Consider the following 66,276-nt stretch of genomic DNA (forward strand, 5'->3'; position numbering starts at 1 on the left):
TATTGTCTATTCAAAATAAGCTCAACACCACAGAAGCCTATTAAATCATCAGTATTTAATATTGTGTTTACAAAACATCAGTATGCATGATGGAGGCCAGACTCTGACCTGCCTCTGAAACCTCACCTTATTACAAAGGGAGTTTAACATTCATGAGATTAGAACAGGATGGCTGAAAGGTTTGCATGGTGGATGAAGGAGAGAAGGGTGGTGCTATGACACGCACCAGTTGGTTTATTTGTAAAATGTCAGTGTCGGTACTGCTATATTCAGCACCACAAGAGGCATGGACAGCGACAATAAGGAGAGAGAGCCAGAGACAGCTTTTCTTGATTATTAAAAACAAAATCTATTGTATCAAAAGTATCCATTCGTAACACCAAAATATCTGTGGATTTTGTATTTTGCACCCCTAAGTGAAATCTATTGGAACAAAGTAATGATCTTCTATGTCATGGATAGTGTATTCAACTGGCTGCCTTTGGGCCAAATGCGGCCCGTGGGGAGACTGGGGACCTTCCTTGTTGTGGCCCCTCTTTACAGTTGTTGCAAGAAATTAAACTTTTACTTTTCAATTAGTTTGATGAAAGTTGTAAAAATGTGGTGGCGCGTAGTATCAATACTGTACATTAGATTAATAGGGCCCCCTGAACAATTTACCAGGCTGCAACAGTCCGACCCTGAGTAATTAAGCATCATTGTGTCATCTTGTCCCCAATCCCCACTTCTCTGCCTCTCTTCTATCACTCTGACCACTGATAGCAGGTGAAATGATAATAACATAATGTATTTTGTTGGTCCTAGAGCTCCCCCTAGTGGCATTAAAGAGGTACAGTAGGTTTATGTTGTATGTGAATGTGTGATTCTGTCACACATTCAGGGGCTTTCTTCCATTGGAACCAAAGTGAATCATTAGCTTGGCTAGAAACACAGTTTACAAAGTGCTTTTATATTTTATTTTATTTTATTTTTGTCTGACCAAGAAGAGTCATGACTTATTACAAGAGATACCTGGCCAAAATAGCAGCCATATTACAACAGAAATCACAAAAATCAACAAAACAACAGCATAAAAACAAAAAGTATAAGGAAAAAAGGCTAAAAGTACAGTCTAAAATCAAATTGAGGGAATCAAACAGCTTTTTCTTATGTAAAAGGTTCAATCTGGATTCCAGGCTACCATTTGGCAGTTGACATCAGACAATGATTTGTCATCCATTGAGACCAAGGTCTATTCTGTAATCATTTACAGCTAATATAGGCCTACCATTTTACAGAACATGAATTACACACAGTCCATATCCATGATACAGGAAAGAAATGTTATACTGTAGCTAAAATGCATTCATTTTGAAAAGTGACAACATGACACTTTTTAATCCAAGAATGTGGCTTCTTCCAGCAGGAATTATACCACTAAATTCTTAAAAGCCTCAAAGGGAACAGAATAATCCAGTTTCAACCTGTCCTGACACTTGTTCCATGCAATGCACTTATGCTGAATAGGCTTATTATTACCCAGCATTCTGGTGCAAGGAACCTCCAATCATGTGATCTGGTACAATGACTTGAGTTTCTGATAAACTGAAGATGATTCCAAAATCAAAACCTGAACCTGGTGCCACAACACGTTAAAAACAAGCCACATCCCAGTGTGAATGGTGCTAATGTTATTCCTCCAGATGCTAATGGTAGACCATCACACACATTGTCATTCAAACAATGTTGAGCACGTCACTTTTTTTTTTGCACTCCTACATCTGTCTTTGTCTGTATATACTTACGTCCTGTGTCTGTCTGGACTGTCATTGGTCAATTCAATTGGTGTATGTATGTACCATATATATATTCCACCCCATCCCACATTGGCCAAGCTTCGTGGGACGATTAGTGCGATTAACTCATAAATGGTACCACTCACTTCACACTGGTTGTGATTATTTCTTTTGGACTTCTTGCAGAAATATTGTACATATGCTGTCCATTTTATTTCCACATTCAAGCCTTTCCTCTGTAGTGCAGATCACATATGAATTGTGTTATTTTTACTATTTTCTACATCTCTTTCAGTTCTCTCTTCATCTTCTGAAACTCCCTGACAGTCTTCTCACAAAGCCTGGCTGATTCACTGATACTATGTCTTAACTTGTAATCTTGTTCTGTGGTTGGTATGGGCCAAATAATGGTGTTCTTTAACAGTTGAAGTTGCTTCGTTATCTGAGCCTGAAATACAGACACAGTCAGAACCTCCATTCTCACAGTTGGCATATTATCCACGCTATCAATGAGACTTTTAAATGTGGCTGTGTCTAATAGACTTCTCTCTGCCTGTACCATCAGTGAGGATTCTTCAGTTAACTCCTGGCAAATGTCTCTCATCATTTTCAGGCATTTCATTTGTGGTTCAACAATGATTAGGAACTCTTCACCCAGAACCTTTACATATTTTGTGTATATGTTCTCTATCATTATCTTTGCTGCATTTGCTGCCACAATAATAACAAAACCAATAAGATAACTAAGATCTGACAATATTAAGATGGCTCCAACCAACAGTCCAACTGCCTTTGCCCTGTCTATGTTACGATGCAACTCTAGAAGATCATCAGCTATTCTCCGGAAAATATGCCCAATACCTTCCATTCTCCCATTGTTGGCATCAAATTGTTCTACAAAGGACACAGCACTCTTACAGAGTTTGCTTGGTTGGGGAGAGAAATGACCTTGCTCCTCATTACGTCTTGTCATTTTTGTATTCAAAGGTTAAAAGTCTGTCCAAAATGTCTTTCTTAGTTCCATCCCTCGATCTGCAAGCTGTAAGTCATTGAAAGACAACTGGGTTTTTCCTCCAAGTGTTTGTTTGGCTCGTAAATTCAGACTTCTTGCAGCACCAACCTGGAAGTGGAAAACACATAATAAGACTAGAAGTAGAACCAGTGCTCTTCCGAGGCACAGGTCTCCGCCAGTTCAGGTGGCCTCCTGGTGGCAACAATAGCTTTGTCAAGGGGCAGCCGTGCCCGTGCCCATATTCACATACGAATACCAGAAGACTCGCCCTAAAACACACTGGCCTTGGGCATCTACCCGGCGGAGTGATCGAATAGTCTCTGCCTGGTATTCCTAATCGGTAAACTATGCGGTTAAACCTAACCTTAACCTCAGTAAAACGGTGCCAAAACCTAACCCTATACCTAATCTTAACCTCAGTAAACTATGCTTAACCCTAAAGTTATATCTAACCTTATCCTCAGTAAAACAAATACAAGAATACTAGAACCGCTCCACCAAGCGGTCAGCGCGAGGTCGGCAGAAAGATTTAGGTGAGGTTTCTGTCGAGTAAGACGGTTACCTAAACTTTTTGTATTTTTGTCCAGTATTATTTTTGTGACCTGAGCCGCATGGAAGATTGGTGGAGGTGTTGAGAAATAAAACCCCTTAAAGACAATCTTTGACTGTTCTTGAAGCCTTGGCCACTCAGGCAACTGTGTACAAGCTCAATTTGAAAAGGGGGCCATCTCCATCTCTTCTTCGGCCTTTCACAGCAATCTGATGCTACATTCTTGATTTGAGGTATTTTTTTTTTCAAAAATGTGTTTTGCAAAAGTCGACTTGTTGGTGGATGTGTGGCGCTAGGCCGCTAGCCTATAAAAATGTGAAAAGGGTGGGATTTGTTCCTCGACCTAGTGGGACTGTGAGTGCAACATTTAACTGAAAAAAAAGGGTTCATGATTTGTGGCATTTTGATAAAGTACTTTACATTATTGAACGAAAAACGCAATTAGCCCTATTCACTGCCCGCCCACTCAGCATCCCCCTGGTGCTGAGGTCACGTTTTGAAGGGTAAAACCCTGCTAAAAGCCCATAGAGTTAACACAGAAATCGCTAATTTAATGCAATTTCCGAATAGTAAAGTATAAAATACGGCTAGCATGATCAAGAACACAAGATAGTAAAAGGCACAAAGCATTATAATTTACTTTACCGTTCGAAATAATGGTTTGTTGGCTTTAAGTCCAGCTATTTCTGTATTAATTTCCCCTTCAAAACTGACGTCAGTACCAGGAAGTTGCTGAGAAATTTGCTGAGTGGGCGGGCCGTGAATAGGGCTAATTGTCTCTGAAAAAAATCGTCCCATGGTGCATTTCACCATGTTTACATGTTTACAATTGTTTCTTTTTTGGAAAAATAAAATGTACACAGAGCACGGTGATAATATTTGCTTCTTTTTTCCCACAATTAATATCATCTGTAGTATTAAGACTGCATTTTATTGTCTTTTAAAGCCTACAGGGAAACTTGAATGTGGGAAATTAAGAATTGAATTTCCTGTACTTGAATCGTCAAAACTGGTAGTCTTGTTCTTTTGTATGCATGGTTAATTATACAATAAATAAATAATTACATCTATTTCAGAAGAAAAAAAATCACACCACATTTGTTGCTGCCCTACATGCCAGCCGGCATTAAAGGCAGTATGTGTGAAGTGAGCGGTGCTATTTATGAGTTAATTGCCTTAAGCATCCCGCAAAGCTTGGCCAATGTGACCCTGGGCGTACAACAAACTTTGAGCGCTGTGTGCCAAGTAGGCCAGATATAGGCCACGCTTCGCATCCCGGACAAAGCCAGATGTTGGAGTTTAGCTCCTTCTAGGAGCACAGCTCAAAAACAAACATTCCTGTGGGTGTCTTCCTTATGGTGGTAGGAAGGTTTGCGTGCCACAATGGCCCTGAAGGCTATGCCGTCAGCCGTCCGGAGCTTTAAGCCCCCAGCAGGTTCAACCTTGGCCGACAGGTGGATGGCAAGTGGCCAGACGAAAAGATACCCAAAACCACTTTTTAGGTTATGGGCTAACAACCCCACCTGTAAAAAGGTTATTCTTACAGCAAAGCTGCCGGTATCGACTCTATCCATGCTGAGATGCTAAGAATGTTAAGAATACTTTGCCTAACTCTAACCCTAACCCTAACCCAACCTCAGTAACCCTAACTAAATTCGGACTAATGAACCTTCGGACTAATGAACCTTCGGACTTATGGGCAGTCCCCGCTCTTGCCAGTATCAACTAATATTAGCTTTGCTACCTGCATTTTCATTACATTACCACATTTGCAGTACATTTATATGCAACTTTGCTCAACATTATTGCAGCAAATTTAAAATAAATGGTCAGTACTGATTTGTGAGATTACAACCAGGCTAGAATACATGACAAGGGCTTAAAAAATAATACTTGATAGGTTGTCTGCTATTACCCAGAGGTATTATCTTAGGTCAAGTCAATATCAGCTTTGGCCCCCTGACAACCAGGCGTGACTGCACACACAGAATCAGCCCTATCCTCCATCACACCCAAAGAAAATGATATTCATCATCACATTAGCCAGCATCAACTAATATTAGCTTTGCTACTTGCATTTTCATTACACTACCACATTTGGAAATTTGCTCAACATTATAGCTGCAAAATCCGATTTTACCACTTTTAAGTATACAGTGATAAAATGACCTAAAAATCTTTTTCAGAGATACTAACCAGGCTAGAACACATGACAAGGGGTTAAAGATTAATACTGAATAGGTTGGCAGCTTCTACCCAGAGATAGCTGCTTATGTCTCAATATCAGCTTTGGCCCCCAGACTAACTTGAGGGCAGCCTTTTTGCACTTGCAGCATGTAGTACACCCTTTCTTGCACCCACAATGGATCAGCAGCTCTGTGATGCTTCTTATTAGAACAAAACTGCCATTTTAACAAACATATATATTATTATAATGGAAAATAATGAGACGAAATGTGGGAAAATGCAATACTGAAGGTCACCAGAGGTCAGATAAAAAGTGGTTCCCATGTCTAAAATCAAACCTTGGGGTATGTAGATGATATGCTGAAAGTTTCATGCTTCTTTCATAAAATGCACAATTGGTTTGGTTAACAGCCCCACTTTATAGGCTTATTATTACCCAGCATTCTGGTACAAGGAACCTACAACCTCCAATCCTGTGATCTTATACAATGACTTGAGTTTCTGATAAACAGAAGATGATTCCAAAATCGTCTCAAAGTTTCTTATAAAAGTGTGATGCGGTAAAACCTGAACCTGGTGCCACAACGCCTATACCCGTTAATAAAAACAAGCCACATCCCAGTATGAATGTTGCTAATGTTATTCCTCCAGATGCAGGATCCTCACCATGGCAGCTCTTGATGGACATTTTCATTAATATTATTTTTTTGCCACAGACATGCAAAATAATAATTTTATGAAAAACACATGGGCCTAGCCCTAAATGTATACTAATGCACTCCTAATGTGTTATATAGGGTATATACCTGTGCTGCACATTTTAAAACAATTGTATGTCTGCATTAACTATTCAGCCACTTAAGCACCAAAACAAATTCTAATTAATGGATAATAATAATTGAGTCTCATCAGTTAAGTACAGACAATGCTTCCATCACAAAATGGCCACTTAGCTGCAAAGGTATCATACATCATATGGCTATTATAGAAATGCTTTTTAAAGGACAGAGTTACTTGAGGACAGAAGGAGATCAAATCAAGTTCTACCAACTAAACCGGTTTGGTTTTAATCAGGGGATATCTTAAAAAGTCCTGGAATAAATTCCTTACCAAAAAATGTCTTCACCAATGTGTTTGTAAAGGTGTCTAGTAACACATCTCACAAAGACTGAAATTCAGTTTCCCTAGAAAAATCTTTGACAGGTAGGGTAATTCTGGGTCTCACTCACTATACACTATACTATAGGGGAAAAAATCACTCCCAAAAAATATGCTTTAAAAGGGGCATGGTGGCGCAGTGGTTAGCGCTTCGCCTCACAGCTAGAAGGTCCTGGGTTCGATTCCTGCCGGGGTACGCTGTGGGTGTGTTTCTCCCTCCGCGTCATCAGCACCCACACCCTAGGTGGGGTTGGCGATAGGGCCTTTCTGTGTGGAGTTTGCATGTTCTCCCTGTGTCTCCTAGGGTTGATACCCTCACAAAAACATGCAGTAATCCTGGTCTCAATAATGTCTCCCCCTGGCCAGCCGGGGTGCTTGATGGAGGGGAAAGGAACTGGTTGGAATAACGTGTTCCTTCCATGCGCTATGTCCATTCCGGGGAAATCCCCCCTGTCAGGTGAAAAGAAACAACTTGGACTACTCATGCATTGAAGGAAGCATGAGGTCAGTCCGTTGTCTCCCCAGGCGTGGCAGAGGGAGAGCAGAGCCCAGGATTATAGGCAATTGGCACTGGGTGAAAACTCGTGGGATAAAAATTATTAAGAAAAAAAATAGAAATATATATATATATATATATGTCACAGTTAGTTTGAGATTCAGTTAGATTGAGAACAGGAGCGCTCGTTTTTGTGCACAATGTGGAGCAGGCGCCGCCTCCTTCGGGGAACTAGGAATAATTTAACTGAGGTTAGGGTTAGGATTAGGGTTAGGTTTAGGCATAGTTTTATTGAGGTTAGGTTTAGGGTTAGGGATAGGTTTAGGGTTAGGGGTTAGGTTTAGGGTAAGGTTTAGGTTTAGGGTTAGGTGTTAGGGTTAGGTTTAGGCTAAGGTTTAGGGTTAGGTTTAGGGTTAGGGGTTAGGGTTAGGGTTAGGTTTAGGGTAAGGTTTAGGGTTAGGTTTAGGTTTAGGCATAGTAGCATTCACCAGCGTGGGACTAATGCAGTCAAATGCTCTACCACTGGGACATGAGGTGAACAAAAACAAGCGCTCCTACCCCAATCTAACTGAGTTACCCAAACTAACTGTAACATATATATATAAGTGGGATGTGAGTGGTCTAACTAGGTGTTTTTAATTATTCTGAATCCATTGCAAGCATTTGTTTTGCACAAAAAAAACATTCAGTGGGCTAAAAACAGCAGATAAAATGAGGGTGAGTCATCACTTTTCACAGTGGTATGGGGGTCCATGTCTAGCCCAAGGAATGTTTTTGGTGCAAAACAAATGCTTGCAATGGATTCAGAATAATTAAAAACACCTAGTTAGACCCCTCACATCCCACTTAAAGCATATTTTTTGGGAGTGATTTTTTCCCCTATAGTATAGTGAGTGATTGAGACCCAGAATTACCCTAGCTGTCAAAGATTTTCCTAGGGAAACTGAATTTCAGTCTTTGTGAGATGTGTTACTAGACACCTTTACAAACACATTGGTGAAGATTTTCTTTGGTAAGGAATTTATTCCAGGATTTGACACTATTTCTAAAGATATCCCCTGACTATTTGGCGTACGGTACGGTAGCTAGTTTTGATTTATTATACGTAATAATTAATGTTAGCTTCTTACGGAAGCATTCAAAATGCCAATGGAACACTAGAACGAGGTAACTTGAGAGACAAAAAAGATAGGTAGGTGTACGGTACACGATGATTTATGAAGCCATGCCAGGATTGTAATTAAAAACAGTGTCACAAAAGCTTAATGTGAAGGCACCTATCTATCTATCTATCTATCTATCTATCTATCTATCTATCTATCTATCTATCTATCTATCTATCTATCTTCACCTCATGCAATTGTGTGAAGGCTACAGGTACCATGTGCAATACTACAAATCTCCTGCTACATACAGTACTAATGAGCATGTTACTTTACAAGTCACCAAATTAGTTTGAGCGGTGCTCAGCTCCAACATCTGGCTTTGTCTGAGCTCTGAAGCGTGGCCTACATCTGGCTTACAATTTGTCACAAAGCACTCAAAGTGTGATTTAAAAATAGGTGTGATTTATTACATTATACTGTAATAAAGAAAATATACAAGCTATATTTTGCATAGTTTTTTCTTTTCAAAATAAAAAATGTGCCACGGCCACATTTGTCCATGTATGGACATGCTGATGACCCTGCCTGCACCTAGTTGCTACTGTTACCTCGATCCTTCATTATGTCATAGTCATGAGGAATGTGATTTGTCAGCATTCAAATGGGCTTGGTAGGATAAAGCTATAAGAGTATTTATTGTGTCTTGTGGTTGGGTCGTAAGGTGTAATTGTTATAGCACCGACCTGATATAGTTTAAAACAGTTTTATTAGTCTGAAGCGCCATTCCCACCAGGCATGATAACTAAAAGATAACTATAACCAAGGTACAAGAGCAACTTTATTGTCCCTTTGTGAGATATATTGGCCTGGTGTGATCAAATCAGGCACATGTATACAGTACATGCAAACTCTCTCTGGAGAGGAAAATGTGTGCAGAATGAACCTTAGATGAAAGGTTTTCACATTTAATTTGAAAAGTTTGGGGTGGAAGTTGAAGTTCTTCTTTTGGTCAAAGGGTGTGTATGTACAAAGTTTCAAACCAATCGATCCAGTGGTGCCTGAGATTAGCTGCTCACACAGACATCATTAAAAACGAGCCACATGATCCCAGTGTGAACGGTGCTAATGTTATTCCTCCAGATGCAGCATGGTAGACCATCACATTGTCATTCAAACAATGTTGAGCATGTCACTTTTTGCTGTGCTAACCACTCCTACATCTGGCTTTGTCAGACTCTGTACTGTATGTACTTATGTCCTGCACATCCCATATTCGCGGGACCCTGAGTGAAACTAATTCATAAATGGCACCACTCACTTCACACTGGGTGTGCTTATTTCTTTTGGACATTGACAATACATTTGAGCATAGAGATAGAAATACATATGCTGTTCATTTTATTTCCACAAGCTTTTCCTCCATAGTGCATATTGCATATTCATTGTGTATTTTGACAATTATCTACATCTCTTTCAGTTCTCTCTTCATCTTCTGAAACTCAGTGAGAGTCTTCTCACAAAGCCTGGCTGATTCACTGATACTATGTCTTAACTTGTAATCTTGTGGGGTTGATATGGGCCAAATAATGGTTTTCATTAACAGTAGAAGTTGCTTCATTATCTGAACCTTAAATACAGACACAGTCAGATCCTCCATGCTCACAGTTGGCATATTATCCACGCTATCAATGAGACTTTTAAATTCTGCTGTGTCTAATAGACTTCTCTCTGCCTGTACCATCAGTGAGGATTCTTCAGTTAACTCCTGGCAAATGACTATCATCGTTTTCAGGCATTTCATTTGTGGTTTGACAATGATTAGGAACTCTTCACCCAGATCTTTTACATATTTTGTGTATATGTTTTCTATCATTATCTTTGTTATATTTGCTGCCACAATAATAACAAAACCAATAAGAAAAAGAGGTGGTGCCACTAAGCCTAAAATGACTCCAACCCCCAGTCCTACGGCCCTTGCCCTGTCTATGTTACTATGCAACTTCAAAAGATCATCAGCTATTCTCCTGAAAATATGCCCAAAACCTTCCATTCTCCCTTTGTTGGCATCAAACTGCTCTACAAAGTACATAGCACTCTTACAGAGTTTGCTTGGAGAGAAATGACCTGGCTCCTCATTATGTCTTGTCATTTTGTATTCAAAGATTAAAATCAGTCTGTGCAAAATGTCTTTCTTTGAATTTTGAGTTGAATCCCTCGGTCTGCAAGCTGTAAGTCATTAAGAGAGAACTGGGTTTTTCTCCAAGTGTTTGTTTGACTTGTAAATTCAGACTTCTTGCAGCACCAACCTGGAAGTGGAAAACACATAAGATTAGAACCAATGCTCTTCTGAGCACAGGTCTCCGCCAGGTCAGGTAGGTTATTGTGGCCTCCTGGTGGCACTATAAGGTCAATTTGAAAAGGGTGCCATGTCTTCTTCGGCCTTTCACTGTCATCCATTCATGATTTGAGGCATTTTGTTTCAAAAGTGTGTTTTGAAAAGATGTTGGTGGCTCTAGCTTATAACAGGCCAATGTGAAAAGGGTGGGATTTGTTCCTCAACCTATGTGTGTGCAAATTAACACCGAAAGAAATCTGTTCGTGATTTGAGGCATTTTGTTCAATACAGACCAATCCTGCAGGGAGCTACAGATATCAGACAGATCAGTCTTGACTTTAGATACTGTGAACCAATTCTTCACAGAAATCACGCTCTGTGTTCATGAGTTGAGGCATTTTGTTAAAAACTGAGCACTCCTGCAAACTTTGGGAGCCAATCTTAGACAATATAGCATTTGTGTAGGGAGCTTTCACACATCAAATGTAGATCAAAGTAGCCTACTGTACATTATTGAACAAAAAAAGTCAAAAAGCATCATCCCATGGTGTATTTCACCATGCTCACAATTATTTCTTATTTGGAAAAATAAAATATACACAGGGCACGGTGGTGATATTTGCTTATTTTCCCCCACAATTAATATTGTCTGAACCATTAAAAAGACCATACATTGTCTTTTAAAGCCTATTGGGAAACTCGAAAGTGTAATAATAAGAATTTAATTTCCTGAACAAAACTGGTGCTCTTGCTGTTTTGTATGCATATGGTTTATTATACAATAAATAAACAAATCTATTTCAGAAAAATCCCGGCTAGTGTGAAGAGATCCTCTGTTGCAGCCCTACATACCAGCCATTAAAGGCTGTAAGTGTGAAGTTAAGTTAGTGTTGCTATTTATGAGTTAATCTCATTAAGCGTTGCATGAAGCTTGGTTCAAAGTGACCCTGGACGTACAACAAACTTTTAGCGAGTTGTGCCAAGATGTAGGCCAGATGTAGGCCCAGACATTAAATTTGAGTGTCCGTACAACAACATTTGAGGCCACGCTTCGTGTCCCTGACATTTAGTGGCCGTACAACAAACTTTGAGCACTTTGTGCCAAGAGGTAGGCCAGATGTCTAGGCCACGCTTCGTGTCCCGGACAAAGCCAGATGTTGGAGCTTAGCTCCTTCCAGGAGCACAGCTCAAAAACAAACATTCCTAGGTGGAGGAACATCGATGTCTTATGCCCCATAGAGCAGTAAGAAGAAGGGGAAAAAGAGAAAAATAAACTATTGTACCTACCCAGGAAGGCAAGGGCTAGGGCCTATTATCTTTCTTTAAGCAGTGTTATAGATAACATGTTCAAAGGTTTACTTCCACTTCATTGTACTTTGAGTCTGTAGAAGGGATTCACATTCATGACTGGGAAGATTCCTTTCAAATCTGATGCAGATAAGTGAGATAACCCATTGCAATTATAATTGGACTACAGCTTTTGGTGTCTTTATTAATTATGAATTAAAGTAGCCACTTGACAGTATTTTCATAGCTCAGCAGGCTGATCTTAAGATACTGTCTGGTCCTGCTCCTTGGTATGATTCTGTCTCATTTCTGGTGTTAATTAGATGACTTTTATAGTAGCCTACCTGTTACAAATGAAAGTCAATTTACTATGCTGGAGATATTATAGATGACCTTTGTATGGCAACATCTGAACACAGAAATTAAGAAAAAATCACACCCGTGTGAACTGAGCGGTGGTTCCCCCCCCCCCCCCCCCCCTTCCCCCCTGTGTGTGTGTGTGTGTGTGTGCGCGCGTGTGTGTGTGTGCCTGGCCTGGCCTGAAAACAGCGCCCCTCCCTTAACATGTGTGGTCAGAAAAGGTACTACACAGGCTTGAGGCTACATACAGACAGACAGACCCACCCACCCACATACAAACAAACAAACAAACAAACAAACATACCTACACACACGGCCACGCTATGGAGACGGTGTGACCACCGCTCAAAAAGTATACAGATAAACCAATAGACAGACCATCACAGTGACATTGTCATTCAAACAAAAATGTTGAGCATGTCACAGCTGTAAGACTACAGCAAAGGCAATATGAACACTGGTGTACTCTTTTACACTAATTACTACGTAAAAGCAGCAATACCACAATTTAGAAAAGTAAAGATTTTTTTACTTGAGTGAAAATGACAAAATTATGGCATTAGAATCATAGAATGTGCTTACAATACCAAAAGTAAAATAACTCACCAGTCACCACAGATAAAGTGGATGTATGTCTCCATTGTATGTTAATTGAAATATAATGTATGATTCCATGTATACAATACTGTACACTTGTCTTACCTCAGCTTATCAGGAAAGAGAAGAGCAGTGGGTGACCTAAAAGGATTAACATGACATTACATAATATTTCCCCCAATATTACATTCAAAATATTTGAGGTTGCTCACTATTCCACAGTGTTGATCAAGTTAATATCTCTGCTCTCTGGTTATATCAAGCAATCTACACGCGCAATAATCAAAAATAATAGTAATAAGCTGCTTATATAAAACACATCTCACCGTAAATTCTTCTTTTAACTTAACACCTTCACTGTTGCTTCACTGCTCGTGACAGATGTGGTGAACTCTTTCATTTCACTGTGTCAACAATCCACACCTCTCTGCCTCTCTTATCACTCTGACCACTGATAGCAGGGGAAATAATACAATGTTATAATATAATGTATTTTGTTAGTACTAGAGCTCCCCCTAGTGGCGTTAAAGCGGTAGAGTAAGTTGTATGTCAGTATGTCACAAAGGGGCTTTGGAACCAGTGTCAGTGATGTCATTAATTGGCTAAAAGCACAGTTACAAAGTGCTTTTATATGTTATTGTTTTTAGTTTATTTATTTATTTACCTTTATTTGACCAAGAAATGCCATGTCTATTTTACAAGAGATACCTGGCCAAGAGCAGTATTATCTATCTATCTATCTAGGTCGTCCTCAGACGAGCCCTCCATCGTTGTTTCCAGTCATCTCGGTTCTCCATACATCTGGCCAGCTCATTGGTGTTCTGTGTCCCTACGTCTTCCTTGAGTATGTCCACGTATGTTTTTGTGGGACGTCCTCGCGGCCGGTGCCCGTGTGTTGGCTCCCACAGTACCAATTTGCTGGCTGGAAGCTCCTGGTGTCTTTGGCAGTGTCCTGCTAGTCTCATTCTTCTGGTGGCAATTTTCTCGCTTACCTTTGGTATTCCCTCATACAGGCTCTCGTTTGTAACATGTGCACTCCTGTTGATGTTGAGTACTGCACGCAACATTCTAGTGTAGCACCCGTCTAGAGACTTCTGCAGGGTTGGCTTCAGGGTCCAGCATTCACTGCCATAGAGGAGAACAGACTCCACCGTTGCAAAGAAGAAGCTAAGTTTGATTTGGCGGGGGAGGTTAGAGTTCCATACACTGTTCATGCCGTTCAGGGCCCTCCAAGCGAGTGCCTTCCTTACTTTAAGGTCTTTCTCAGTTGAGTCGACCCATGCGCCCAGGTACTTGAAGTCCTTGACTTCCTTCAACACAGCTCCTTCTGTTGTTGTCAGAGGTGAGTGATCAGGTAGGTTATAGGTGATAGCCTCAGTTTTCTTAGCGTTTAGCCTGAGACCAACTTTGGCACACTCTATCTCCACCCTGTTCAGGAGTTCTTGTGCTTGTTCCATGCTGTCGGAGAGCAGGCTGATGTCGTCCGCATAGTCCAGGTCTGTCAGAACTACTGCGGGATGCCGTCTTGACCTCCTTGGTGTTAGCGTGAAGCCAAGCTCTTGTTCCCGTCCCCCTATGGCTTTCCTGAGCGCATAATCTAGAACTATGATGAAGAGGTAGGGGGCTAGGGTGTCTCCTTGCATTACCCCAGCTCGGATGTCAAACACCTCACTGCTGCCATCTGGGGTCACCACTTTGGCCCTTGTTTTTGCGTACATGGTCTCGATAGCCCGGAGAATGTTGGGAGGGACATTGTAGGCCTCAAGGATCTTCACCATCTTGCTTCTGTGGATAGAATCAAAAGCCTTTTTGAAGTCAATGAAGCACAGTACAGCTGCTAGGTTGTTCTTTTTCACCTCCTCTATTAATCTCCTTAATGCCAGGATCTGTGCTACGGTTGTTCTCTCCTCTCGAAAACCATTTTGGTTCTCTCTCAGGTGAGGGTCGATGGCATGCCGTATCCTGTTCAGTATCATTCGGTTGAAGACCTTAGCAGTGATACATGTCAGGCTGATGCCTCTGTAGTTGTCTGGCTTTGAGAGGTCTCCAGCTTTAGGCACCGGGATGATATTAGACAGAGACCATATTTCAGTATTAGCCTACAACAGAAATCACAGAAATCAACAGAGCAACAATATAAAAACACAATGACATGTACAATATAAGTAATACAAATCACAGCTAGTGTGAACTTTTATGAGTTAATTTCATTAAGCGTTACGCGAAGCTGCGGCCTGCGGGCCAATGTGACCCTGGGCTTGGCCAACAGAGACCATGTGTTGGCTGGGCGTTCAACAAACTTTGAGCGCTTTGTGCCAAGATGTAGGCCAGATGTAAGCCACCCTTCAGAGCCCGGACGACAAACTTTGTGCACTTTGTGCCATGATGTAGGCCAGGACAAAGCCAGATGTTGGAGCTTGAGGCAAAAAAGGATAAAAGTACAGTCTGAAATAAAATCGAGGGAATCAAACCGTATTATGTGAAAGGTTCATCTGGATTCCAGGCTACCATTTGGCAGTTGATAAGCCAATTTATTTATTTATTAAAATACTATTGTTTGTTTTTCCTTTACTTTGTACACTTGTTTGTGGATGCCATGCTTTCTTACCCCATCGGCTGGTGGGTGGTGGCCTCATGGGGAAACGAACAAGGAAGAGCCACCACAGACAGACAGGCAGGCAGGCAGGCAGGCAGACAGACATACAGACAGACAGACAGACAGACAGACAGACAGACAGACAGACAGACAGACAGACAGAATTCACGTCACCTTCCTCTACTAACACTATGACTACTAGTAAGACACCTCAGGGCAACATAGGACTTTTTATTATTTTATTATTTACCATTACAGAACATGAATTACACACAGTCCATATTACAGTGAAGAAGAAAAAATAGCTAGAACTTAGATAGGACTTACAACATGACCATTTTTAATCCAGGAATGTGACTGAATTTTCCAGCATGTCCTGACACTTGTTCCATGCAATGCACTTGCTGAATATAGGCTTATTATTATCCAGCATTCTCTTATCTTATCTTATTATCTTATTTTTTTATTTTTGGTCTCTGTAAAGTGGTTTATTTTGTGGTGTTTTAAAAAAAAAAAAAAAAGGTCAAGATGTCCATACAGGGCCATGACATGTGAAGAAATGTGAAATGACAGTGAATTTGTTTTCTGGAAGATGAGTTGCATGTTAAATGACTTTAATAAAGTATAAAAAAAAATATATATATATATATCCAGCATTCTGGTGCAAGGAACCTCCAACCTCCAATCCTGTGATCTGGTACAATGACTTGAGTTTCTGATAATCAGAAGATGATTCCAAAATCATCTCATCTTATACAAAAGGGTGATGCAGTAAAACCTGAACCTGGTGCCACAACAGCTATAGGCCTATAGGCATACCCGTTAAAAACAAGCCACATCCCAGTGTGAAGGTGCTAATGTTATTCCTCCAGATGCAGGGTCATCACCATGTATGGCAGCTCTTGATGGACATTTTCATTAATATTTCATTTTTTCCACGGACATGCAAAATAATCATTTTACAAAAAACACATGGGCCTAGCCCTAAATGTACTGTATACTAATGCACTCCTAATGTCTTACCTAGGGTCTATTCCAATGTGCTGCACATTTTAAAACAATAGTATGTCTGCATTAACTATTGAGCCACTTAACCACCCAAAACAATTCCTAATTATTGGATAATAATAATTGAGTCTCAGACAATTCTTCCATCACAAAAGGGCCACTTAGCGGCAAAGCTATCATACATCATATGGCTATTATAGAAATGCTTTTCAAAGGACAGTGTTACTTGAGGACAGAAGGAGATCAAATAAAGTTCTACCAGCTAAACCGGTTTGGTTTGGCAAGGTACAGTACGGTAGCTTTGATTTATATAGCTTCTTACGGAAGCATTCAAAATGCCAATGGAACACTAGAACGAGGAAACTTGAGAGACAAAAAATATAGGTAGCTGTACGGTACACGATTAGTGATTAATGAAGCCATGCCAGGATTGTAATTAAATGCAGTGTCACAATAGCTTAATGTGAAGGCACCTATCTATCTATCTATCTATCTATCTATCTATCTATCTATCTATCTATCTATCTATCTATCTATCTATCTATCTATCTATCTATCTATCCATCCATCCATCCATCCATCCATCCATCCATCCATCTAGGTGCCAACATCTGGCTTTGTCCAAGCTCTGAAGCGTGGCCTACATCTGGCTTACAATTTGTCACAAAGCGCTCAAAGTTTGTTGTACGCCCAGGGTCACATTGGCCAAGCTTCACAGGATGCTTAATGAAATTAGCTCATAAATAGCACAGCTAACTTCACACTAGGTGTGATTTATTAAATTATAATAAAGAAAACATACAAGCTATAATGCTATATTTTGCATGTTTTTTTTTTTTTTTTTTATAAAAAATGTGCCACAGTCACGTTTGTCCATGTATGGACATGTTGATGACGCGCTGCCTGCACCTACTGTATACCTACAGTTGCTACTGTTACCTCCTTCATTATGTCATAGTCATGAGGGAAAAAAAATATTTGTCAGCATTCAAATGGGCTTGGTAGGATAAAGCTATAAGCTATAAAACAGTTTTATTAGTCTGAAGCGCCATTCCCACCGGACATGATAACTAAAAGATAACTATAACCAAGGTACAAGAGCAGCTTTATTGTCCCTTTGTGAGATATATTGGCCTGGTGTGATACAACCAGGAACATGTATACACGCAAACTCTCTCTGGAGAGGAAAATGTGTGCAGAATGAACCTTAGATGAAAGGTTTTCACATTTAATTTGAAAAGTTTGGGGTGGAAGTTGAAGTTCTTCTTTGGTCAAAGGGTGTGTACAAAGTTTCAAACCAATCGGTCCCCAGTGGTGCCTGAGATTAGCTGCTCACACAGACACAGATAGATTCACAGACTCAGACAGACAGTTGGACCTTTGTTTGATATACATTTTAATAATTGTTTCTCTTAAATGCTTCTACTTTGTATGTTGGTGTTCAGATATTTATATATTTATAGATAAATATAGTTAGGCCCTGCCTAACTATAGTAATTTGTTTTCTCATTACCATAGAGGACAATGGACAAGTTTATCAGCATAATTAAATGCTCATGAAGAGAACCTTGAAAATGCTTTGTGAAAAATAAACAATTATTTAATTCTATCATGCAATGTTTTAATTACTTGAACCACAGCTGTTATTGCGACACTGTGGTTCCCCTGACACATCACTGTGATATAGGTGATTTCACACGTGACATCACCTATGTAAAAGTCCATATATGGGTATTCCCCAGAATCCCTTTTATGCCCGTATATGAAGATTCCTGATGTCATCAATATACATCACTGGCCAGATGGCCAAAACATGGCCCATATCTGTGTGGCTGGTTCAGATAGGGATCTCCACGTATGGGCATAAAAGGGATTGTATGTTGTGATGTCATGGGAACCTCTGTAACAGAATCCCTTTTATGCCCATATGGAGATCCCTGATGTCATCAATATTAAGCCCATATCTAACAGGACTTCATATGGGAATGCCCATATCTGTGTGGCTGGTTCAGACAGTGATCTCCATATATGGGCATAAAAAGGATGTATACAGTACATGGATCTACATAATATGGGTACCAGGGGTCTCCATATATGGGTAACGATATAATCAAGGCCAGATGGCCAAGAATTGGCGCGACTCGCCCTAAGGGCGAGGTCGCATGTTTCCCTGAGGTGTCTTACTAGTAGTCATAGTGTTAGTAGAGGAAGGTGACGTGAATTCTGTCTGTCTGTCTGTCTGTCTGTCTGTCTGTCTGTCTGTCTGTCTGTCTGTCTGCCTGCCTGCCTGCCTGTCTGTGGTGGCTCTTCCTTGTTCGTTTCCCCATGAGGCCACCACCCACCAGCCGATGGGGTAAGAAAGCATGGCATCCACAAACAAGTGTACAAAGTAAAGGGAAAAAAAAGATATGTTACATGGAACAGAATACTCAACACGTTTAGGCAAAAACAAACAATAGGCCTAAAATCTTACAGACTAGTCACTACTACTCGATTACAATAACTCCTCAGGCAGCTGCCATGATGTTAGAAAGGTAACAAATCATTCTCACTATGGGCCAACGAGTCAACGACATACAGTAGAACAACATCTGTTGTATCAGAGGACAGCAGTGTTACTTGTCCAACTAGTTGAAAATGGTATAAATAAAGGAAAAGGGCAAATGGTTGTCACTCTTGTGTATCATATCATGGTCAGTTTATTGTCGTGCAGCCTTGCCCTGGGCTCTGGTCCTACATTGAAGAGGCCTGCTCCTGAAGATCCTCTTTATAGGGGTGGCAGGTGGTCATTATATGTCTGTCCATCTGCTTGGACTCGCCGCACACTCACATGCTGCACTGTCTGTCAAGCCCCACTTTATCAGAGATTATTTGAAGCGTCCGACCCCAATGCCTATAGGTGGTTCTATCGTTGGGCAGCGTGGTAGGACTTCTTATGTCCAGTCTTGACTTTCATTTTCCAAGTATTAGCGTACTAGCACTACTTTCATAATACTTCCAAAACATCAAGGATATGTTCACAATTACAACACCAGAGGCAGCTCCACAGATCACTTCCAACCCAGATTTGGCCAAAAAAAAAAAAAGGCTCAAATGCTTTCTCCTGCTATGATGCTAAAATGTGGAACGCCTTACCAAAGGCCTTAAAGGCCTTTAAAACGGCAGCTGCTACTCAAACACTTTTTGTGGTATCCTTTTAGTTGTCATAGAACTATACCCTTTCCTATGCAAAAAGTATATATATATATATATATATATATATATATATATATATATATATAAACTGTATATTTTTGGAGCTGTGTGGAACACAAGCTCCCTATACGTGGCCGTGTGTGTGGCCGTGTCTGTGTGTCTGTCTGTCTGTCTGTCTGTAGCCTACAGGACCTTTTGTGACCACACGAGGGCGCTGTTGTTCAGTCCAGGCCAGACACACACACACACACACACACACACACACACACACACACACAGCTCCACTTCGAACAGAGGTTCGATTTTTTTAATTATGCTACTTCTCTTTTTAAAAAGGTGTCTGTTATGCATGCTTGATGCAGGTCAACCTTACAGTAGAGCTGATTCTACTGTACATCCTATTGTTTGCTTAAAACATTCTGATCTGTTCTATTTTAGGGCTGTCAGAATATATGGAATTAATGCATTAAACATATTCAGTTATTCAGTCTGACCCTGAATTTCAGAAGCTGAACAGTATAATTGTGAACAGCCAGGCAAAGTAGCCAACTACTTGCAGGGCTCTGGGCCCCTGCCAGATAGGTAATCATCATCACATGATCCTGACCTACAATCATGATCACACGCCTACAGGCAGCAGGTATCTCTTCCTTTTGAATTGTCTCATGTGACCTGACAGCCTCGTTCATCACATCATGCATCACATGCACGCAAACAAGTTTCACACAAACTCTCTCTCGCCTGATTGGCCCAAGTCTTGAATGAGTCGGCGAAGCTCTTCTTGATTGGCCCACTGATTGTTTGGTGAGCACACACGCTTCCTGGTTTCGCCTTGGTTTCGCACAAGGCTATGGTTCTGCTGCAATCGAGCATAAAACTTATAATGAAGTGGGTCACAAATCTCGGTTGAAAGTTAACGGCTATCAAAATGTCAGTCCGGAGCGGTTATAGCATCGTTTTGTTGGTTCTATTCGTTCTGACCGTCACGGTTCAATGCCGGTTTGAAACCCTGGATCACTTGAGACCGCAAGCCAACGACAAGACCCAGAGAAGAGCCGTGGTGGACCTCCTGAAGCGGCTGCTGGGGGACAGGCACCGAGAGTTCATCGTCTCTGTCAACAGAACCCTGTCCAATGACAGCCTGGAGGTGTGCGAGCTGCGCGCCGGCAAGAACGACAAGATCGTCGCCACGGGAAGCACCGGGGTGGCCGTGGCGTCTGGGATCTACAACTACCTGAAATACTTCTGCAACTGTCATGTGTCCTGGTCCGGGGACCAGCTGGATGTCCCCCGTCCTCTACCCAAGATCACAGGGGTCCTACGCATAAGCACGCAACACAAGTGAGTTAGACGAACAGTACACACAATAATAAATAAACACACAACACAAGAAAATGAACACAACGCAAGTAACTGAAGTAAGCGCACAGGTTTAACTTGATAAATGACTGATATTGTTCAATGTTGCTGTAGGCGTGTGTGACTAGATATCTAGCTGGCGTGACCAAAGTCTAAAGTTCATATATCAAGTACATACACCAGTAAGACTCCCTAATCGGGAGATAAGCGACCGTTGGTCGCTTATCTCCACAAATAGGCCAAAAGTTTGTTTTACCAATTATTACACTCTATGTGAACATTTACATCAACAAATCCCAAGTACTATGCAGAACGACCCATTTCAAGTTTTTAATGTACAACAATATTTAGAAAATAGGTCTACAAGCTGACAGTCCTCGTCCCTTATATTCCCATAGGTTATATGGAGATCTCAGTGTTTGTCAGTCCTTGTTCATTTATGCCCATATATGGACATCTCTATATCTACTGTAACAGTCCTTGTCCCTTTATGTCCATATATGGAGATCTCTTAACTGTAAGTCCTTGTCCCTTTTATGCCTGATGTCATCCGTATATGCCCATATATGGGCTTTCTAATATGCCCATATATGGACATCTCTGTATCTCCATATATGGGTATAAAAGGATACTTCAGGTCTGACATCAGGTTTGTTTATATTGGGTTGCTAGGTTTGACATCACAAACTCTATGGGCCATCTGACCTAGAAATCTATATTTGGGCATAGATGACTCATCGTGACCTCATCACACGTCGACCGCACGTGTGACGTGCGGTCGACCGCCCGTGTGACCGACGGACGGCCGGTGGAGGTTTTCATACTAAACTGCGACCTTACGGTCGCAACTACACAGCATTGTTTCTCAAACTTTCAAGGTTTCCCCTTGACTCTGACAGTGTACAAATGGAACCAAATGAACCTGTTAGGGTTCATTTGGTTCCATTTGTACACTGTCAGAGTTACAGACTTGTATGGGTCAATTTAGACCCCCCTAAAGGAACCCACAGAGTCCCTGGAATCCACTTTGAGAACCACTGGCATACACTGACAGACAGAGAATACTAGTCGTACACTCAGTTGCAAACTGAGGCCTGAGGCTGTTTGTTCTCTTATGATTTAAATGAAATCTTTTTGATGCAGTCCAAACAATCTCGGTCCTGTTCCAACTTACTTCCAAACGTGTGTTAAAGTTGTATGTAGTTTATAGTGGTCATGAGCGGCTTATTTGAATCCATATTCTGCCTTGCACTCTAATTGGAATGTATTCTCAAAACAACCCTTTGGACATTATTATTCCATAGGAGCCATATGAATGCTGGATGAGTGCCAGAACATACTGCGGGCCAAATGTCATGACATGCCATTCAGTTCCCTTTTGTGTTGTGTTTATCTCGTCTCTCAAGATAAACACCAAACAGGTGTTTCTAGTCTCCTCCTGTATCCTTAGAAGAACTTGCATAGTGTACATAACTTTATTCACATGTTAGGTAGCCTTTGGCCTGGACCAAGGCCAATTTGATGGCATGCAGCCATCTTAGGTCTTACAAAGTGATTTGTTTTGATCCATGTTCAAGCTTATTTTATTGTTGCATCTTACTAGGCAGGACTTGCAGGTACATAAGAGTAAAACATATTTTCCTTCAGACAGTGCAGCAGCATTGAATAGACTACGCCTCCTGTATTTTATTATTTAATGGATACATATTTGGGGTGGTATAAACATAATTGCATCCCAGTAATTACATTACAAAGCCAAACCCATTGGTGCGTTGCAAATGTGGATCGTTGTCTCACATGAGATTTTCTTGTTTACTGTGATTGTTATGTGAACACTTGTGCCGTGGCAGGGCCCTTTTAAAGGACCCTTCCCTTCAATTATCTGTCGTGCAATTAGGTTCGCATCAGCTCACTTCAGTTATGTCATGTGCACAGTGGTTATATTGTAAAATGCATGCAACCATGGAACCGTTTTTTTTCCCATGGCTCTGTTGAGGAACATGTCATGGGTTGGGTAAACGCTTATGTCAGCTTTTCTACTGTCTGCATGTTTTTTTATTTTATTATTATTTTTGTTTCAGTTTCACTCATTCTTTAGGTAGGTTAAATGTTTTCCATGTAATAAACTGCTACATTCACTGCCATGTCCTCAAACGGTTATGGCATCACGTATTTTTTAGATGGTGGATTCATAAAGGCTAGTGAAATGTTACTGAAACGCATTCTTTAAAAAAAAATGCACATTTACGTTTGTCTCTTCATTTTGCATTCTTATATATTCAGGCCTGTGACCTTTATCAATATCAACTGAAAAATACAGTTGTGCATGCACATTTTACATTTGGCTTAGTTTAAGCCAATTATGTTTGTGCCATTTTCCAGATTCCGATATTACCAGAATGTATGCACCGTCAGCTATTCGTTTGTGTGGTGGGACTGGCCACGGTGGCAGAGAGAGATCGACTGGATGGCCCTCAATGGCATCAATCTGCCATTGGCTTTCACTGGTCAAGAGGCTCTGTGGCAAGAGGTAAGACATCCAGTGAGGTACAGTACGAATACAGTTAATTCATCTAGTTTGGGTTTGTTACTATTGTATGTTCGTGTGTGGTGTGTAGTGGGGGAATTATTTAGTGTCCCCAGAGCTAGACAGTGGCCCTGGAACATGGCAGATATACTACGCTAAAATATCGTACTCTGCATCAATGGACCCACCAATGGAGGATACCAATTCCACCATCAACAGATTTTTATTATTGTTAAATCGACACATTTGACCAGTCCAAATATTCATAATTTTTCCTTCAAGTTACACTTGGTAGCATTCTGCCACTTGTCATCTGTAATAACAACTTGCAAACAGCTTTGTTTATATGAGCAACATAACATGAAGGGATGATGACCATGTGATGTTTGGATCCCATAAACTGGTGGGACAGATGCATTGTAATGGCTAATTGGATGTTCTCAATGCATTTCTTCTTGCATTGTTTTTCTAAATGCTACATGGATTAGTGTGTTGTGATCTCTGTTTGGGACCTCTCACTTTGTAAAGGGATCTTTTGCAGGCTACGGGAACAAAAGTTGCATGAATGTGAGATGAACAGAAACATTTATACATAATACATATCGATTTGAGGGGCTAGGTGATCAATACTGTTTTGTGAAATGGTGATACTTGGTTGTGTTGTGGTGGTGTTTTTTGCAATGCCCTTCCCCAGATTGATAAAAACTGTCTGCTTGTGGCCATGTCAATCTATGTTCTTTGACCAAAAGGAAATTCCGATCTCTTTATAAATGCTTTGCTGACAAAAACAACAATGGTTTCACTTCTCACTGTCTTTCACTTCATTTTCCTTGCGTTTGTGGTCGGAGGTAGTTCTGTTTTGTGATGAATAGATGTAGGATGTACATGCACATTGCACATCCCCACAATTCTTGATAAAACCAGTGCTGGATCAAAAAATCGCCAAGTAAAAAAAGTAATATTCACACGCACAGTATATTAAACAAACAACATTTCACCCAGGAAGGGCTTCATCAGGTTTAGACATAATGATACTGTACACTGTGTGCTGACATGACCTTTCTTTACTGTGTTTTAGCATGTCATGAATGTAGTGGCATGAGCTGTGATTGGTCTATTTTTGGGGGGACAGACATACAGTACATGCACACACACAAATGTTCCTGTATCACTTGTGCAATCGCAATAAAGTCTATAGCCCTATTAAAAAACTAAAATTGCTGATTTACAAGATCACATCGTAATGGGTTGTGAACTTCTAAATTGACTATTTTTGAAACCTTTTGAAAATGTGTGGCTCCAATGACATGCCTAAAATTGGGACACCAGACTATAAGCGGTTAACTTCTTAAGCCTGATATGCCGCAATATGTAAACATTAAATTAAGTATAGATGTCCTGTCCATCCGTTTTAGGTTTACCGTGCTATTGGTTTGAACCAGTCAGAGATTGAAGAGTTCTTCTCTGGGCCTGCTTTCTTAGCCTGGAATCGCATGGGGAACATGTTCGATTATGGAGGACCCCTAACGCAATCCTGGCATGTCAAGCAGCTGTATCTCCAGGTATAATAATAATTATAATAATATCATGTCATACAGTTTATATAAAACAGTGGCTTTTTCCTTTTTCATATCAAGGTCCATTTTTTATTCAGCATTTGAGCCACGGAACACCATTTCATGATAGGAGAGAAAACGGGTAAAACAATGATTTAACTCTTGAGAGTGTTAAATGAAACCAAATGGACTATCATTTTCCAACTGACCATCATTTAGCTGGAGAGCACCCGGAACCCCCCCATGGACTGCACTGTTGGTCCCCGTAACACTGGTTGAAAACTGATATAAAACATTGAAATACAATAATCTTCTTTGGATGATACAATCATTTATGACTTTGATACCTTGACTTATCGATATCAACTGGCCAAATATTTCCAAAATGTATGTTTTAATTAATCATTTAATAATAATTTCTCTGTCTTCGCAGTTTAAAATCTTGGAGAGAATGAGATCCTTCGGAATGATCCCTGTTCTGCCGGCATTCTCTGGGAACATTCCCAAGGGCATTCTAAGGTTAATATAAAACGTTGTACAGACTGCCTGTTTCTGATGATTATTTCACATGTCACGTTGACCAACAATTAAACCAAATAGTATCATGAAACTTATGTTTCAATACATGTTTCAATACATTTAAATGCCGTAACCCATTGTAGTACTCTATTTAAAACGGTAGTTTCTGGGGAATTCATAGTCCTCTGTTCAACCTCACCCTTTGCAGCAGTAACCCATTAAAACCAGGAAAGCGTCTTTCATTTTAGTGTTTGCTTTTCAAATATAGCATATATACAGTATAAGCTAGATTTCATTGATTGATTATTTTATTAGACAAAAATGGAGAACAGTACAAGTATAGTTAATACAACAGAAATGTAGTACAGTACAAGTACAGTTAAACACCCTGCCTAAAAGGAACATCCCAAATAAGTCCTTTTACGGTCTTTTTTTTACGTAGGAAGTCCTTGGTATTCAATTCATGGATAAAGTGCTTTTAACTACTGATTTAGAAGCCATTTTGTAGAATTGGCCTCTGGTATTAATGGGTTTAAACTGTGTGTGTGTCTGAATGGGCTTTTCAGGTTGTATCCAAAAGCGAATGTAACCAGACTGGGGCCGTGGGCTCGGTTCAACTGCAGCTACTCGTGTGCCTACATCTTGGATCCCCGGGACCCCCTCTTCCTCCAGATCGGATCTCTCTATCTGTCACAGGTGGTGAAGCAGTTTGGCACGGATCACATCTACAACACAGACACCTTTAACGAGATGATTCCTCCGTCCTCGGACACCGCCTACCTGTCTGCAGTCAGTCGTTCTGTCTTTGCCGCCATGACCGCAGGTGAGCACAGAATCCTGTGTGGACCCCAACCAATGCTAGATGCTTGTGACCGATGTCAGCAGTGGTGAAAAGTAAATGTACTCAAGTACTGCACTTAACCTATTAACACTCCCTCTGCCAAACACGAGTTTCCAGAGTTTTTATTTTTTTCTTCCTACTTCCTACTTCCGGTTTCGATATGATCGCGATCGCGAAATGCATGTTTGACTCCCAGAACAACTCTATCGTTCAAACATGGCAGCCATGTTAGTTTGCATTTGAAGAAAACAAGATTGCCTCTATCTCATGAATGCCTGAACGGATTTCCAAGCAGATTTCCAAGCGTGCACACACGTGCACGTTATAAGGTAAGAAAATGGTGGCATTGAAATACATTAGTTGATTTTAATCATGGCAATAAGCAGGTTAAGTCTGTGTCATCTTAGATTTGAACCACTTGATTTGTGCAAATCTTTGAATGTATAGTCCCTGGAACAAAATGTTTTGAGATGGGGATCGGCGGCCAAATGTATATAATTTTGTGGGTCCTTGACATGAAAAGGTTTGAGCACCACTGATATAGAAACATAAGTTTATCAGAAAACTGATTTAGAGGACTTTTGTCTGGCCTCAGGTCTTAATGGGTGAAATACAATTACAAAAGTGTTTTTTATTTGATTTACTTGATTTACTAACCCTAACCCTATTTCCAATACTTTCACTTTTGGTTACTTTTGTGATTCAAGTACATTTTGGAAACAGGAATTGTACTTGTAATGGAAGTATTATATTAGCATTGTGATACATATTGATACTTTTACTTCCATCACTGGATGTCAATCCCCATTTTGGAGAGTGCTAGACCAATAGATTACCAATGTTTTGACCGCTATTTTCTCAAAAATTGCAAATATTTCTAATCAATTTGAAAAACTTTAAATGTTCTATTTGAGAACATTATAAGCAAACAAATTAATACAAAAAATAAAATGAAAACAGATAACCTTTTGAGTAAAGTTTGATGACAGAGATGTCAGGTTGACTGGTTGAAAATCGGGACACATCGCCTGCATAATAACAGATAGTGATGATGTTCAAAAAAGTAAATAATATGGTCCATATCAGCCAGCCTCTAATTCTGTGTGACAGTGACATGACATCTAAGTCTTTTAATTAGTGTTACAAGCGGCACATATGACATGAAAAGGTCTGCAGAGTTTTGAGTTCATAAGTTCAATAACTGCCCCAGTTTCATAACTGGGGTTGACACACTGCCCTATTGCCTCACACAAACGGCTCCCCTTGACCCCACTCCTGTTTTCTAGGCATGTTCAAACTGTTCCTTTCTTCTCTCACATGCATTTATTTTTTGTCCCTAGTTGATCCGCAGGCAGTTTGGCTGATGCAGGGCTGGCTGTTCTTTAGTGCCGCCAGTTTCTGGAAACCGGCCCAGATTAAGGCCCTTTTGCAAGGAGTGCCTATTGGCCGTATGATCGTGCTGGACTTGTTTGCAGAGACGGAGCCAATCTACTCCTACACTGAGTCCTTCTACGGACAGCCCTTCATCTGGTGCATGCTGCACAACTTTGGAGGCAACATTGGTCTGTATGGCACAGTGGAGAGCGTCAACTCAGGGCCGTTCAAAGCACTTGACTTCCCCAACTCTACCATGGTGGGCATCGGCTTGACACCAGAGGGTATTGAGCAGAACCCTGTGGTGTACGAACTGATGACCGAACTTGCCTGGCGCAAAGAACCCGTCAACTTGGCCAAGTGGGCATCACTGTATGCTTTCCGACGTTATGGTAGCACGCATGAGAACTTGGCTGCCGCGTGGAGGCTTCTGTTTGCCAGCGTCTACAACTGCACTGTCCCACATTACAAGAATCACAACCACAGTCCACTAGTGCGCCGACCTTCCTTCCGCCTGAACACTCGTGTCTGGTACGACCCGGCTGAGCTGTTCAAAGCCTGGAAGCTCCTCATGGATGAGGCTCCATCTCTCATGTCCAAGGAAACCTTCCGCTATGACCTCGTAGATGTGACACGGCAAGTCCTGCAGGATCTTACGACCGTGTTTTACATGGATATTTCAGAGGCCTTCCATTCGCAGAAATTGCCTGAGCTGCTGACTGCCGGTGGCGTGTTGGTCTACGACCTCTTGCCCGAGCTCGACCGGTTGCTGTCGAGCGACCGCAACTTCCTGCTGGGGGTGTGGATTGAGCGGGCACGTTCATTAGGCCTGGATGAGAAGGAGGCCTGGCTCTATGAGATGAATGCCAGAAACCAGATCACGTTATGGGGTCCGGATGGCGAGATCCTAGACTACGCCAGTAAAGAGTGGGGAGGCCTGATGGGGGACTACTATGCTCAGCGCTGGGGCATGTTTGTCGAAACCTTGGTGGAATGCCTGGACATGGGAAACTCATTTAATCAAGATGCATTTAACCAGGCCGTATTTCAGATAGAGAAGGGCTTTGTCTACAACGGCAGAAAGTACCCCACCAAACCTGTGGGAGACACTTACGAGATCGCTCACAGGATCTTCCTGAAGTACTACCCACAAGCTGTGAAGAGTAGTCACAGACTAGCCAGACAGACTATCGCTCCCACATTCTCTGACTGCTACAGAGAGTCTGTATTTCTGCCTGGTAAATGTTGAGAACGAGAAGCTAGACAGGAAGGATATTCGACCAATCACAATGCTGTGTTCATAAAGACATTTTTGAAAATATCTTTAAAATATATTTTAGAATTGCCATTTCTATAGCTAGATAAGACTAATTTGGTTTCCTATGGGAGTTATTATGCCAGGGGTTCCCAAACCTTTTTTGCTCAAGGCACCCCTATAAATATTCTTTTCATCCGAGGCACCCCTACATTATATTCATAATCTTCTCTCCCAGCACCTCATAACATTGAGATAATAGCCATTTTGGTTAGAACTGACTGAAAATAACTTTATACCTCAAGTTTAAAATGATACATAATATCCTGTCAAATATTTTCAAATTATCTCGCTGCTCCTCTGGACTGCCGTCACAGCACGCCAGGGTGCTCCGTCATCCACTTTGAAAACCCCTGACTTACGCAACTACAAAGGCGGAGTGGGAGAATCATGTGGCATCGCCTTTATTTTCTATCCGTTTTCAGAGCTTCCGAAGCACAGACTGTTTGGCGGAATCATTTGAAAATTTTGCGAGCCAACATGTCTATCTTAACACTTATGTTGCAATGATTTTTTCTCTTCAATGTCTCGCGTTGCCATGGTTACCATAGACTTCCATGTAATTGTGCAATTGTGTAAAAAGTGCACGCCCATGCCTAGATGATGCACCACGTGTGTAGATGCTGTTCACAGCTTTCAAACAAAAAAATCCGCTTGGAAATCCGTTCAGGCATTCATGATTTATGGGCCATTATGTTTTCTTCAGATGTAAACAAACATGGCTGCCATGTTTGAAAGAATGGGTTGGTATGGCGGTTAAACATGCAATTTCGCGATCGCGATCATGCCTAATACATTTCTGGAGGTCCAAAAAAAAAAATAGAAAAAAATTTTTTTGATTTTTTTTTTTTTTTTTCAAAAACGGCCCAAGCTCGGGAAACTCGGGGTTGGCACAGCGTTGGTATCAATACAAACTCGGGAAACTCGGGGTTGGCACCAGATGTGTTAAGAGACTGAAGAGTCTATAGTGAGTGGAAGGCACCACTTGAGGCTCATTAGTAGTCATAGTGGGCAATATGCATATTGTAATAGCCTAATGGTGTTATTCTTTTTTTTTTTTTTTTTTTTTTAGATAAAAGTAATTGTGTTGTATATACAAAATATTCAGTTAAATCAACAGCTCAATCAAAAACAATTACAAAAGGGATGAGTGAAATGATGTTAAATGTTACTGGTTTGAAATTTTGCTGGTTCGAAATTATTGTGCTTGGGTTTTAAACAATTTGCTCTGCCTTTTTTCTCAGTTCCCTGCCTCAAACTCAGCTGAAAATAATTCATCTGAGGGATCTTTTTTATAGTGTTTTTCAGCATTGTTTTTCTTTGGTATTTAAATGTTCTTACAAATCTGAATGTTTTGCAAAACGAGGAGACATTATTTAAATAGTAATCATGAAGATAATAGTTTTTATATCATGTTTTCTTCATGGGCAGCACACTTAGATTTTCATATTGCACATTTTTCACAAGTTTAATTTACAATAACCGATTCATACTCATTAAAATGCAGAGTGCTTTCATATTGTTCTCAACTTCTAGAATGTACAAGAATTATAGAATGTGGAAAATGATATTTTTGTATTTTGATAATAAAACTAATAATATTATATAAATAAAACCGTTCTTGTTATTTGTAACCTCAGGGAAGTGATAAAAGTCTGAATACTGCATGAATGATATAAGCCAACAATCTTAATACTTTGTCCATGTCAGAGAATACAGCAGAGTACCTTCTATTGTAGGCTTAGTATGAACTTAGTATGGTGGTGACCAATCAATCTTTACACACATATTGGGCTCTATTTTGATTTTCTTAAGTACCAGCTCTTATGCCTTAACATAGAAGCCTGTCCATACTGTCTCCGACCACAAACCTTTTTGTTAGAAAGGTCCGGGTCAACTACAAAATGACGTCACTCGCATACTCCGAATTAGAGTTCGGAAAGCTTCACGTCGGAAAGTCGAAACTCTCTGACGAAAGGTTTGGTGGTCGGAGACAGTAGGGACGGGACGCATCGGCTGCATAACGACAGATACATGTACTCATGATGTTCAAAAAAGTAAATAATAGCCCATATCAGCCTGGCTCTAATTCTGTGTGACGGCAGTATTTAGGTTTGTGTTACAAGCAGCTGAAAAGGTCTGCAGAGTTTTGAGTTCATAAATTCAATAACTGCCCAAGTTTCATAAAACAGGGTTGACACACTTCCCTATTGCCTTACACAAACCTCACCCTTGATCCCACTCCTGTTTTCTAGGCATGTTCAAACTGTGCCTTTCTTCTCTCACATGCATTTATTTTTTGTCCCTAGTTGATCCGCAGGCAGTTTGGCTGATGCAGGGCTGGCTGTTCTTTAGTGCCGCCAGTTTCTGGAAACCGGCCCAGATTAAGGCCCTTTTGCAAGGAGTGCCTATTGGCCGTATGCTCGTGCTGGACTTGTTTGCAGAGACGAAGCCAATCTACTCCTACACTGAGTCCTTCTACGGACAGCCCTTCATCTGGTGCATGCTGCACAACTTTGGAGGCAACAGTGGTCTGTATGGCGCAGTGGAGAGCATCAACTCAGGGCCGTTCTTAGCACGTGACTTCCCCAACTCTACCATGGTGGGCATAGGCTTGACACCCGAGGGTATTGAGCAGAACCCTGTGGTGTACGAACTGATGACCGAACTTGCCTGGCGCAAAGAACCCGTCAACTTGACCAAGTGGGCATCACTGTATGCTTTCCGACGTTATGGTAGCACGCATGAGAACTTGGCTGCCGCGTGGAGGCTTCTGTTTTTCAGCGTCTACAACTCCACTGTCCCGCATTACAACAATGACAGTCCACTAGTGCACCGACCTGCCTTCGGCCTGAACACTGGTGTCTGGTACAACCCGGCTGAGCTGTTCAAAGCCTGGAAGCTCCTCATGGATGAGGCTCCATCTCTCATGTCCAAGGAAACCTTCCGCTATGACCTCGTAGATGTGACACGGCAAGTCATGCAGGATCTTACGACCGTGTTTTACCTGGATATTACGGAGGCCTTCCATTCGAAGAAATTGCCTGACCTGCTGACCGCCGGCGGCGTGTTGTTATACGACCTCTTGCCCGAGCTCGACCAGTTGCTGTCGAGCGACCGCAACTTCCTGCTGGGGGTGTGGATTGAGCGGGCACGTTCCTTAGGCCTGAATGAGAAGGAGGCCTGGCTCTATGAGATTGATGCCAGGAACCAGATCACGTTATGGGGTCCGGATGGTCAGATCCTGGACTACGCCAGTAAAGAGTGGGGAGGCTTGATGGAAGACTACTATGCTCAGCGCTGGGGCATGTTTGTCGAAACCTTGGTGGAATGCCTGGACAGGGGAGAATCATTTAATCAAGATGCATTTAACAAGGCTGTATTTCATGTCGAGAAGGGCTTCGTCTACAATGGCAGAAAGTACCCCACCAAACCTGTGGGAGACACTTACGAGATCGCTCACAGGATCTTCCTGAAGTACTACCCACAAGCTGTGAAGAGTAGTCACAGACTAGCCAGACAGACTATCGCTACCACAGACTGCTACAGAGAGTCTGTATTTCTGCCTGGTAAATGTTGAGAGATCTGCCTGGTAAATGTTTAGAGAAGAAGCTGTCATCTGCTCTTTAGACAGGAAGGATATTCGACCAATCACAATGCTGTGTTCATAAAGAAATATTTGAAAATAGCTTTAAAATATATTTTAGAATTACCATATCTGATGAGGCAACTAGCTAGATAAGACTAATTTGGTTTCCTATGGGAGTTATTTACGCAACTACAAAGGTGGGGAAATCATGTGGCATCGCTTTTATTTTCTACTCGTTTTCAGAGCCTCCGAAGTGCCGACTGTTTGGCGGAATCTTTTGAAAATTGTGAGAGCCAACATGTCTATCTTAAAGACTTGGGGCTATAGTGAGTGGAAGGTAGCCTGGTATAACCAGCCTAGATACTAATGCAGCTAGCTAACTAACTGCAGTATCTATCATCCCCTCCTTGTTTTAACATGGGTGGATGATGGTATAGCTGAGCTAGGCTAAGTGGAAGGCACCATATGAGGCTCATTAGTAGTAAAAAAAAAAAAAAAAAAAAACTGCTATTATTACAATATGCATATTGTAACAATAGTGTTTCATTTTTTTTCTTTAGATAAATTTGTGTTGCATATACAAAATATTCAGTTAAATCAACAGCTCAATCAAAAACAATTACAAAAGGGAAAATGAAGATTTTGCTGGTTCGAAATTATTGTGCTTGTATTTTAAATAATTTGCTCTGCCTTTTTCTCAGTTTCCTGGCTCAAATTCAGCTGAAAATAATTCATCTGGGGATCTTTTTAATAGTGTTTTTCAGCATTGTTTTACTTTGGTATTTAAATGCACTTGAAAATCAGAATGTTTTACCAATCGAGGAGACATTATTTAAATAGTAATCATGAAAATAATTGTTTTTATATCATGTTTTCTTTATGGGCAGCACATTTAGATTTTCATATTGCACATTTTGCACAAGTTTAATTTATAATAAATTATATAATTCGTACATTAAAATGCCCCTAAAATGCCCCAAAATAAGCCCAACTCAAACGTAGAGTGCTTTCATATTGTTCTCAACTTCTGGAATGTACAAGAATGATAGAATATGCGGAAAATTATATTTTTGTATTTCGATAATGAAACTAATATAAATAAAACTGTTCTTGTTATTTGTAACCTCAGGGAAGTGATAAAAGTCTGAATACTACATGAATAATATAAGCCAACAATAGTACTTTCTCCATGCCAGACAATACAGCAGAGTACCTTCTATTGTAGGCTTAGGGTCGATTCATACTCTACTTTTAGAGCCTAATTTATTTTGGTTTGGCTCTGTCTAAACTATGATACGGCGTCCTCTGATTGACGCCATATCAGTTTAGACAGAGCCAAACCGAAATGAATTAGGCTCTAAAAGTGGAGTATGAATCGACCCTTAGTATGAACTTAGTATTGTAGTGACCAATCAATCTTTAACACATAGGCCTATCGTGTTTCAAAGGAAAAAGTATGGAAACTATTTAAAATTGCCACTTCTTAAACCCTATCCTCTGATGTGTGCATTATGTCTGTCGGCCTGAGTTGATCAAGGGGAGATAGACACAGCTGCCTGGCTGAAACCTCCATCTGAAGTTCAAGGTCAGCTTTACATCTGGGAAGGCTTGAGCCTACCGTTAATCCTGCCGTACCTCTACCCCAAATCTCTTCACCGAATATAGCCGATCTGCAAGCCGAGTTTAATAGCAATTACAATATGCTACTCCTTTTTTGTAGTTTAAATGAAAAACTTTCCTTTACGCTACATGAAAATCTACTGTATTTCAGACAAATCTGCGTTGGAAACTGCTTCACGGTACAATTAACGCCACATTTAAAATGTCAAAGACACTTGAGTATTTCTAAGTGAGATGTTGTATTGCTTGAGCTTTTGGCAGAACTAAGGTGAATTGGCCTAATGTACAGGCACACCTACAGTACTTCTCCCTTGAGCTCATGCAATATAAACATGGTGTCAACATCCTGATTGCAACAGGATTCTTTGATGAGCACATCAGTCACAGGACATTTACTCAAGTGCTGTACTATTTAAACATAGCCTATCTACAAGCTCACAGCACGCCAAAATGCGACACGTTGTGAGCTTGTAGATCTATTTTCAAAAGCTTTTTTTTTAAATACCTTTTTGACCATTATAATTATATAACTTGTGAAACGGGACAATCTGCATAATAAGCACTTTTTTTTTTTACAATAAGTATATTTTGATGCCAATACTTTTTGTAGTTTAACCCAAATACATTTTGATTACAGGACTTTTCTTTGTAACAGAGTACTTCTGCATTGAAGTATTGATACTTCTACTTTTTCCACCACTTGTGTAGCCCTCTGAACTAAGAACATAACAGGGAGATCACGCTTTAGTCACAATGAACTTGAAGCTGTGCCAGTACTCGTGTAACAAACTTCAGGCGGTGCCTGGACAACATGATGTGGAGTCTTGTGTCTACGGTATTCAAATTGTCAGAACATAGTACATACCATAAGTTATTATGAACCAGAAGGTCTTTTGCTTTAGAAGGATGTCTGATGGAGACTTCAAAATGGGCAATGTCTTTGTAATTAGTTACTTTATTTTTTTCTGAAAGATGACGTGACAATTACAACTATTAAAGGGGAGACCACCCATTTTCAATATTGAACTATGTCATTAATATACCTTAGAGGAGTTGTGTGGACAAAAAAGTCCCCTCCCCCCTTCTGTGTTGCCTAGAACTGGGGTTTGTATTGTAAAGTACAACTTGATGACATCACACCGTTGTACTTTACAATACAAACCCCAAAATCAATCTTCCAGTTCTAGGCAACACAGAGGGGGGACCTTTTTTCTATTTCCACACTATTCCTCTATGAGTCTAAGTTATATTAATGACATAGCTCAATATTGAAAATGGGTGGTCTTCCCCTTTAAACTACTCCATGTAAATAAAATATGTTCATGACATGAATTCAGAAGAATAGTAGCTTTCATGGTAAAAATAAATAAATCAAATGTTATATTGTTAATATACAGTATGTACTGTATATGTGCTCCTACTGTACTATACTTATCCATTGTACGTTTGCTAATGAGATGGTGTTGCAGAAATTAAAATGTATGACTAATCAAACACGCACAAGAAGGGGATCAGTTATTGGGAATATATTTTATTAGTAATAATAGTTATTCATCTGCCAAATATACAGCCTGTTTATTGAATCTTCTACATATTGTACATGTAATTTACAAAAAAAGTTAACATTAGAAGGTTCCATGTTGACGATATGAGACAATATACTCTAAAAAATAACACGGGATGTCTTAATGCATCCAGCTGTGCTTCATATCAACACACCTTTGTTTTATTTTGTGTCAATGTTTAGAATTACATAGTATTTACCCTGTAGTTCCTGAACGGGCAAAATCATACTGCGTTTGTTTCAAAGTGATACAGTATATCCACCATTTGACACCCACTCACATTGTAAAATGATTGATAGTACAAAATTGAAACAAATGTTGGTACTGGACCAAATTTTGGTAATGGACCTTGATCACTTAACCACAAATGTTTTTGAAACCATTTACTTAGATTAGATCAGCTATTTATAGAAAAGTCGCAATCTTCATTTATGCCTAAAATGACATGCCCAAAATTGCAAACCGGGACAGTGTGTAATTGATAATAGCTTTAATAGACTGGATCCTGTACATTTTAGAAATATTGTATGATGAACTTCAGGTTCGACGTCTTTGCCCACAAAAGTATATTTAGGAAATTATATCTTCATATATATATATATATATTTATATTATATACACAGGGCAATTTGAGATGGTATAAATGTACAATTAAAATATTGAGTTGAATCCGTAATTTGTTTAAATTTGCCTGTCCACCATTTTCCAGTACAATGAGAGTTTAACCAGCTGTGTAACCTGAAGACCATTCAATAAATGAACTACAGGTTTAAAGGAGAGTGTAAGAGGTGGGGGGAGGGAGGGCAATCATCAACCCTCTTTAAATCTGAACATATAGTATAACCCCCTAACCCGCTGTGTGTGTGTGTGTCCGTGTGTGTGTCCAGTAGAAGCCTGAGACGTCAGTGAAACAAAACATATGATGTAACCTCTCAGAACAGCTGTGTAGCTATGGATTGATACGCTTAATTTATATTCAGCAAAAAAGTTGTTATGTTGCCAAAGCGACATGAGAAAATTGGCTTCTGTGAATCAATTAGAAACCTAAAAATAATGACTTACTATCTCTAAATAATGACATGCTTTATCTTGTAATAATGAGTTTGTATCTCAAAAGAATTACTAAGATATCTCAAAATAATGGGATAGTATCTCAAGTGTTAATAAGGATTCTCATTATTTTGAGTTTCTCATTATTTGAGATAGGCCTACTAAGACATTATTCTGATATAAATTAACTCATTTTTATGAGTTTCTCATTAGGTCAAGGTGCAAAGTCATTATTTGGAGGTTTCTTAACTTTATTTTGATGACCTTACAGTCACATTAATGAGCGCATCCTGCCTAATACTACTCCCATGGTGTTCTATGCCAATGGTTCTCAACCTTTTCAGGCCATGACCCCTCAAAATAATCATATTTTAACTGCCCCCCTCCCTTACAAGCCTCTCTTTTTGCCTCGATTCTTTTATGGCAAATTGGCTATGTCTGACCAGCTTTAATAGTATAGTTGTTACCTTCTGTGCAATAATGGGTAGGTATTAAAAAGGTCTTAAAATTCCATAAATTGAGTCACCTCACTGTCATCTGTGGTGGGGACCCCTGTTGAGAACCACTGTTATACAATATATGTATTTCAAGAAAGGCAGATATACAGTATTGTTGAAATGGTAGTTCACTGACTGTATCAATTTGAAATGTAAATTAAAACTATGCTTCCAGAAAACACCTAGTTTGTTCATGAACACATTTACGTTTTATTCTTCAAAAATAAGTAAGGTTTCTTTTAGCAGAGAATGTTTTTAGAGTTATGCTCCTTATGTACACAGATGATATTCTCAGTTATACTTTAGGCTCATTTGTCAAATATACTGTATTAAATCCAGTCTAAATTCAGGCTCTCTTTAAAAAACACATTTACATACAGATTTGTTTCCACAGCAAAACAGGACTAGTCAGGTCTTGTTAGTTTGGTTCGCACAGCAAGGCCAACAGACAATTTCTCAAAAAGGTTTTGTGGACTTCACATTTTCCTAGCTGCTGTCAAGAGATGATAAGCGATCACACAAACCCCTTCTAGCAGGAGTGCAGTGTTATTTCATTTCATAATGGCATTGTGTAAAAACAATAATCATGGAAACAAGCATACACCTGCTCAATGAGATTATGCTTCACAAATAACGGGCTGTGGCATTTATGCTTAATATTTCAATTCAGACATTACATAAAGACACTTTCGTGTAGTCAGCCTAGAAGAAAAATGTTGGGGGTTACGGTGGCCTAAATCGATATCCATGTTAACCATTCCTAAACATCAAATGGATAAATGTTTCAAGTTGTTTCCAACTCACTAGTCCTTCACTCATACATTTAAAATCAGTTGGTTTTCATTTGTTCTTTCATGTTATTCCCATTATATCACAGAAATGTATTAAACTGATTCAACTTGTTTCCTAATATCCTTCCCAACATTTCCCTTCTTGGTCTGGTTGGTTAGTTATTTTTCCGTTAACAGAAAAGCAAAACAGAACAGATGTTACATATTGGTTATTCCATTAGTCTTTCAGTGCATTACAGATCAAAAAACAAAAACAGTCCAGCAAAGGAAGATAAAGTCCTGGCCTTAGTACATGTACGGTATAGGTTACCAAATGTCTGGCCATGACAAGAGCTATGAAGACATGTTTGGTTTTGAAAATGAGTTGAGTTGTAAACAATATAATCATTAATTATAGAAATATACAATCAGACTAATCATCTAGCGGGTGATCTTCGTTTGCATTGTAATCATAACTGACGCGAAGATGTTGGAGATGCACTGATACTGGCATTGTACTGCTGCCATCGCTACATTTGAAAGATTTAAACTTTTCTCTAGGTGTGAAAATGGCAGAACGCCACATTGCTCAGTATCTTTGAGCAATGTGAGCAATATTTGCCATTGGGCCTGTCACAGAAATATGTAAAACTGCCCACCTACATCAAAACCACATGTATCATAGCCTAATTTTAAATCGCAAACACAAAATGTATAAAGGCTGTGTAATGTATGCAGATTGAATGTTCAACCGACTGTTGAACTAAACAATGCCCTGTATTGCAATGATAAAACACAGGGTGGAGGTTTTTATGAGAACAGATTTACAAAGCTGCCAAAATGTTCAATAATTATTCAAAACATGGATAAAACGGACATCTTCGACAGAAATAAGGCAGTGATAGAAAACAGGGCAAAAAATAATTTCTTCTCTAAACATTGTAAACACTTCACCTCGATGATTCCAATGCCTAGCAAATAATCAAGTTTATTAATATCAGTAAGTCAGCGGGAAACAAAAACATAAATTTGTGTCCTTTGGTTAAGATTAGATTAAAACCATACATATAACTGATAAAAAAAAAGATTCTCAGATTGTTAATTATACTGATGTTACAAGCTGCATAAGAGGAATAGCATATTATGTGCATATTGTATCAAAATAAATTCAAGGTTTGTGACCAGCTTGGGCAGTGAACGCTCAAAGATAACATGATAAAAGTGGACTATTTTCTCCATTCATTGTAGGGCTGAAGTGGTTATGGTAAAGCAAAGTGAACTAATTAAAAATTAATCACAGGGTCCTTTTGAAGCTTTATGAACACGCACTTTTTCCTGATTAGACTTTGCGACGTTCAAAGTTCATGTGCATTTTTATCAGTAGTTCAGTCATGACTGGTGTTCCATCCTGCCAATTCTGAAATCATCAAAATATCATGACTCAGCTGAGGTAAGGGAGAAAACTGCCTTTTGTTCAGTCTAAACGAATCTTTCAGCAAGTGACCAATTACAAAATTGCTAATACGATGTTTGTATATATTTTTGCATAATGACAAATGCACACTTTTGCTTTACACTTAGTCAGTACTTTGGCATTCTGCAGATTTGACCCAAGCAAAACAAAACAGAAATAACATTCAGTCAATCATGTCCTCCTTTTCTCATCTCTCAAGCATTCTATCTCTCTTTTTCTGTTATGTTTGTTAGATTGTTGTCATAAAAGCAGCTCTCAGGACCAATTTAATAAGCTACACTACAGTATCAATTAAAGGAAAAAGATCAATCACTAGGATTTTCACATGACAGCAGCAACACAACTTATATGTCGACCTTATCCGTCAAGCTAGGAGTAGGGTGATTATGCCTTATTCAGATTAAGAAAACAAATCTCAAAGGGCAGGCAATTTGGCAAGAATACATAAATGATTAAACAGCTGTGGTAAAACACCAGCAACCATTCTGGAATCAATACTGACAAGAGGTCAGGGAAAATATTCTATGGGGGGAAATAAAGATTTAAAAATGCAATAACATTTAGTAAATTGTACAAAACAAAACTGTGAGCAACCCGGGTTGGATGAGGATTGGTTTGAACAATAACAATGGTAATGATAACTAATATTAACAACTAATATGTTTTGATTATAGGAATTTACCTGAGTTAGATACCTGTAGTGGTTCAAAACAACACAAACAGAAAGAATTGTGAAGAAACAATGACCCAACTTAAAACAGAACTTTCCTCTGACATAGTGGTTTGAATACATGCTCACCAAACTGTTTATTGTCCCAAGTCAAAATGAGGCAACGTTTTTTTTGACCATCATACTGTAGCAGTCAATTTGTAAGCCTAGTTCAGACTTACAGGAGATTCGCAACGAGATGAACCTGCTTTTAAGCCCGATTTATATTTTGTTTTATAACAGTGTGATGTGCAGCATGCGACACTGTTGTATGTATAAACCAAAACAGGAGAAAAATAGCAGCGGTCTGAATTACCCTTAACAGCAGAATGTCAAAGCTGATTTACTGCAAACTCTTAAAAGGTGTGGATGCATTTCATTGGAGCTTATTGTGTAGTTCTATATTTTAGTAATTATGTACTACAGGCTGTTGCTGTAGTGGCCCACTCATTAGAAAAAACACACCATAGCCATAACTCGAAGGTCATACTGTAGTCATCAAGGTGCCTCGTGTCCTGGAGTAAGGCACTGAACACTTATCTGCACACTCGACGGGGATAAAAAAAACAACAACCATAAACCTCAACAAGAGTGTAATGTAAAAAGTAAAAACTTGAAAATACACTCCAAAGAATTAACTATGCCATCTTTAACTGCTGGTAACTTGCTAAACAACCTGCAGTGCACCATAGTGGTCGGTTGTCAGTGTAGGCCTTAAAAGAGGAGTTCACCCCCAAAATGACTTTTTTTCTATTGATTACACCATGGAGACTTGAGTTCAATAATAGTTTTAGTTTTTTGTTGCATTCCTAACACAATAATTTGAATATAATTAGACCCAAATGCATTTGGGTCCCCATCCGGAATCAATGGAGGCAAATGTACTCAAAGAAATGTTGTCTTAGGAATGCGACAAATACGAAAACATATTATTGAACTCAAGTCTCCATGGCATGGGTAATCAATAGGGGAAAAAAGTCATTTTGGGGGTGAACTACTCCTTTAAGTTAAATTCACTTTCACTCAAATCAAATTCAGTGCCTAACGATCTAAATACTTTTTTAACAGGAGAATGATGCAACTAATGGTGAAAAGCAAGTCTTCCCATCAGCTGACGGACATCAGTCTCAATTTCAATTCAATCCATTTTACGGAATGGACCTTTAGTGCTGCATCCAGACCCCAGTGGTACAGTAGTGTGAGCATGTGTAAACCAGCAGTCGAGGACGTGTTCTGTTTGAAGTGAATGGCTGTAATGCCTTCATGGGTATGATTAGTGCATATACTGCTGCAGATCACAAAGAAAAGAGACTAGCCAACTCTTATTACCTCCCCTATGGTTACAAAGTGGTCTCACACACACACACACACACACACACACACACACACACACACACGCAATCACGCTCACATTCTGACTGAAACACCCCATTGACAGACCATCAAATGAACAGATGAGGTTATGGTAGATTTCTTTTCTTTTTCCCCCCCCATTTCCTTCATTCCTCTTTCTGCTCAGAGGGGTTTTGAGAAGAATTTAAACAAAAACTGTCCTTTGCTGTTCCAAAACAAAAGACGTCAAAGACGGGGAAACGGGGTGAGGGAGGGCAAAGACAGCGTATGGGGGAAAAATGAACGAGGAGAGACAGCATTTGAGATACTCAAGTCTCGTGCAGAACTATCGTGGCCAGAGGGGAGAGGAGGCTACGGCGAACGAGAGCAGGAGGAGGGCAAGAAGGGACACGGAAGGGAGTCTTTGAGAGAGACACCTAGGAGGACTCGTGAAGGATCTGCTCCAGCACCGCCAGCAGGCGCTTCAGGCCGTAGATGTAGCCGTGGTCATGGCTGTCGCTCGAGAACACGTGCGCAAAGTCAATCATCCGGACCTCCACCTCCTCCTCCTCTCCCCCGTTCCCTCCGTCCCTCTTTTGTTTGCTCGCGTCCCTCCTTGTCGCTCGCCGCTCCGTCTCCCCTTCGCCTTCGCACCGCCCCTCCTGCTCGTCGTCCTCCTCCTCGCTTTCCAGTTGTGATCGGACGCCGTTCCCGTTCGGCTGCGGCCGCCTACCGGCCACGTGTTTCCACGGCGAATTGTCTTCCTCGCCCGATGCCACGATGACAACGGCGTTCTTCCCCGGACTCGACGTCGTTGTCGTGTCTCCGTTACCATGGAATTGCCCTTTGGCACAGTAGTGATCGTGATGCCCGCCTTTCCTGTGGTTGGCGTACATGGTGGCCAGGCTGTAGTCCAGGGGCACGGCGACCCGGATGTTGTTGTTGTTGTACTCGGCCACCTCTGCGTCCTCTTCCTCTCCAGCCGCACGGCCCAGCCTCCCCTTCCCGTCGTCGCAGACCTCCGCTGACGCAGGGTTCTCCGCGGGCGGACTGATTAAGGGGGTGCTGGGAAGAGAGGACGGAGGAGACGAAGAGGAGGGAGAGCTGGAAGAGGAGGAGGTGGGGGAAGAGGAGAAGCCCTCGTAGACGAAGAGCAGGGAGCTGGCGTAGAAGACCAGCTGGCGCTGGGACTCGAACCAGCGGAGGATGTGCCGCACCCTGCGGATGCTGGCCAACACAGCGTCCTTTCGCAGGCCTGCGCCGTTGTGGAAGAACTGGGAGAGTCCTGGTGGAGGACAGGAAGAGAAGGAAGTGGAGATGGCGAGAAAAATAGGAGGGGAGGGAGTGAGGAGCAAGCAAGGAAGGGAAGCGTAGAGGAGTTAGGAAGAGAGAAACTTTATCTTCTTTCATTCTTTAATTTTCTTTCCTTTCTTATGCCCCCTCCCCATTTTAAGCTTTTTTTTTAATGCATTGTTTGCTTATCTGCATGATGGACTGATGTTCTATTAAAGTGTCATGCTTCAAAGGAAGCCCAGCCCATATGGACTTACAGGACACTTTTCTCATTTTCTGCATTTTATTTCCTAGTCTATCATTTTAAGAGCCTCTGACATCACGCTCTGGCTTCACTGTGATGTCACACTAATAGAATCCCTTTTATGCCCATATATGGAGTTCCCTGATGTCATCTATCTATAAATGCGACAAATCTCTGTCTGTCTGTCTGTCTGTTTGTTTGTTTGTAATCCGCGTATCTCGAGAACCGTTCGTCCCACCGGCTTCAGATTCGGCACGCGCGTTCCCCGCCGCCGCGCGGAGTGCAGTGCCGGGCCTCGACCCGACCCGACCCGACTCGCGGTTTTCCGAAACCGGCGCGAAACGTTCGGAATCTCCTTATGCGGAGCTGATTGTTGACATCAGGCTGTTCCGGAGGAAATCGGCGCAAGCGCTGAGTCATTGTGACATCACTTCATAAAAGGCTCTGACATCACGTACGCCACATGAGTCAACACAAAATCTCATGTATGTAATCCGCGTATCTCGAGAACCCTTCTTCCCACCGGCACGCGCGTTCTCCAGATATGGGCATAAAGTCTGACATCAGAGTTTTCCGCAACCGGTACTGTGTGTGCAGAGATCTCCATATATTGGGGTTTGCATTAAAGGGTGGGGACAAAGGCTAACAGAAGGCAAACAGATGGTCAAAACGGGTCCTATGACAACATGACAACAGGTATATTGGGGTTTGCATTAAAGGGTGGGGACAAAGGCTAACAGAAGGCAAACAGATGGTCAAAACGGGTCCTATGACAACAGGTATATTGGGGTTTGCATTAAAGGGTGGGGACAAAGGCTAACAGATGGTCAAAACGGGTCCTATGACAACAGGTATATTGGGGTTTGCATTAAAGGGTGGGGCAGACATAACATGGACGCAAATAGACAGATATCTCCATATATGGGCATATGGGCATAAAATGGACCCAGAACTATATCTGCAGTGATCTCCATATATGGACATAAAATGGACGCCGACAGACAGACAGATACAGATATCTCCATATATGGGCATAAATGGACACAGGCAAACAGATGGTCAAAACAGGTCCTATGACAACAGGTATAATGGGGTTTGCATTAAAGGGCGGGGCATTCATTCTCTATTTACATCGTTCCCGAGTTGGCCAGGTCGCCGACTAGACGCTGGGCCGCCCGAAGGGCGGCCCAGCTTCTAGTCAATATTAATGATGGCCGTTTGAGAGATCCCTGTGATGCCAGGGGAACAACTCCATTTTATGCCATATATGGAGATCCCTGATGTCCACATCAATGTGGCACGACCTGCTTGTCGCCCTAAGGCGTCTTACTGGTATTCATTATTATATTATGTTGGCAGACGTCACTTTGTATCAAACTCATCACTCACTAGCATACCACCTGGAGAGGTTTTGAAGCACATGTGCACACACACACACACACACACACACACACACACACACACACACAGTCATACATACCATCTTTAATAGTGTCTTTAACCAGTCCTCTTCCATAGTGCTGATCATAGGAGTCAAAACTGTCACTGCACACCTTGTACACCTGAAAAACAATACATTATCAAATGAAAATAACACACAGTACATATAATTGTCAATGCTCCTCTCTGTGTGAGAGAGAGAGAGAGAGAGAGAGAGAGAGAGAGAGAGAGAGAGAGAGAGAGAGAGAGAGAGAGAGAGAGAGAGAGAGAGAGAGAGAGAACAACTTGGAGATGGAGCCAGTGTAAAACAAACACCAATTAGGGAATGAGTGGTAGGAAATACTATTTGTGTTCGGCTTAATGGCTAACCTCTCTCTATTTGTTACATTTGAATCATTTACTCATGTTTCACAATACCTTTAAAGCAGAATAACCTTAAACCTATGGCTCATCAATCAAGTTTAAGGATTGCAAGCATCAACTGTCATAAACATATTATATAGAGGTATGGAACAATGTCTCCATCTAGTGGGGAAATAACATTATACACCCAAAGCCCCATATCATGGGTTTTCACATTCTCTGCCTGTAGTTTATCTGAATCACAATAAAGTCTCTCTCTTGTTGTCTGTGTTTGCACATTGCTGTACTTCAACCCGCAGATAGGAATGTTTATTTTCTGGTTATTAGTCATGTTAGCATCTCATGTTGGGTGTTTGTATGTAATCTGTGGGTAGTACAGTATGTGTCTTTGATGCCTTGGCTTCTCTCTCTCTCTTTCTTATCACCTCCTTATCAGAAACGTCATTACCACTAATGAGTCTCCTCTCTCTAAACAAACAAGCTAAGCACGAGACATTTTCCATTCTGTGTGCCAGGCAGATAAGAGACCATGGGCCCGGCCACCTGTCTGAGTGAAAGCTAAAAACAGACTAGAAAATAATCTTAACACTTTTAAACCATATATACTATATACATATATATACACGACAAATATGTGAAATAGCCTCACGCTACATTGTTTAAATCAGATCTGCTATTTTCTTTCTGTCTATAATGTCCAAAATAGGGACACCAGGTTGATTTTTTTCCCTGTTTTTAAGAAGCTGGGCTTGCCACTAAACATCAAATGGGTTTGATCTTTGATTTTTGTTTTTATTTTTATAAACAGAGAATATAGCTATGCTTTGATTATAGCCGATAGATAATCTGGGTTCATTTACTGTGATTGCGAAATGGCTGTACGACAGATCTGTTTCTCTTGCTGTTAGAATGAGTTTAGTGGGCAGATGAAAGCACAGCTCAGTATGTACTGTAGAACGTCCACTAAAATGGTAGATACCGTCTTTACTCGCCACAGCCGATGGAGCCAAAGTCCAGTGGCTAATTACATAAGAACGTGTAAAGGCCCCAAGGAGAAGCATTATGGGTAAATGTCATAGCACTTAACCATGGGTATACACATAGTCGAGTGGGTTTACGGAAGGTGTGGACCTCGTAGTCATGACCCAAGCATCCAATCAGTCACTGTCATTAACAGCGCCTGACGTAAGACAAACACTATTTGGGCCTTTGAGGAATAGGCTCTGTGTTACCGTATACAAAGGACGACCTGTTGCCGACTTCTTCAAGAAAGCACTTGAAATACGTCCTTGTCATATTCTTAAATTCTTCTTCTCTGGTCGCTTCTACTTGCGCTGACAATGTCTCATATACTGTACACCGTAGCAGAGGAAAACCTTCTTATGGGCTGTCCACACCAAGCAACTATAACTATTGTATATGGTTTTAGAAATCGTTCTAAATCAAGTGGAGGGCAGAGTCACCACAACACAAGTGTGGACGCTCATCTAATTATTGTTAATGCGCTTGGTGTTGGATGGCCCATTAGACCCCAACTTAGTAATTAAACTCAAAACAAGCATGACGTTTCATGCAAATGCAGAACTTACATCCTTATTAACCCTTATATAGCTTATACATATAACCACGTTTTTAACCAGTCTATGATTAATAAATGAAAATGACAAATATTATTTCCGATATAACCCTACAACAATGTAGCGAGCCTGCACTATATAACCCTAAAACAATCTAGCACCATAGACAACATGCACAAATGTGCTCTGTAATTGCATCAAAATTGCAATATCTGATCTATTTATAGCCCCCAATTGTTTTCACAGAGGCAAAAGCGCCCCTGTGAGCGTGGTGTTCACGTGTGCGACGTGTGCGAGTGTGAGCTGAAGCGATCATTGCTATTTTCTTTCTATTTAATTAATTTTCATTTCTCTAGTGTGGAAGATTTCCGTATTTATGTGTGCGTACCAAAATGTGTGGGAGAGATGGGGCAGGGAGGAGGCAGATAGTGTTGATGATGGGGATGAGCGTTATGGAAACTGATGGAAGTGATTCCAAATTCCTTCGCTCTTCCGTCCCAACAACGATAAGATCCCTACAGCTCTCCTCTTCCACATCATCGCTTTCTGGCCCTCCCTTTCTTTCTCAGATCTCATCTCTCCTAGTCCTCTAGTGCAAGGGTTCCCAAACTGGGGGTCGGGACCCCAGTTGATTAGCTTAGCTTGATGTGTGCGCAACATTGTTTTCTCACTCAACAGTAAACAAACCAACATACCATACAGTATAAGTGTATACAGGGTATCAGCCAACATTTCTAAAGTTATAATGAAATACTGACTATTAAGACCGTTTTAATACCATGGCCAAATTGTCAACTCTTATTTATGAAAGAAGAGGCAAGCATTGTGAAAATAGCCAATCTACAAGCTCGCAGCACAATATTTATCTGTGGAACCGAGTCAAACTAAATGTAATGCCTCAAATGCCGCAACTTCTTTTCTATCTCTGTCATTCTCACTATCCTGGATGTTCTCTCTTTGTACATGTATGTATGTATGTATAATATACATTTTGTATTATTATTATTATTTTTTCTTTCTTTTTTCTTCTTTCTTTTTTCTTCTTTTTTATCAAAAGGCAGTTCAAAACCCCAGGCCAGCTGGGAATGTTTGAGTCAGAGGTGGGAGTATTGTCCTCCCCTCCGCTTACAGCTACTGTATCACTGATGTGCAACAGAGCAATGTTCTCAAGCTCAGCTGCTCCGTGTCTCACAGTACCAGGCGTTAACTCATTAAGAATATTACTTGATAAAATACTGGGAAATTAATTCTGGTTTTTTGAAAAGAAGTAAAAGGTGATTTATATTATTTGCGCACCAGTATCGCACACCAAAAATAGTTGATCTACAAGCTTGTAGGCTTGTAGATCTGCTATTTTCTGTGCTTGTACTGTAGGTACATGTGGCACGTTGGTACTGGAATAACATTAAGTTATAGTATGAAAGTACTTGAAAAATGAATAAACTAAAGAAAGGAGAATGTCAATAATAAACCAAGGTGATGATCATGAGCCATTAAACAACTATTGCGATTGTAAAAAAATGTATACCAAGCTTTGCAATTAATAATAATAATTATAACAAATATAATACATTTCATTTGTAACGTGTGTTAAAACAAATGGCACAAGAAGGCAGGGGAAAAAATGGTAATGTTACTCATATAATAGCCAGCCTAATACTGTGCCTAGGAGTGGAATGATTATAAATCTCGCTCAGTTTCCATTAGGACTGGAGTTTATTTGTTGAAAACGCCTGGTATGTTCCTCTTTAGACCGATATTTACAGAACGAAAGCAGGACCGTAGCGAAGTGGCTTTTATTCTCCACAAATAATCGAGACCAGGGCGACGATATCCCACTCACCCTCATGCCCAGAACCAGGAAGCCTATTTCCTCCATCAGAGGGTACTTTCTGATCTGTTGTTCTCGTTTCTCTTGCGAGGCAAACGGGTCGTAGCTCCGCTGGCCCAGCTTGACGTCCATGATGCACGGCTTGATGAATCGACGCGTCACATCCTCTAGCTTCAGGTACAGGTCTGAATCAGAGAAGAGACGAAAACCACTCGGTCAGAAATATCACCTTTGTGCGTCAGTAGTAATTATCACACGCTAGTAGGCGCTCGGGTGGCGCGGTGGTACAGTAGCTGCCCGCGGTGGGTTCAAATCGACCGCGGTGCATCCGGCTTTGTCGAGCATACACAGAAACAATTTGGCCTGTGTTCGGGGGAAGGAAGCCGGGCAGGTATGGTGATAATTGGCACTGCATGTAATTTCCTACGGGCTGGGGCGGCATCTGTCAGCAGGGAGTGTTGGGGCGGGAGGAGTAGGACGAAGGCTCTACGTCCTCCCGGTGGGGGCTCCTCACTGGTAGGTGAGGCAGTATGATAAATGGTAAATGGTGCATTTATATAGCGCTTTTATCCAAAGCGCTTTACAGAGATTGTGCATTACATTCACCCATTCACGCACACATTCATACACCGGTGGCGGAGGAAACCATACAAGGCACCAACCTGCTCACCGGGAGCAATGTGGGGTTCAGAGTCTTGCCCAAGGACCCTTCGACATTAACTCAGGGGGAGCCCGGATTCGAACTGGGAACCCTTCGGGAACCCTTCGTGCTCTAATAACGGTTTCTCTACCCCTGAGCTATGCTGCCCCACATGATACGACAGCAGTGACAACACAGAAATGTGTGTGGGGAGGAATCAATTAGCTAGTAGCTATGCCCCTCCCAAAAAAGCTTTTGTCCAATGCTAACTTAGAATAACTTCCTGCTTGCCAAGGTTTGCCTTGGCAACAGCTTTGGCAAGCTGCCGGTTGCTAAGCTAGCACTGGACAAAAGCTTTTAGGGGAGGGGCATAGCTACTGGCTAATTGGCATAACGATTGAATTGGTGAGAAAAGGGGGCAAAAGGCAAAAAAGAGGGGGGAAAAAGGGAGTAATAGTCACAATGTAAAATGCTGATTGCTCATTAACAAAGTGGTTACATTTGTACATTCTCAGAGTATAATTTAACACTGATGATTTTGTGCAGGTGTCAAGTACTAGAGTTTGGTATTTGACTTGTGGGTTTGCAGGAGGTCAAAAGAAACAAGTGTGTTTATAAGTCAAAGGGCGGAAAACTAAAAACATAAGTAAGCAAAGAGACACACAAGACCTAGGGCCATATATTCCACCCTGTGCAATGCACTGCAATGCCACATTGCGCCCAGCACTAAGCGCATTCCGTATGGCCACCCCCTGATGCAATGACACCTCTCATTTCGTTGTTCGTTTTGGACACCTCTCGTATCCATGTGATGTTTGGTTGAGCAGAGAGAGCTTTTGTTTCGCCTCTGCGTCTCCTGACATCATTACATTAGATTGCATTACATAATTAATGATGCTAAGCTTGCATGCTTTCACTTCATGCATGACATCGGTTTTGTCAATAGAAAAACATTCTGTGCATCTCCGCCACCTAAGTAGGACTGTGCCTCACGCCAGGCATAGCTCGTTCTCAAAGGTGATGGTAGCCGGCGACAATCTGATTGTTTTAATTAATGTAATGCCCAAAACACACCCATGACTAATTCAGGGTGTGTTGTGGCAGATAGTCAAATTTAAAAGAGTGCGCTATGATGCAAAGTTCCGCTGTTAACATAGGGCCTCAAGAGTTTTAAAGACCCATTACCAGCGACAGTCTGTGCTGCTACTTACACCCAACTAGAAATGGGGTGAAGGGATGCCACTAGAGGAAAAGCCATAAGATTAGTATTACACAAAATTAGTATTCCTCAATTTTCAATGGAAGCCAGCGACATGAAGCTACAAAGTGAAACTCAACACTTGTCACTGCATGACGGGCATGACACGCTACAAAATTTAAATTTAGTTGGTCTCAACTTTGTTCAGTGCTCCATTAGCCAGTTGACTTTACCATTTAGCCCCTCCCTTTGTATTTACACAGTGTGGCTTGAGCAACACTTCAATGGTGACTCTGCAGCAAAGCAGCTGGCCACGTTTGGCCGTTTCGTAGCTCTGTTGCCGCTTGTGCGAACGCAGCAGCAGCACCAGGCTTCCCTAGAGCTCCGCTAGCGGGGCTAAAAACAGACTCACAAACTAATGAAACAGGTTCTGTTACCTTTGGGGCTGTCAGGAGAAGACCAGGTGCCGTAATATTTGGGCAGGTGATTTTGGAGTTCCAATAAACATGGATCGCAGCAGTCCTCTGCATACACCTAGAAAACACACACAAATACACACACACACACACACACACACACACGCAAAAGTACACACACAAACAGTAAAGGGAAGTTAAATACTGCAATTACTGCAACAATATCACTGATGATGTCCAAATACATGTAGGAGAACCACATTGGTGGCGTAACGTGTTTTTAATATTTATAAGTATAAAGTCTAAACCAATTTATTAGGTGCCGAGTACATTTATATACAGTATATTGTATAAATATATATTTGCGGTCTTATTATACATGCCCTGGGCCACATATAGAATGAATTCCAGTGGTATGGTCAGAGAGATAGATACACAGAGATAATGCTGTGACTTACTGTTGTATGTATGAGAGCTGCTGAGGCTAACAGCTTTTCTAAGCCCTAAACCAAACAATGCTTGAGTAGTAGCCTACATCACAGATACATCACCCTGTGTGTGTGTGTGTGTGTGTGTGTGTGTGTGTGTGTGTGTGTGTGCGTGCGTGCGTGCGTGCGTGCGTGCGTGCGTGCGTGCGTGTGTGTGTGAGACTGTTCATTTCAGTGTATGCACATACTGTATTATGTGTACACTGTTATTTTAGTAATTTAAATAAAAAAATGGGCTGTCATGTTAATATGTAACTCAACAGCTCTGTACGTTTCTGTGTCTGTAAATGTTTACATAACCGTGAAAGAGAACTGCATCTGTGAGCTTTTTTTTTCTTTCTATTACCATGCTATAAAACTGCATCTCACGCGGGCCTCTCGGTGGTGGCTGAAGCTGTTTCAAAACGGTTCCGTCCGGATGCTGTAAAATACCTAGAACAAAAAAAACAAACAAGTAAATGTTATGCCCTTATTTGCTGCCACGAACAGTCAGTGTTGAGTGCTGCTCGTACTCCAACCAAGTAACGTACTGTCCTTGGAGACTATGGGTCAGCGTGTACACAAGCAGGAACTGGTGTACAACACTGTGGTGTTAAGGTTCCCCTGGAGATGACACTGGTTTTACAGTCCGACTCTGAACCACTTACCATTTGACCACTTAACCACAAACACTTTCTACAGTATTTCAGAAATAGACAATCTATACACTCGAATTTGTTTTGAATTTAGTATTCTTGCCCAAAATTGCGACGCCAGGATTAAAGTGGTTGATACACAAACACATTGTGACATGCACTGACACACGGACTGTCCAGTGACAGTTGGGATCATGGCACCCCTGCTCCCAGAGAGCACAAACCACCTGCAACCAACATTATCCACCCTGCCAGGAAGGAGAGTTCTGGCAGGCTTCCTGGTAAGGTGATGAATTACGGACTTGGTTTAAGTCTGTTTAATTTCTACCCCAAAGAAGCCCACTTTTATGCTTTCCTTGCATCTTCACAAAGCCAAGTGACCACATTCATTACAATGCAATCCTCAAGTCAAACAAACTAAAGTAAAACTATTTCTATAATTTGAGTTCATTTATTTACACCAGGTAATGCTATGAACAGATATTGATTCGAGCTTAGTGGCTCTTTTAAAAAACAGAAGATGAATTTCCAATTGGGAAATGTGTCAAATGCTTGCAACAACAACACAGCTCAGGCAATGTTTCACGTAAATTAATAAGACTAGACAATGTCATTTTTCAAACACACAATACGGCCACACCTTTAACCACCAAGCAATAAAATCCAGGGTGGAGGGTGGCCTGTGGGGAAAGAAGCATAACTAAGAGACATTCTCTGACACTCACAAAACAAATAATTGTCATCCGTGAATAATAGGCATTTTGCAACTGGTTCAATAGGAAGTAGGGAGTAACAGTACATGTACGGTACGGCCATTTACTAAACGGGAGTAGAAAAAAGAAAAGAAAATGTGTCTTTGTAGGATGCTACAAAGAAACATTCTGCCCTAAAGCCCATCATATTGCCAGCTGAGAGAGGGAAAGAGAGAGTCAGAGCGTAATCTCTCTTCTTCACTTAAGTTTACATTTATTATCAGCCAGTGGTGTGAATAATTATATCAATGGCCATTTACTGTACAGTATTATGAGCATGAGTGACTTTGCCTCAAGAAAGAAAACAATTGCTATAATTAATTACAAACATAAACTCTCAAATATATGTTAGTCTACAACACATTATTAAAGGGACTGACTGTTATTACATACTGGTCAGTCCCTTTCTTTCTGTTTAATATTAGACAAGGGTCATTTGACTCGCAACCTTACAGTTACAAAAAGGCGAGGGTGAATTCCATCAGCATTCTTGCTTTGTTAATGTTGATGGTCAAATTGGTACAGCGCTCACATTCACATGATGGGTCATCATGTAAAAAAGAAAGATATTTCACATTTTCTGTAAATATTTTTCAACTTTTTACACAATAGGCAGTGCTCATCAATTGAGCTTTACCGCAAAAGGCTTGTAGCTCAATGTGGAGCCTCATTATTCTCCCTCTTGCCATCCCTTGCACTAAGCCTACAGCTAGTGCTGTATAGAAGTACGTATATACATATAGAAGAAACGCTGTAAGGAAAAGCGTGTTTCTCCTGGTTACATCATCATGGGCTGACCACGGCTGATTAAATATGGACTGGATTTAACCAGGGAGGGTGAGGATTAGTCTACTCTTTGGTTGCTCTATAGATTCTCTATAGGACAAAAACAAACGTGCACACGCGCGCACACACACACACACACACACACACACACACACACATACGGGCAGCTCACAGGCAAACCAAACATGCAACCATACAAGATTAGCATGTTTGCACACACAATATATCAACACACAGAAGAGGCTCAGGCGGTGGTAACCTGAATAGGGATGGGACGTTATGACAATTTCATATCACGATTATTGTGACAAAAGAAATCACGATTTATGATATCGCCATAATCAAAATCCATTATCTTGGGGCGGAACGTTTGCCAAAAAATAGCGGATCTACAAGATCACAACGCGTCGCAGCGCGACACGTTGTGTAGATCGGCAATTTTTTGGCAAAGACATTTGATAGAGAATGGAAGAAGACTGTATCAAGTATGTATATTATAAGTACCTTTTACCAATTACAGAGGGTTTAAATGGTATCGGATATGCAGCTTGGGCAAATAAAAGGTGAAACAGTGCATGACGGAGGACGACATCACGATAAATTAAATCTCCACAATACGATTATCGTGAGTGTTATTTATCACGATAAACGATAATATCGCTTATCGTCCCATCCCTAAACCTGAAACGCAGAAAACAGCACATAAAGTGATCAGAAGTTTGCCGTTTGAATGCCAAGAAAAATAAGCAAGCAATGCTCAAACTTTTTTTTCAAGGTGCCCTTAGGCGTATAGTTACTCAATAGCCAACAGTACAAAATTGTGGCAGCACGAGGTAAGAATGAAAGTAAGCCTCCCATTCTGTAACTAACTGCAACAGGCCATTCTGTAAATAAAAATGTGTTAGTATTCCACAGTGTGTTAAATTACAGTTATAGCTAGATACATTAGACATAGTTAAAACACATGCTAGTACATGTACACAAGCACAGCACATAAACAAACCATGAACCAGAACTGAAGAATTTCACTCTTATGTACCTGCATGTAAAAATAAAGAACACCTTGAACACTTAAACCATGCAAACCATGTACATCTGCTGCCTCACTCAAATCATCGAAAGGCCCATTTAATTCAGCATTTTGGTTTAATTAAGGGCATTATTCTTTTTATTTCATTTTATGCAAAGCACTTTGTTTTCGATACAAATATAATAGTTTATTTGTACAGACCACCTCTGACAGCCATAATCTCTGGCACATCTGGTAAGCCCCCTGGCACTGTTAAATCAGATATACTGTGTAGTGTAAGATATATCCAGCTCTCATTGAATGTCCTGCTTTGCACAAAGTTATTAGCAGGCTGACACCTTTATGCTTTATCGCACAACAGTTAAGCGCCACGAAACACTGTCGAGCCAGCGGCACAGTCGTAACGAAAAAGATTAAGAATGTGAATTAATTGCACAAACTAAACGCCCCCAGAGTGCAAGAACCTTTAAGCTTAAGCCTGAGCATTCTCTCCTTCCTTGAAACAAACACACACACAGTCAGTTTAGTAATCAAGTTGCAGCGTAGAAACGTGTCCGTCACTCATTCAGTTAGTCAACAGCAAGACAATGTCAGATGCAAAGGACGGGAAAATAACATCTTGAATGTGTTTTACTTTTTCAATGAATTGACCCACTTTTCTCTATTTGATCCTAGATGTAATGGGAAGCCATAACATACATTATTCATTGGATACGTCTTTGACATGTCAAACAGTGTTGCCAACAAAACAGACAGTACAACTGTACTCGGGTTGTAGTTTACAATTATTATATTTCATTCAATAAATCAGTCGGTAAACTAGAGTAAAATGGCAAGTGGTAAACACTGGGAATTTAATTATAGTGCTTTTCTCCAAAGCACAATATTAAAATATTGAGTGAAAAGCAAGCCATATTTATTTCACCTATTGAATTCACATTGGTCAATTAGAGAAGATGGGGATGGGGAGACAGGCAACATACCCTGTATTAGATTTTAAGCCTGGAGAGAAAGATTTTTAAGAGGGTGTCATATCTGAACATTTGTATTCCAGTTATGCCAGTTCTATCAGTCTGACGTCTGACCCGTTTGTCTTCCTGTCAACCAGCTAGTTAGCCAATCATTCAGCCAAGCAATCAGTTGGTCAGTCAATCAGTTAGCCAACCCAACAGTCAGTAAGCGCTTAACTCAGTCATTCGGTTAACAAAGTTTGGAGCAGCACTTCCAATTCCATAACACTGCAACAGTTTTGTGTCTTTAACATGTTAGGCATAATCAGGGTAACTGATATTTCAGCAGGTTGCTGTAACTGCATGTCGTACAAGGTACTGGGTACTGCCTGGTCCTATATTTTTCTCTTGGCACACATAGCACAATTTTGGCAACAAAAAAAAAAAAAGGGGGTGTTTAGTCGCGAGTCGCGACCTATAACAATTGGTCTGCGACCAACATATGGGTCCCGACCCACTGTTTGGGAAACAGTGATCTAGACTAGATCTCTGTCTGAGACAAGGAGGAGACAGGTGTCCAGAATGCATGCAATGCATTCCACTGTTAAGAGCACTATGCAAATCCAGCATGGGTGTTGGGGTCAGCGTTAAATCAGCACAAAATTAATGAACACAATCAGCATCTGTTTCAATGGCCTAAAATACACATTTCACTCCCGACAAGGACTGAAGAAAACCTGACAAGCTAATCAAGATCAGTCTCAGCGTTTTTTTCATTCCGTTGAGCCTACAAATATCACTTTACAACTCACTTTAAAACATATAAGCAGCTGAAAGGCAACCAGAAGCACACAATACAAATATTCCTGGTGACTGCGCACCACAGTGGATTCAGACCTCAAACTGTCCATGACAGCTTTTAGCACGTGACTTGAGGGTTGTAGAGCAGTGGTTCTCTAATAGGATCATAATAACCCTAAGAACTATTGGCGTCCATCCAAACAGAAAGTTAATTGCATTCACATGTTGTCCTAGGTATACTTACTACCGTAATTAAGGACTTTGTCTTACACTTGGGACACCAGGGGAACACAATTAATCTCCTGGCAGAATAGAACAATGAACTAGGTACTGGTTGGTGTTCCTGAGGAGCAGGTTGGGGAACCCACTACAGTAGTTGTGCTATACTGTATCACACTTAAGGTTGTGGCCATAACAAAGAATGTACTCTACTGAATAAGCGATAACAATACTAGTAAAAGAAGCTACCTCGTCCTTGAGACCACATGAGATTCACACACAATATGTCCATATAATAGTGTATATGTGCATTCCCAGATATGGGATTAATATTGATGACATCAGGGATCTCCATATACTGTATATGGGCCTAAAAGCGACAAGGACGGCCATATATGGAGCGTGAGATGAAGTGTGACTGACTGACATGAGGCGGAGGTTTTGATACTAACTGCTCCCTACGGTCGCAATAACTAGGCGGTGGGGATTTTTCAGCAGAGGAATTTTAATTTAGTAAACCATGCCTCCTTACGATATCTCATTAAACCTTAGGACACGGTCAGACATACATGTCATACTGTATGCGTCTGCTTCCCAGTTCACTTGCATTCTAAGGGAGCTAAGGGGTGGAGCTGCCTGTTGTGGTGCGTTGGCGGCATTGAAGGCAGGTCAATTCAATGCCCTTGTAGTGTGGTACCTACCTACCCACAGATACAGTAAAGCTCCATGAGGTTTTCTGGGTCACTTCAGGCCCATATTGTTATGACAACTAGGGAAGGGGACAGTGGGACAGTCTAAGTGCTATGGACACAACATGGTGTCATTGTAAAAGAGTGGCATTACAAGATAAACAGGATTCCAGTACTGGTTCTACAACTACACTTGGTTATACTGTAGCAGCAGCTTTGTAGAAAGGAGATTTCATGCAGAAACTCCTCTGTGTTAATTCTTCCATTTGTAATTCAGTGTGTACAATTTTGGATAAATGTGTACACTCAAACACTGAGGTTTTTATTCTGTAGCTATAGGGCTCAATTTTGTATCTGCCTATTTGATTAAACTTTAGTGGTCTATTTGACGTTTTTGTTTTATCCACCTTGAAGGACAACGTTAGTCATGGCGATAATTCCAAAATGTCCATCACGTTAAATATATTACATTTCAATATACAACATTTCTGTTGTATTGGTTTTATGGATTACTCCCACTGACATTGCTGCTTTGTTTGACAGGGGAAAAAAACAGGAGAGTGGAAGGACACGAACAAGTCATAAATAAGTTGAAATTGTGTATGCTGTTCCAGAATCTTTTGTGAATGTGTGATCTCACAGAATCATATTATTGTGTTACATATGATTGGTGTACTGTATACATACAGCATACAAGACATGTCATCGTTGCTGTTATGCCTTGTAATTTGTAATTTATAGATATATTTTTCCCCATCTTAAGCCAAGGTAAATGGAATATCTTGTTACTCAGTGAAGGCCATAAAGAATGTTGTGGATGGACAGGTCTTGGCCTGCCAGCCATTGAGCCATACCCGTCACCTAGAGGCCTTAAAACTGGTTCTTGGTGATGACCCCTCATACTGCGAATTTCCTATCATTCCAGGAAGTGCATTTGACTACTGTTCTTGTCATTCTTGGTGTGTAATCAGGGAGTAATTACACTTGCGGCAGTGACACCATGGGAATGAGGTTAACTACCTAATAGGATAGAACACTAGTAGTAATATATGGGTGCCCTCCGGCAGGGCCCAGGCAAGTAAGCACAGACCATTCTGAAAACACGTTTTAAACCCAGTGGATTTGGATGCATCTTGGTGAGAAACAGAGACACGTGTGTCCCAATTCAGTCAAGTAACTCATTGACCAGCTGCTGACTGCCATGACTCATCCAGGTGCGATTGTACTGAACCTGACATCAGTTACTGATTGATCACAATGTAATCCTCTCAATTCAAGCAGCTCAACACACAGTGGAGTCACTGATCACCATGTCTCCTGTGAGTGTGTGAATGTATGAATCAACTGACAGAGATGTGCAGTTGTGCAACTGCTGTTACATAGAAAAGAACAACCAACGTTAATGTGTCCATCAGTAACAGAGTTTCAGTGTACATAACAGTCACAAATGACATTATTGCTAGATTGGTTCTGACAACGACTAATAATAAGTGAAACAACTAAACGAACAGCGTTCCTCAAACTGGATTCCAGGGACTCTGTGGGATCCTTTAACGGGGTCTAACTGCACCATATACAAGTCTGCAACTCTGACAGTGTACAAATGGAACCACATACAAGTCTGTAACTCTGACATTCCATTTGTACACTGTCAGAGTTAAGGGGAATGTAAAAGTGTGAGAAACAGACATACAACACAAGAGATTTCATTCTACATCCAGAACTCAATGGGGACAGAGAAGTCCCACATCAGGTGAACTGACTCACCTACTTTATCCACGCCAAACTTGTGCCCTGCCACCTGATGAGACAGCGGGACGCAGCCGTTCAGGTGAGACCCTGGAGGAAGAGGAGGAGGCGGCTGGCCGTTCTTCTCGTTGGCCGGCGTGGAGCCCCCTGAGGAGAGCAGTGGCCCCAGGCTGACCCCCACCGCCGTGGGGCTGTTGGGGGTCAGTTCCAGTCTGCCCAGGGCCAGAGACGACTCCATCATCACTTGATGCTGAGTTGACATTCGCACAAAACAAGCTCTTACTTGACTAGACACCCCCCACCAAAAAATATATATATATAAAAAATAAACTGATGTGGAATTTATAGATTCACATATTGATATTACGTCACCAGTGAAGATAGCAGCCCCGCACACTTTATAAACCTGTGGTGGTGTCGTGAGGTTGAGGACCCCTCCTCATAGGACAGGCTCAACCCCGAGCGACGACCCCGGCGACAGCACTCGTTCCCCTGGCTGCAGCTGATCCCGATCCCACCCGAGCAGGGCGACGACGAGTCTCTAGTGTGCACAATGATGAAGCAGTGCTCCCAAAGCAGTGCTGATTCAATGCTTTTCATATCTTGAACGGCAGCATAAATACATTCTAGCCACATCCCACTTCCTCGCTTGGAGAGACGTAAACACTGCTCGGTATGTTTGAAGCTCTCTCTCTCTCCCTCTCTCTCTCGGATAATGGTGGTGTTGATGACAAGAGGGGGTGATGAAGATATATCCAGATAATATCCAGTCAGGTTTAATTGCAGAGCCGCGAGGGGGGAAGGACAGCAAAATGATTACCCTCCGAAACCACAACAGGGTCTGTTTGGTCCAGTTTCGATAGCGATCTTGGTGATCCTCCTGTGCATTCGAAACCAACGTCCCTAGACAGACAGTCTTGTCATCATCCTCACATCTGACACACAGCAGCCTCGGTCCCGTGGGCTCGTCGTTGGAAACTGGAACTGTCAGCTGTTATCGCTCCGAAATGCATTATCTTGCAAGAGATTGCTGTGTTCCTCATATGTGATAGATATTCAGGTCAGTCAGTGTAGGCGGCGATCGACGTAACATGACGCATGCTACAGCCACCTACTCTTACGACAGCACTACTGTCGTAAAACACACACACATTTGTGGCAGGTTCGCTCACCCTTTTCCATTACAAACGCTCTAATCCAGTCAATGAGCGATGAGCGATCGGAGACCCGCGTGTGCGTGTGCGTGTGTGTGCGTGTGCGTGTGCGTGTGTGTGTGCGTGTGCGTGCGTGCGTGTGTGTGTGTGTGAGAGAGAGAGACCGTGTGTGTCACACAGTGTGTGTGAGAGAGAGTGTGTGTGCGCGCGCCCGCGAGATCGAGAGAGAAAGTGCTTCCATTTGCTTCAAAATCTTTACGAAGCAAGTGCTACTGCTACCAATGCCTATGTAGGCTATAACTATTATTCCAAACAGTATTTATTTGTTTTAATAGTGGTGTAAGGTTGTTGCAATGCTCTGTACACACCCAGCTTTTGTTTTCATTTGACACTTGCTCAATGCTCAGGCAATGTAAAATGTATGTATGTTTTAGAGATACTGTAGTGTATCAGGACACCTTTGGGGACAAATGCATTAATGGGTTCAAATCAGTTAATTAAATCAGTTGATTTTGGTGGCATGTCACATTGCAGACACAATTGGTGTCCCCAATTATATTGTACTAGAAGCTCCGCCCGAACCTGGCCAACTCGGGAACAATGTAAATAGAGGATGAATGCCCCGCCCTTTAATGCAAACCCCATTATACCTGTTGTCATAGGATCTGTTTTGACCATCTGTTTGCGTGTGTCCATTTATGCCCATATATGGGGATATCTGTCTGTCTACGTCCATTTTATGTCCATATATGGAGATCTCTGTAGGACCCGTTTTGACCATCTGTTTGCCTGTGTCCATTTATGCCCATATATGGAGTTATCTGTCTGCGTCAATTTTATGCCCATATATGGAGATCTCTGTAGGACCTGTATTGACCATCTGTTTGCCCATGTCCTTTTATGCTCAAATATGGAGATATCTGTATCTGTCTGTCTGCATCCATTTCATGCCCATATATGGAGATCTCTGTATCTGTTTGTCTGTGTCCCTTTATGCCCATTATGGAGATCTCTGTATCTGTCTGTGCCTCACAGACTGTGTTGCAGACCCAGTGCTGGTTCCCCCTTTAATGCAAACCCCATTATACCTGTTGTCATAGGACCCGTTTTGACCATCTGTTTGCCTGTGTCCATTTATGCCCATATATGGAGATATCTGTATCTGTCTTTTTGCGTCCATTTTATGCCCATATATGGAGATCTTTGACCATCTGTTTGCCTGTGTCCATTTATGCTCATATATGGAGATATCTGTATCTGTCTATCTGCATCCATTTTATGCCCATAAATGGAGATCTATGCAGACACAGTGCCGGTTCCGGAAAACCCTGATGTCAGACATCAGAATCCGAACCTTTCGTGCTGGTTCCAGAAAATCGCGTATCGGATCGGGTCGAGGCCGGGCACTGCGCTACCTGCTGCGGCGGGGAACGCGCGTGCCGAATTTGAAATAGGGAATGAATGCCCCACCCTTTAATGCAAACCCCATTATACCTGTTGTCATAAGAGCCGTTTTGACCATATGTTTGCCTGTGTCCTTTTATGCCCATATAGGAACATCAGAATACGTAACCATGGCATTTTTTGTTGACTCATGTGGCGTACGTGATCTCAGAGCCTTTTATGATGTGATGTCACAATGAGTCAGCGCTTGCGCTGATTTCCTCCGGAACAGCCTGATGTCAACAATCAGCCCCGCATAAGGAGATTCCGAACGTTTTGCGGCGGTTAGGGAAAACCGCGCGTCGGGTCGGGTCGAGGCCCGGCGCTGCACTCCGTGCCGCAGCGGGGAACGTGCGTGCCGAATCTGAAGCCGGTGGGACGAACGGTTCTCGAGATACGCGGATTACAGACAGACACACACGCAGAGACTTCTCGCATTTATAGATAGATTACTACAGCTTTATAGAGCTTGGTTTAGGGGCGGGCAAGGGTTACTGTTATTATGTAGGCCAAGCAGAAATGGAATGAAAATCAATGCAATGTCCCTACATTTTTTTAAAGCAAGAGTCTTTGTGCGTGCATGTGCCTTTTTATTTAAATAAAAATAATCCTGCAGGCTTTCTTCACATACAGCAAAAATGTAATGCAGGATGCAACCTCCAGGATGCAACCCAGGTAGCAGATGTGGTGACACTGTAGCAGATGTGGTGACACTTCTAGGTGACACTGTGATAACAAGAAAAAGCCACATCTGCTACCTGGGTTGCATCCTGGAGGCTAACCTATCCAGTGAAAAAATTACTACCAAGTTAATCAATAAAGTCAACCAACAAATTTGTTCTTGCATAGGGTTGCCCCGCTGATAAATATTAAATCACCCTAGGAGGTGTAATTATTGGGCCCCTCGTTGATTACGGAATCCTCGTTTGGTATTGCGATGCACCAGCTGCCTTAAAGTTGATCAAACTGATTAGGGTTGTGCTTGGTCTTCCTCCTCACACCCCCCGGCTGCTACTCGAGACTTGTAAATAACCGGACGAACAGGACCTTTTGACCGAAAAGGGCAGTTTCGGTCAAAGTATGGACAGGCCTTATGCTAGGCCTACTGGACACATACTGTACCTGACCTCCAATCAGGGGACCTGTCCTCTCTGAGATCTACTGTAGCCGATATACGCTGTGACTGTCAACTGTCAACCCTTATTTGCATTACATTTATACCGTTTTGATTTATTGATTGAACACTTTATTAGTCAGAAATGTAAGCATGTGGTACAGTAAGACATTAAGGCTAAAAGGATAGAAACAAACACTGTTTGTTCAAAGGAGAAAAAGGAAAAACGGCGTCAGTGAATGAATTTACATTTACCTCCCCTTGTGGTCTCTGAGGAGGAAATTGTAGAAGAATTACCCTAGTACAATAATACATTATGATATGACATGATCTTTTGTAGCTTGTAGAAGCCAAGATGTCTATAAGCTAGGCCTGCAAGCTATATTGTTTTGGTACAGCCTATCTTGTTATGGTTCAGCTTGTCATTAAAGCAGCTAGTATAACAATAATCTGGCAGAACTACCATGTACAGACTGTGTGTAACGTACTTGTCCCCATGATGTGGCCTACATTAAAGCATAACTATCACCGCCTGGCCCTAGAATATTGTATAGACTCCTATTGCCTCATACTGATTGATCCATAATTCCATGCAGTCTCCTCCTGGTAGATGTTTTTTTAGACTAATTTAGAAAGAAACCAGTGATACACATTCTTTAATTAATGGATGGTGTCAGGGCATTCCACATTTTGGTGGCAGAGTAATAGAACGAGAATTTCCCAGGCATGTTTGTTCTAAATTTGGGTGGTACCAGATCATGGTTTCTCCTAGTGTTGTGGCTGTGGGTGTCACTCACTTTGGAGAAGTTAGTTAGACAGGTACCGTATGAGGGTATTGAGGTAACTGTGCCTTTGAATATCTTAAACACCAATCGCATTGATATCTGCTTATAACCCTGTCTTCTACCCAAACTAGCAATGTGTGTTGGAATTACAGAAAAGTAGTCAAATCAGTTTGTTTTGGGACGTCTGACTGAAGCTTAGTTTTTAGTATTCTCTCGATACTTCTGCATTGCTGCAAAAAAGAGCGACCGAAATTTTCTTTTACGATGGCTAGCCAGATTGAGTTTTTTGTGACATACATTGATGTTGGAGAACCAAGAGGTGCAAGCATAATCAAATGGCATTGAATGAGGGCTCCAGCTAGAGTCTTGAGAGCACTTTTGTTGACAAAAGAGGAAATCCTGCCCAAAAATCTTTTTTTATTGGCTTTCTTGATCACTTTTGATGCGATTTTTCTCCTTTCAGTTTTTTGTCAAGAATACAGCCCAAATAGGTAGCCTCTTCTTTGCTTGAGATTACTATATTGTCAACTCTGACCATGAAATCATTTGCCTTACTAAGGGTATGTTTGGACTCAAAAAGAAAAGAAGAATGGGTTCTGTTTTACCAAGGGAAAGCCAAGTACAGATTTAGCTTGAGTTCAGAACTTTTTTAAGTTGCTTTTTAAGTTGAGTGCAAATGTGCACTCAACTTAAAATGTGTAGCTGTCAGTTCTGAAGTTAGTTTAGAATTCAAACTGCAGTTTTTGTTCTGCGGGGTAACTACTGATCTGTTCGTGAATTCATTATTATTATTATTTCATACAGAGGGATAATTCTCGCCAGCTTGAATTCTTGTGGGGCTTGACACTGACTGACTGATGGATACCTAATGTGGGCTATCATGGCAGCAATAGAGACGGTTGCGTCTCTGAGGAATCTTGTAGGGATTGTCATGGCTAGTGGCCTCAGTTGACTGAAGGGCGATGAGTTTTTTTGACCGTCTCCTATACGTGGCCGTGTGTGTGGGTATGCGTGTCTGTCTGTCTGTCTGTATGTAGCCTGCAATACCTTTTCTGACCACACATGTTAACACATCGGACGCCCACGTGGTTTTGATGTCTTAATTTGCTGGTGCCCATGGCAACGCGTCAAACGCGTCATTTTACCTACCGGCGAGAGTACTGGCGAGAAAAGTAATCTGAGTAAATGTAATCCGAGTATGTCCTGTTTATTTCGCGAAAATCTTTTCTTTCAGTCAGGACCGTTTTTTATCATTTCTAAGCCACAGTGTTTGTGTTACGGCATGTAGAAGAGGCTGCCGTTTTGAGAAAAACATGAAAAAAGGAAGAGAATCCGGAGAAAACAGCATTTTTGTGCAGCCGCTAAACAGGAAGGACATCAAAGAAATTGACTTGTAGACACCACGTGGGCATCCGATGTGTTAAGGGAGGGGCGCTGTTGTTCAGGCCAGGGGGCCAGGCACACTCACACACACACACGCACACACACGCAGCCTCCACCGCTCAGTTCACACGAGTGTGATTTTTTAGCACATAGCAGCCTCTTTTTACCTATTTAAGTGAGAACTTGTTTGAACCAACTGTAAGTTAAAGTGAAAGATTTAACCAATTGAAAGTAGAAATAATAAAATGTGGAAATAAATACTGTATAAAATAGTGATTAAGTGATAATAGAATGTTTTGTGTTAATCACCTAAAGCTGCTAAGTAACAACATAGTAACTGCTGTCAAATAAATGGAGTAAAAAGTTAAATATTTGCCTTTGAGATACAGTGGAGTAAAAGTAAATGTACCTCAAATTGTACTTAATTATAGTACTTGAGTAAATGTACTTTATGTACATTACTATCCACCACTGGTGACACTCTAGTCATGGCTTTGTGTCCCCCTATCCCCAAAGGTATGTAGGCCAGGGGAGTGCTATGCAAATGACTTAACCTACAGCATGGGTGGTGCCCTCTCTTATCTAAATGTAGGCCATGCAAATTATGTTGCATCTGTTTTCGACTTCACTCCACCTGCTCTATGAGATAGTTGGACACATACTTCATTTGCATTAATAGGATAGCTTAGGGATATTTAATTTAAGTCTAGGTCCTTACATGTTGTGTCCTCATGGCAAACACAGATGTCCTTGATAAGTAGTGTTTGTGACCCGGTAGAAGTAACAAATGAGTGTGCTGTGCACCTGAACATAACATTTTGCTTGTGTACATTTCTCACTACTATCATGTCTGAAAATAAAAAAAGAAATGCTAACAGCCTAAAAATAAAAAATACAATTAGAATAGATAGAGTTATTCAAGTACAGTAGATTTTTGGAAGGTCCCCTTGCTTGGATTAGGGGAAACACATCACAAGAGCTCTCTAGATGTCTGGTAATTGCAATTATTGATGAATACTTTAGTATTCTGTAGCTACTAAGAATCTCTGTGAAGATCTGAGAGGATGAGAGACTAATGAATACAGTCAACGTGTCCCCTTCAGTACTAAGTTAATCCCAACTATTCCATAAGAGTTATTTTATGTGACAGTCAGGCAAAGGTTTGTTCACTTTGGTGAATCAAAGCATTTCCTTTCTTTTTTAATATATTCATTGCTGCCTCGAATCACTTCCTTGGACACTAGGAATCTCACACATAAAGCATCGTTTACCAAAACAATTTCCATGTCCCCAATTGCAGTGACAATTAGCCATATCTGTCGGAAAGATCATGGTATCTTAATGGGCAAAACAATTATATAACACAAATACTGGGAAAGGTAAACAAAATAAATCTTTGTTTACAGCAACATGAAGCTATTCCAGCTGAGCCTCTCATGTCTTCTCATAATAGCATGATTACTGTTTACACAGTAATTATGCTATTAGGGCAATGTCATTACATAATAGACAAGACAGGGTCATTAGGAAGCTGTAG

General features: G+C 41.1%; 3 protein-coding genes across 3 annotated transcripts; 2 read left to right on the plus strand and 1 right to left on the minus strand.

Moving 5' to 3' along the window:
- The first annotated feature begins 20,494 nt into the window (after window positions 1-20,494).
- On the plus strand, window positions 20,495-30,725 carry naglu (N-acetylglucosaminidase, alpha). The gene is made up of 6 exons (XM_080748289.1): window positions 20,495-21,003; window positions 23,404-23,551; window positions 24,964-25,110; window positions 25,538-25,623; window positions 26,190-26,446; window positions 27,805-30,725. The coding sequence occupies exons 1-6, from the start codon at window positions 20,591-20,593 to the stop codon at window positions 29,085-29,087; spliced, it is 2,334 nt and encodes a 777-aa protein (XP_080604415.1). The 5' UTR covers window positions 20,495-20,590; the 3' UTR covers window positions 29,088-30,725.
- Window positions 30,726-31,326: 601 nt separating this feature from the next.
- On the plus strand, window positions 31,327-34,010 carry LOC308303795 (alpha-N-acetylglucosaminidase-like). Its single transcript, XM_080748291.1, has one exon. The coding sequence runs from the start codon at window positions 31,411-31,413 to the stop codon at window positions 32,731-32,733; it is 1,323 nt and encodes a 440-aa protein (XP_080604417.1). The 5' UTR covers window positions 31,327-31,410; the 3' UTR covers window positions 32,734-34,010.
- A 1,832-nt stretch (window positions 34,011-35,842) lies between these two features.
- ipmkb (inositol polyphosphate multikinase b) lies at window positions 35,843-59,887 on the minus strand. Its single transcript, XM_080748290.1, has 6 exons — window positions 58,879-59,887; window positions 51,596-51,681; window positions 50,783-50,879; window positions 48,520-48,692; window positions 44,777-44,858; window positions 35,843-43,044 (listed from the first exon to the last, which is right to left on the minus strand). The coding sequence occupies exons 1-6, from the start codon at window positions 59,120-59,122 to the stop codon at window positions 42,197-42,199; spliced, it is 1,530 nt and encodes a 509-aa protein (XP_080604416.1). The 5' UTR covers window positions 59,123-59,887; the 3' UTR covers window positions 35,843-42,196.
- Between the last annotated feature and the right edge of the window lie 6,389 nt (window positions 59,888-66,276).

This window comes from Nannobrachium achirus, assembly GCF_963921795.1.
Source record: "Nannobrachium achirus genome assembly, chromosome: 18".
NCBI classification, from domain to species: Eukaryota; Metazoa; Chordata; class Actinopteri; order Myctophiformes; family Myctophidae; genus Nannobrachium; species Nannobrachium achirus.

Bases quoted from the DNA above. Each gene is read 5' to 3' on its own strand.
- naglu (XM_080748289.1), top strand. From the start codon at position 20,591: ATGTCAGTCCGGAGCGGTTATAGCATCGTTTTGTTGGTTCTATTCGTT. The intron at 25,624-26,189 runs GTTAATATAAAA...TGGGCTTTTCAG, and splicing joins ATTCCCAAGGGCATTCTAAG to GTTGTATCCAAAAGCGAATG. The intron at 26,447-27,804 runs GTGAGCACAGAA...TTTTGTCCCTAG, and splicing joins CTTTGCCGCCATGACCGCAG to TTGATCCGCAGGCAGTTTGG.
- LOC308303795 (XM_080748291.1), top strand. From the start codon at position 31,411: ATGTTCAAACTGTGCCTTTCTTCTCTCACATGCATTTATTTTTTGTCC.
- ipmkb (XM_080748290.1), bottom strand. From the start codon at position 59,122: ATGTCAACTCAGCATCAAGTGATGATGGAGTCGTCTCTGGCCCTGGGC. The intron at 44,859-48,519 runs GTGAGTGGGATA...ATTGTTTTTCAG, and splicing joins TCCTGGTTCTGGGCATGAGG to GTGTACAAGGTGTGCAGTGA. The intron at 43,045-44,776 runs GTATGTATGACT...GTCCTCCACCAG, and splicing joins TAAAGACACTATTAAAGATG to GACTCTCCCAGTTCTTCCAC.